The 71,216-nt window shown below is 37.1% G+C and overlaps 6 protein-coding genes and 1 long non-coding RNA gene across 11 annotated transcripts; 3 read left to right on the forward strand and 4 right to left on the reverse strand.

Moving 5' to 3' along the window:
* Positions 1-496: 496 nt before the first annotated feature.
* LOC121889815 lies at positions 497-6,668 on the reverse strand. Its single transcript, XR_006093641.1, has 4 exons — positions 6,570-6,668; positions 4,591-4,680; positions 2,922-3,011; positions 497-925 (listed from the first exon to the last, which is right to left on the reverse strand). It is a non-coding gene; the product is annotated as an uncharacterized LOC121889815 (long non-coding RNA).
* An 84-nt stretch (positions 6,669-6,752) lies between these two features.
* On the reverse strand, positions 6,753-9,701 carry LOC121889061 (Fc receptor-like protein 5). Its single transcript, XM_042400749.1, has 6 exons — positions 9,656-9,701; positions 8,713-8,748; positions 7,728-8,000; positions 7,410-7,649; positions 6,950-7,156; positions 6,753-6,760 (listed from the first exon to the last, which is right to left on the reverse strand). Exons 1-6 carry the CDS (start codon positions 9,681-9,683, stop codon positions 6,753-6,755), a joined length of 792 nt encoding a protein of 263 aa, XP_042256683.1. The 5' UTR covers positions 9,684-9,701.
* Positions 9,702-14,072: 4,371 nt separating this feature from the next.
* On the forward strand, positions 14,073-17,461 carry LOC121889762. The gene is made up of 3 exons (XM_042401981.1): positions 14,073-14,410; positions 16,566-16,916; positions 17,210-17,461. The coding sequence occupies exons 1-3, from the start codon at positions 14,347-14,349 to the stop codon at positions 17,434-17,436; spliced, it is 642 nt and encodes a 213-aa protein (XP_042257915.1). The 5' UTR covers positions 14,073-14,346; the 3' UTR covers positions 17,437-17,461.
* A 14,578-nt stretch (positions 17,462-32,039) lies between these two features.
* Positions 32,040-35,569, reverse strand: LOC121889715 (Fc receptor-like protein 5). Its single transcript, XM_042401899.1, has 6 exons — positions 35,333-35,569; positions 33,680-33,715; positions 33,044-33,304; positions 32,729-32,965; positions 32,461-32,643; positions 32,040-32,283 (listed from the first exon to the last, which is right to left on the reverse strand). Exons 1-6 carry the CDS (start codon positions 35,361-35,363, stop codon positions 32,171-32,173), a joined length of 861 nt encoding a protein of 286 aa, XP_042257833.1. The 5' UTR covers positions 35,364-35,569; the 3' UTR covers positions 32,040-32,170.
* Positions 35,570-37,637: 2,068 nt separating this feature from the next.
* On the reverse strand, positions 37,638-46,922 carry LOC121889680. The gene is made up of 10 exons (XM_042401841.1): positions 46,839-46,922; positions 45,727-45,838; positions 45,456-45,552; positions 43,846-43,881; positions 43,037-43,300; positions 42,722-42,958; positions 41,664-41,828; positions 40,213-40,287; positions 39,540-39,638; positions 37,638-37,865 (listed from the first exon to the last, which is right to left on the reverse strand). Exons 3-10 carry the CDS (start codon positions 45,484-45,486, stop codon positions 37,822-37,824), a joined length of 951 nt encoding a protein of 316 aa, XP_042257775.1. The 5' UTR covers positions 45,487-45,552; positions 45,727-45,838; positions 46,839-46,922; the 3' UTR covers positions 37,638-37,821.
* A 209-nt stretch (positions 46,923-47,131) lies between these two features.
* Positions 47,132-60,008, forward strand: LOC121889765 (myelin protein P0-like). Of its 5 annotated transcripts, XM_042401990.1 has the most exons (4): positions 47,150-47,182; positions 51,982-52,161; positions 56,219-56,539; positions 56,718-60,008. In XM_042401990.1, exons 2-4 carry the CDS (start codon positions 52,095-52,097, stop codon positions 56,945-56,947), a joined length of 618 nt encoding a protein of 205 aa, XP_042257924.1. In that variant the 5' UTR covers positions 47,150-47,182; positions 51,982-52,094; the 3' UTR covers positions 56,948-60,008. The 5 variants fall into 5 exon arrangements, 3 of the variants coding, with proteins under 3 accessions (XP_042257924.1, XP_042257926.1, XP_042257925.1); XR_006093613.1 differs by lacking the exons at positions 51,982-52,161; positions 56,219-56,539; positions 56,718-60,008 and adding exons at positions 49,755-49,789; positions 50,500-51,363 and having other exon boundaries at positions 47,132-47,182; XR_006093612.1 differs by lacking the exons at positions 47,150-47,182; positions 51,982-52,161; positions 56,219-56,539; positions 56,718-60,008 and adding exons at positions 48,983-49,789; positions 50,500-50,768; positions 51,039-51,363.
* Positions 60,009-66,880: 6,872 nt separating this feature from the next.
* Positions 66,881-69,002, forward strand: LOC121889736 (Fc receptor-like protein 5). The gene is made up of 5 exons (XM_042401933.1): positions 66,881-66,911; positions 67,776-68,039; positions 68,118-68,357; positions 68,433-68,594; positions 68,766-69,002. The coding sequence occupies exons 2-5, from the start codon at positions 67,808-67,810 to the stop codon at positions 68,876-68,878; spliced, it is 747 nt and encodes a 248-aa protein (XP_042257867.1). The 5' UTR covers positions 66,881-66,911; positions 67,776-67,807; the 3' UTR covers positions 68,879-69,002.
* The last annotated feature ends 2,214 nt before the right edge of the window (positions 69,003-71,216 follow it).

Raw genomic sequence — 71,216 nt, forward strand, 5'->3', positions numbered from 1 at the left:
AAAAAATCTATTAACAAATGAAAGGCTGCAGGTACAGGATGTTTTTTTCATGTGTGTTGCTGATATTAATAACAGTGACTGTTTAAAGTAGAAAAAGATGAATCACCTGATAATTAAACAGCTTCTGAAATAAACCAGGAGACATTTTATAGAGTCATTTTTCTTCATGCTTCACTGAGTAATGAATCAAAACATTTCACACACCCTGTGTTGCAGCTGTGTGTGTGCAGAATTTACAGCCACTGAATGATGTTCCTACTGTTTATAGACTGCGGTTGCAGTTTTTGTACGTTTGTTATCGGTGCTGCAGAGCTACAAACACACAGATAGTCTGAGGTATGTGTGTTACCCACAATAAAACCAGAACAAGTCAAATTTTCCATCTGACAGCTTTGTGAAACCCACAGAACCACACGAAGAAAACAACAAACAAGACCAAAGTTTATTGATCCTGCAAACAAGTTAATGCAGCAACAACAGCACGCTCCAAATATATATATTATATATTATATATATAAATAACAGTAAAGTTAACGAGGACATTAAACACAAAACAACTGTCATCATTAGATCAGAAACATCTCATTGAACATGTGGCTGTGTTAAAGTTAATATATCATTATTATATTAGATAGACCTAATATATTTCAACAAATGTATTATTTTAATTTTTACATTTCACTGTTTATTCACTAAAAACACATCTGAAAATGAATCTATTGTTTGTCTTTCTGTTGCTGCATGAGTCTAATTTAGAGAGAACAAGATGAAATATATAAAATATGTTTAAAAAATGAATGTACTACTGCCTGATGGGCTCTGGGGACCAGTAACAGGCCAGCTGGACGTCAGTGGTTGGACTGGTGTGAAGGTGTGGAGGTCTACCTCAGTGAAGAGTAGACAACCTCTGGCTCTGGTGGACACGCTGAACACAAACAGATAAAACAATATGAGACACAGTTGTAGAAAAAACAACTCTTGTACAACATCTACTGATGGTAACTACAGTTGGTGGAGGTCAGGGGAAGATCTTGGTGACAGTTCATGTAAAGACAAAGTTTCACTGCAGGTCTGTGATGAGATGTGAACTCTGGGCCTGAATTCATGAAGCTTCTCAGAGCAGGAAATCTCTCCTCACTGGACAAAAACTGACACATTTTCAGTCCTAGTTTCAGGAGAAGGAGTAACTCAGGAAATCACTCCTGTCTGAGCTGATATTTAGCAGCAGCAGAGTTGTTTGAATGTTTGATGACAATAAAATCATTAAAAGATCCTTTAGATGATCCTCATTTCATTTGTTGGTCTGCAGGATGCAGAGAACACCTGCGGTCCCCATAAACCCTGATGTCCCCACAATGTCACATTTTTTTTACATTGAGGAAAATGCAGCTTTGTGACAGTGATGTTTCTGTCAGAACCAACTACTTCAGCTGTAATAAATCAAACTCTGATCACTGATGAATTCATAAAGATAATGTGCATGACGAGGGACTAAAACTTAAACACCATCATGTCCCCCTGCTGGATGACTGCTGTACAACAACGGAGATCTCAACAGGTAAAATATAATATAATCAATAAATGAAGATCACATGTTCTTTATGCGTCACAGTCAGTTTTAACATCATCGCTGCATCTGCAAGATGCTGTAGAGTTAAATTACTTACTATTTTAATTTACATAAAAGCCAAAAAGGTTGGAAACCACTGGTTTCATCTTTAACAATGTGTTGTATTTTAAAAGCTTGTTATATTATCCATCGTGTCAAATCTTCATCTGAAAAGTAACTAAAGCTGTCAAATAAATGTAGTGGAGTAGAAAGTACAATATTTCCCTCTGAAATGTAGTGGAGTGGAAGAATAAAGTAGCATCACATGGAAATACTAAAGTAAAGTACAAGTACTTCGAAATTGTTCTTAAGTATAGTACTTAAGTAAATGTACTTTGTTGATTTCCACCACTGTAGTCTACTAGCTTATTGGCATATTTGTAAAAGATTATGAGGTTTAATTAATTTTGGCTTAATTTGTTTTGCACATATAACATTAATAAGATATCTTTGTTATTTGCTTTTACATATAAAACAACACTTTTATAATGGTGCTATTTTCTGCATTTTGAATTCCAGTATAGTTTTATATTATTTATATTTATATAACAAAAAGAGAAAATTAAACACATCATCATAATTTGTCCTCTGCAGCTCTGAGTGTCTTAAAACAGGGATGTCACATGTCTCAAAGTCGGTGTTGAAGCTTCATAAATGACTATCTGTCCAACTTTGGGTATTTCTAGTCTGAGGATCATTTTCAGCTCAGTTCCTGGAAACAATTCTGAGAATCTTGATGAATTCACGTCCTGATCAAATCACACATCAACCCACCAACATGACCACCACTCTGCCTCTCTACGTAAACACTACTTCCTGTGTTGACTGTAGACGTGAGTGTTGGATGTATTAGTGAGAGCTGAATTGTCCAACATGAACATAATTCAGAAAACCAGAACAGTTTCCTTTCAAAATCCTCAAGTGACTGAAAATACAATATAAATTCATACATTATTCATACAGCAGTGTAACTTCTGCTTCCACTGTAGTTGACGTGTCATGAGTGATGTAATTAATTGTCTGGAAATCATAACAGTTTCAAGAATACGACCTTTAAAATGCTAATAATTCACAAAAAGTAATTCACAAAAAATATGTCAACATTTCATTTCAACAGCATCTGGTAATGGAGCTGTAACTTGAGGCTTTGTGGTAAGACGAGTGTCCCTGTAAAACTATAACTGGTTTGGACGTACTAAGTATTATAGTCAGGATGTGGTTAGCTTAGCTTAGCATTAAGACTGTAAGCAGGGGGAACAGTTAGCCTGACTCAGTTCAAAGTTCAGAAATAAAGACAGAAGAGCAGCTGTACCTCTCCTCTTGTTTGATTTGACGACTATTTGTCCATAACTGACGTCTTCTGTTCTTTTCACTGCTGAGTAAACAGCAGCTGGATCTCTCTCTGGAAGATAAAATACATACATATTAACCAGTACTGTTAATATACTTTATTTACTGTGTGTGTTAACACCACTAGTACTACTGTTACACATGTAAAATAAGTCAGAGTTTTTAATAGAAATGAATATTTTTCAGGTAGCATTATATCAACATTTCATCATACCATCAACAGATGGTTTAGTTTTGTTTCTTCCTAACAGCACTTCTTTGAAATACAAGTGACCAAGTGTAACTGGAAAGTTTTTATCTGAAAACAGGAAACTGGACGACCACAGAGCTGCTCGCTGCTATTAAAACACAGACGTGTTTCACCACAAGGTACAAAACAGACTATAGACTATAGAGAGAAACCTCACCAGCTTCAGAATACACTTCACTGGAAACAAAACGAAGAAGTTGCTGCTGTGGTTTTATATGCAATATTTAAAAAACTGCAAAAATATCAGCTTTAGATGCAGAAGACACAGAGGAGTCTGTCTCCTCGTGTTAGTATGATTTTTATCTGACCCTATGTATTTTACTGATTTTGGGTGTTGGACATGTGACATAAACATTCCAGAGTCTGCATGTCACCTTAGGTAACATGGTATGGCCCTTCGGGGGGACCTTAGAAATACAAACAATGGATCCATGGTCAAGTTTGGAACTGTTCCAGATGTGGTTTGTTGTGACACATAATATGTTGTGAGGCAGCTGTCAATTACTTGATTGGAGGGCTCCCAACTGACCTAGTGCCCATGGAAAACCTATGTTATTCATGTGATAAGATACAGATGTGTAACCCCATATAAGCTATGCACTGACAGTGGTACGGTGCCCAGACCATCTTTGTACATGGAATGGACCCGATGGCCATCGTCTAATAAACGTCTTCAAAATGAGAACTTCGCCAGCTCTTCCTTTGAACGATATCATCACACATCCTTCCTTTCACCTCGCTTACATTCTACCTCAAACTTGCTCTCATGCAGAGTTTCTTTTTAATGATCCATTTCTAGTCTTTGTGTAATTTTTAAACTCCTGTGTCCAAAAACTATTAAAAACACGTCAGTGAGTCACACCGCTGCACTGGGTGACATCTTCCTTCATCACCATAAACACTCACACCGTGTGTTTTAAACACAAAACTATGTATTTGTGAGCTGTTTTTAAAGTCTTCAGTAGGAACCAATGAGATAGAGACAGAGTGGTGAAAGACGGACTAGAACATTGTTGGTTTGAGTCTGTTAATTGTATTTGAATATGTAGAATAACACTAGACTTACTGTATATTTCACTCTATTTAATTGGACAATAAAATGTGGGATTAAAGGATGTGTCTGGTGATTTTCTATATTTTTCTTCTTGTCAACAAATCTCATGTTTGGATCCAAACCAACAATGAACTCACAGCCTGATATATCTTATTCCTCTGTTGTTGTCCAGAAACTATTAAAAACATGTCAGCGAGTCACACCGCTGCACTGGGTGACATGTTCCTTCATCATGAAGAGTTTGGTCACATTAGTTTGTTTGGAAGCAGGGGGACACAGCCTGACTCTGTTCAAAGATCAGAAATAAAGACAGAAGAGCAGCTGTACCTCGTGTCCTGTTTGATTTAATGACGATTTGTCCATAACTGACGTCTTCTGCTGTTTTCACTGCTGAGTAAACTGCAGCTGGATCACTCTCTGGAAGATAAAATACATACAAAATACATTACTAACCACTGCTACAACTACAGTACTAATAGTATTCAGATTATTTATGACACTACAATCAATAATGATACTACTTTTTGTATAGTATTATAACAGGACATAATGAAAAACTGATGAATTGTAGCGGCAAACATCAGTTTGTAGCTGAAGACATAAATATCAGAAGTACAATTTACAGTTTGACAGTTTTTTTCTCATTAACACCACTGCTGCTGCTGCGAAAGAGACAAACACAAGTGGTGAGTTCGGAGAACAGAAACAGAACTAAATGACCACAGAACTGACAGCTTTTATTAAAAGAAGCTGTTCACCACAAGATGAACATGTGAGCATGTCTCACAAATTACAAGATTATTAACTTTAAGTGTTTATTAGTGTAAATATGAAGTATACATATATACATGAAATATAAAAATGTTGGTGTCACATGAAGCTGCAAAGGTCAAAGTTTATGTCAACAAAAAGTAAGAAGTAAGTTCAGTTAATGTAATTATTTATCACATAATAATGTTTGAGTGAAACATGAAAATAGATAAATAGAGAACTGAGTATAGAATATAAAAAAAAAACAATGATTGTTTTTTCTGTGACAATTCAGGAAGTTTACAATATCAAGGGCAGTGATATGTGATTTTTACAGAGGTGTGAGAGAGTTTTCTCACATTCTCTGTCACAGTGTGGTGTGGAAACATCTCGGCCAATGACAGGAAACAGCTTACTAAGGTAGTGAAAGCAGCAAACTTTCTGCAAGATTTGCCAAGCTTCAATACCCGCATGGTAAGAATGGGTCTGAAAATAATCAGAGACCCCTCTCATCCAGCCAATGCACTTTTTGTCCCCCTCCCTTCAGGAAAAGGGTTCTGTAGTATTAAGAGCAGAACCTCTTTTTTCCATAACAGCACATATCCTGAGGCAGTGAAGGCCCATTACTCCTCATCATCAGTTCAGTCCATGAACTCAGTTTAACTGTGTCCCAGCAGGTTTCTTAAAGCACCAGACACTTGTGTTTATTTACTCTGTTAGAGTGTTTTATATGTTTATGCTGATATGTATCTGTATTGTATTGTTTTGTACCCCAAGCACACAATAAGACAATTTCCAATTCACCTGCAGTGAAATATGTGCAGGACAAACTGTCTTTGTCAGAAACAGGAAACTGGACGACCACAGAGCTGTTAGCTTCTGTTAACTGATTCACCACAAAGTACAAAACACACCGTCTAACATGTGAAGCACATCATACGTTGTTATCGACCAAAACAGACCAAACTACAGTCTGAAACTTCACAGATTAAAGATAAAATATGTTGTTTAAATGTATCATGAAAATTTATCAAATGTTCATATAAATGTTAAAAGGTTTATGTTTATGTACAAGATCTAATGCATGAAAATGTAAAAATGTAAAAAAAGAAATAAAAATGTGATTGTAAAATATCAAAGCATAAAATGTCAACTAAACTCAACAGCAATGAACATCCAACTCAAACTTCTTTTTTTATGTCAATATTATATTAAATAATAAATGACATAAAGACGATTATGTCAGTGAGGGATTGACATAATTTATTCCCTACCCCCTGACATTTTGCAGTGTCCTCATATCCCACAATGTCCTCTCTTTCTAAAACTATCCTCACAAACCCAAATTTTACTCTAATATAAACACTAAAACCAGGTTTTAATGGTGAGAAGGCTGGGCAAACTCTCCACACTCCCAAAATTTCAACATCATCACTTCCTGGAAGTGTCTCAACTTCACAAAATGTTCTTACTTTAACGTAATGTTCTCACTTTCCATAATGCTTACTAACAAAACCCAAATTGGTCCTCAGAAAGATGAAAGTACAACACACTACCTTTACTCCGTCTGATTGGCTGTGGCTGGTGACGCAATATTTTGACGTCACTGTATGTGATGTCATCGGTAGTGTCATCTTCTCCAACCTCTAATTCAGCAGCTTCAAGGAACGAAAGTAAAAAATATAATTATATAAGAATATTAATGGACATTTAATTAAAAAAATGTTTGGAATTATAGTTTAAATTTCTAAATATTTTGAAATGACAAAATAAGTTTTGAAATATTAACGTGCACATCAATAGAAATGTAAATAGCATAAGGTCATAATGAACTGTAGTACATGAATGTAAAACATGGAATATGGAATAAATTGTTCTGAAAAACTAATCCTAAAAGTGAAATATTCATTGTGAAATCCAGAAGTCGGTGTCTGACCTTTAGGTTTCCTCCGAACACATCGTCTCACCAGTAGAACCAGTACAACCAGCAAAACCAGAACACAGACAGGTGCAACAGACCACAACACAGGGGGATGAGGAGTGGTGGATGATGAAGGAGGAGAGGTGGATGATGAAGGAGGAGAGGTGGAGGAGGGACTAGAGGTAGAAGGGGATGTAGGTTGAGATGTGGTGGTGGGTTTCACTAAAAGGAAACAAAAATAATTATTAAAAGCACATAAATTTAAAAAATGGAAACTTTCCCTCTTTTAAATGTTCAGAAAGTGATACGATTACTGAGAATGGTGAAGTTTATTAGATGTTAAACTTCATCCATGTTGTTGTTTCTTTATTTTTAGGTTAGGTCAAATAATATGTGAAAACATAATATGTAGCTTTTTTTACCTGCACATAAACACATAATACAACATCCTGTATATTGACTTTAACTTCCTCACCTGTGACAGTGATCCAGCTGGATGGAGACTCTCCATGACTGCTGTTGTGACACTTGTAGAGGCCCTCATCAGACTTGGAAACATGGTGGATGGTCATGTGACCTGCAGGCTCAGTCCTGATGAGGGAGCCATCTTTATAGAAATCAGCTGTGAAGTTGGAGGTCTTTGTTTTACAGTGCAGAGTGACATCATCTCCCTCCATCACAGGGAGGACAGGACTCTGCAGGATCACTGATCCATCTGAACACAGAGACAAACTACAGTATTTCATCATTTACACTCAGCTTCATCAATACTAACTCCACAGTCTGATCTTACCAGTGACAGTGATGTTGATGCTGTTACTGGTTGCTCCCTCTCTGGACTCACACCAGTAAACTCCACTGTCCAGTCTTTGGATGTAGCTGATGATACAAGAAGAACCAGTTGATCTTCCCCATTTAACTCCACACTCAGTTCTAGTTTCTGTGGTTGTGTTCCTCCTCAGCGTCCATCCAGCAGAGCTGTCGTCCTCCTCACAGCTCAGAGTGACAAACTCTCCTTTAAACATCTGAGAGCTGCTGGGACTCACAGTCAGGTGAGCTGTGAGGGCTGAAATAACAAACTGCTGATGTTTTTTACATTTAAAGCATAATTCTGGTGATTTTCTATATTTTTACTGTTTGTAGCCGTTTCTACACAAACTAACGTGACCAAACTCTTAATAATGAAGGAACATGTCACCCAGTGCAACAGTGTGGCTCACTGACGACTGACAACAACAGAGGTCTACGGCACAGAGCAATAAGATATATCAGGCTTTGGATGCACACACAATAAATACTTGTTTGTAGATCAGTTCATTGTTGGTTTGGATCCAAACATGAGATTTGATGACAATAAGAAAAATATAGAAAATTACCAGACTGATCCTATGAATGTTCTGACTATGTTCTAGTATCAATTGCAATTAAGTGAAAGAAGAAAGACTAAAACTCTCTCTGGAGGCAGGTTTAGGAGCTAGTCATTAAAAAAATACAAAGCTGTGTTTTGTAAAAAGAATAAAGGAATTTTCAACTGATGAACAGTTAATCACTTTTATGCTGTTTACCACATAGCATGTCTCAAATGGTAAAGATGTTTTTCTTTTAAGGACAATTTTTGGAATGAGTGAAGCTTCATGTATAGAGCACAAAAAGACAATAAAAGCAGTTGAATAAATAATTATCACAAACACAAGAATCAACTGTCTAACTGTTCAACTTCCAGGGTCTGCCAGACAGAATCAGTGGCTTTCAGACTGTGATAGAAGAAGTTTACTAACCTTGGTTTGTTGTGCAGCACAGCAGTAAGCTCAGAACTAAAGAGAAATGACACAAACACAGAAAATATATCTCATTGCAGACCAAAGCTCTGATCACTTATTAACCTTCAGTTAAAATTAAATGGAGGTGAGGTAAAGTAATGATAACTGGAGCAGGTTTTCTAATTCAGTCCACACAGTCTATCATATCAGGCAGTTTTGCTGACTTTGAAGCCATCTGGATTGGCATTCCTTTAGTTATCGTTGAGCCTTTTCTCATTGCAGCTAAAGTCTTTTTGCCACCACATGAGAAGGATTGCATCTGCCAAAACAGGACACTCTCTGTACTCTCAGTGTGAGATGTTGGTCAGTTGATCAATTCATAAAGACTTCAGGAAGAAAATTTTACAGACTGCTGAGGACTAAACAGAAGAGTAACAAATTGATAGTTAGAGGATGTGTAATTTAAAATAACTACACAAGTCTTATATCTACACATTGCATTTATTCTTAATTCAAACAAGAGCAAATTTATATAATTCTCAGAATACCACTACATTCAGTCTAACTGCCAAAAATGAAAAAAGTAATTAACTTCAAAAATGTTTTAAATTAAAAAAAGAATTAAAATTAATATTTTTTTCAGAGTTATGAATGAATGATATGAACGCAGATCAGACTGAGTTCATGTGTTCTCTACATCCTCCTGTTTCTCTAACTATCCTGCTACTAAATAGTATATTAGTATATCTGCTGATTCACACAAATACTTTGACTTAATAGCAGAATGTTGTTCAAGATTCATTGTCAACATTTAATCCAATTTCTCTGTTCTTTGCCGCCCAGTTTCCTCTGAAAGCACTTTGAGTGTCTGTAGACATCTAGCATGTCATCACAGTGATAGTTCAACAACAGATATGTAAAAAAAGTTCATGAAACACACAAACTCACAGATTCTACTTACAGAGCAGAGACTGTAGAGATGTTTCCATAATTTTCCTGCTCAGTGCTTTGTGTTCAGCTCTTTTGTGTCAGTGACACCATGTAAAGCCCGCCCTCTTCCTCTTCTTTTGGTACAGAGACACTGGTAAACTGTGAAAAGATAGAAATAGGAGGGGGGACAATTTTATATGCCTATAAGACAATTTGCTTTCAAAAGCAAAAACCCCTGAGTGATGAAAAGCCCACTCCTATAATGACATTTGTACATACTGTTTCTAAACAAATCAGTGCTCATTTAAGCCCTGGAGTGGTTCAAATGTGTCATTTTACCAACAAAGTTAAACAAAGTTAACTCTCAAATTTATAGTATCGTTTTATTGTTACAACAGATTTATGTTCTTATCAAAGCAGCTGAGTTGCAGGACTGGTGGAGGACTGGGGTGACAGAGAGAAAGAACACAGATGACCAGAGGCGTCCCCAGTGGAGATTGGACAGGCAGATGGCTGCTGGGGTACTGGGCAGTAAACACACAGCTGGAGTTAACAGTTATCTTCAGAACAGACTGGATTTGTAGGCTGAGATCATAGCAGCAGCACAGTGCATACAGATGAGTCAGCAGCAGAGGTGTTGACTGGGACAACCAAGTGATTATCTGGCAGGAGGTCAGCAGCTGACTGCTGATGGTCTGGTTGGGCGTCAATTGTGGTGCTGGGCAGCAGAGAAACTGATGGCCTGGGGAGCCATAGAGATCACGCTTTCTTGTGGGGACTCCTTAATGAGGATACCCACAGAAAATGTCAAGGTTAGACCTGTAGAAAGGGGACTGCTGGGGGTCTTCATGGGCAGCATCAGGCAGGAGGCTAGCTGACTCGGAGGCAGAGGTATACTGGAGGCTAGCAGGCAGAGTGACAGGCTGGTGGATAGCAAACCAGATACCACCAAGCTGGAATCTAAGGTGAACAGCTGGAGTTCTTCAAGAAGGTGCTAGGAAGACCAGCACATGAGGTTGCTGGACAGGCTGTAGGGAACGTATGAGATCCAGGTGAGGGTATGATAAGGTGAAGGAAATACAGGCAGGGTACATTACATTAGAACAAATGCAGCCTAATCAATAACTTAAAAACAGCTTTTATTATAATGTATTTATAGTTCACCTTGTTGACCAGTAGGTGGTGTGTGTGGTCAACAAGCTGAACTGTAAATTAAAACTTTATCAGGACAAGCTGATAATCACATCTTTGTTCACCGAAACCACTGCAATGAATGTTTTTGTCTGAACAGTGTTGACAGTTAGAGGTCCTGATCTACAGCTCAGATCACAGTGATGCTGATTCTCATACATGTGGTCCAGCTGAAGGAAATAAAGAGCAACCTGAGTGTCTGAGTTTTTAACCACAGAAACACAGTCTGCTACATTCAATATAAAACTATCCCTCCTTGATAGGTTTTTTTTTTTGAGCCCTTTGTTTAAATTTAAAGCCATAATTTACAGCCACACATCAAGGCTGTAAAATAATAAAAGTAAGTTTATGCCACCCAGTGCAGCAGTGTGGCTCACTGACATGTTTTTAATAGATTTTGGACAACAACGGAGGTCTACAGCACAGAAGAATCAGATATATCAGGCTTTGGATACACACACAATACTTGTTAGTAGATCAGTTCATTGTTGGTTTGGATCCAAACATGAGTTTTGATGACAATAAGAAAAATATAGAAAATCACCAGACTGATCCTATAAAAGTGCTGACTATGTTCTAGTATCAGTTTGATATTACATTACAGGTACTGTACCAGTAATACCAGTACAGGTACAGTACATTTGTCTCTGTACTGAAAGTACACTGCATTTGTAAGTAGTTAGGAGGTGTGAAGAATCATTCTTTAGTCCTGCTGGCTGGTAAACACGTCTTTACTGACATCCAGTGTGTCATAAGTGAAACTGCCTCAGATATAATCCAAAAACCTTCAGTTTACACAGGTACTGAGCTCCAGGCGAGGTTGGGGGGTTTTGGGGAGGAGAGAGGTGGTTGGACCGCTCCCTGTGGATTCAGGTGTGTCTACCTGTGTAATGTCTATGATGTTACTGTTTACATTCTGTGTTGTTCACAGAACAATATTGCAGTAGTGGAAAGTAACTAAGTGCATTTACTCAAGTTCTTGTACCTAAGTACAATTTTGAGGTACTTGTACTTTACTTGAGTATTTCCATGTGATGCTACTTTCTACATTTCAGAGGGAAATATTGTACTTTGTACTCCACTACATTTATTTGACAGCTTTAGTTACTTTTCAGATGAAGATTTGACACAATGGATAATATAACAAGCTTTTAAAATACAACACATTGTTAAAGATGAAACCAGTGGTTTCCAACCTTTTTGGCTTTTGACGTCTTACAAAAAGCAGTGTGTGGGGATGGACGTATCTCAGCACCTGAGGACAGACCACATCAAACACACACATGCAGGTAAATCAGGAGCAGAGCTGAATGATGCCCACTGATTGGTTCGTTTGGTCGTTGGTGCTCACGTCTTTGGTCTCGGGGTCGAACCAGGAGCTGATGTCCTTTCCTGCACACTCCATGATGGGTAACAGCAGAGCGTCACCTGCCGGGACACAGAAATACGCAATATGTTCCACATGTGTATGAAACACACTGTTCCTAAAACCTATTTTACCCTTTAAAATAACAAATATAACAATAAGAAGTGAAGACAAAGTCGTGTCTTTAACCTGCAAATTGACCCATCAAAAACATCCAAAGTATTCAGTTTGAGATGATATAAAGAATAAAGTGCTTCTGTGAGCAGATGTGTGATGCAGAGCTGCAACTTATTAATCTTTTGTTTATTCTCTAGATTAATTGTTTTTTCTGTAAAATGTCAGAAAACGGTAAACATGCCCATTTACTTTGATCTGAGCTGCTTCACTTTATCATTAACCCTCGACGTTGGTGTTATTACTCTCTGTCCAGTGGAGTCCAGTCAAGTACTTGAGGTACTTGTACTTTACTTGAGTATTTCCATGTGATGCTACTTTATACTTCCACTCCACTACATTTCAGAGGGAAATATTGTTCTTTTTACTCCACTACATTTATTTGACAGCTTTAGTTACTTTTCAGATGAAGATTTGACACAATGGATAATATAACAAGCTTTTAAAATACAACAAATGGTTAAAGATGAAACCAGTGGTTTCCAACCTTTTTGGCTTTTGACGTCTTACAAAAAGCAGTGTGTAGTCGGGGTCACATTTCACATGTCTATGAGTTGTTAACAGCTCCACCAAATAGTGATTTTTCCCTCTAAACTTCTCACATGCTTTCATTTCAATAAATGTTCAAATGATCCAATAGTTCAGCAAAAATCAAAGATTAGAGAAAAAGTCCAAAAACTGAAAACAGATTTGTGTATCAGAACTTTGTTTTTTCTTCTTTCCTCTTCCATTAATCATCTCACCACCCCTCAGATTTATCTACTGACTCTTTGGAGGGGCCCGACCCCTAGGTTGGGAACCACTGGACTAAACTAGCTAACTGTATGCTGCTCATAATACTTATGTACTTTTAGTGCAATAATTTAACTACATCAAGCTCACAATACTTATGTGCTTTTACTGTACTGTCTACCACAAAATTAAAAAGGAACAATGTAGTTTGCCCGTTTGAAGGTAATAAGGTCATTTTGATATAAAATCACATAAAATTTATTAGGCACTGCAGAAGTCATCCTATCTATTCCTATCTGAAACATCCAGACTTTTACTCAGTTGTATGGTCATACTGTACTCTTTAATAATAGAATAGGTACCCCATAGTTAAAAAATAACTAGAGTATTCATTCTCTCTAAATTCTTATCAAATTTCCAGATTATTGCTTAGTAGGTCGTACATAGTCTGTAATAATAGACTGGTAGTTAAACAATAACTACAGTATAAGTAATTTGTAAGTTCCTAAATTGTTACCCCCTTATTCCATAACTTCACATCTTGTTCCTCTGTATCTACATATTTGTATTGGTATGTACTGAACTGTTACACCATTAATACAAATGATTACATCATTACCATGGAGTGTTTACACTGTTTGTTGCAGGCTGTAATCTAAAGCGTTACCCTGTGTGGATCAATCTTGAGTTCTTTCTCAACAGTATGACAAATATTGATAAATAGGAATCAATCACTAGTCAATGTTTGGTTTGTCTGTTTCCTCTGTAAGTCATTGATCATGTTTTTTTTTTTTGAGGCCAGTAATTCACCTCAAACCAAACTCAGAATATTTTGTTCTTTTCTTCTCTGTGGAAGAAACAAGGAGCCAAAAGGTGCGTCACAGGGGCGGTGCTCCCTGCAGCACCGCCCCTTCTGCACACTGCACTCTGTAACACAACAAAAGGGACTTTTTGCTGGTAACTTTCCACTCACCCTAGTGTCATCAGAGGAGAGCACATCAATTTAGATTTGAATTGGTATACCAATTCAAATCTAAATTGATGGGAAATTCAAATCTGGGATTTCTCTGACAAACTTCTTTTTTGTCTTTGCGTTTTTCTGGTGATTTTTAGCTGATTTTTCTTTCTCTCCTCTGATACTTTTAGCTGGTGTTGATGTTGGACTGAACTGAACTGGACTTGATTTTAGGACTTCTGAGCAGAATCCAATTAACAAAATATTACGATTCAGGCAAGGGGAAATAGCAGATTCTTCTTCCATGGCTACTTCATTCAACACTGTGCTGTTCCTGTCCGTCTGTCAACTGTTTTCTGCCTCTGCAGGTAAGCTGTTCATGTGAATGGATGTGTGTGTGAAGTGTGTACAGGTGTGTGTGTGCTGAATAAGAAGTGAACAATAACTGAGTCAGTTTCCTTCACTTCTGTGCTCTATATGTATTTAGCAGCATTCATTTTGTAGATAATCAACATCTATTGATTAGTTCCAAATATTAAATGTGTGCAACACCTCAGAAATAAGTAACAGGGTAAGAACAGTTAAAATAAGTCATTAAACAGCAAATTACCACAGTTCTGTTGTTTCCAGGAAATATGAGTCATCAAATCATCCACATAACATCTGTAACATCTGTAAAAGTTCTGCGTCCATCCAGAGAAGTAACCTGCAGTTTTTGTCATTTCTGAGCTATAGTGACGATGTGGTATATTATACTATAATTTTGTATTTTGGGAACATCTGGCTCCAAACTGGCACACTTATTTGTTTCAGGGTCATTGCATTGCATCGATTTAAACTGTAAGTATTCATATTATTGTGTCCTGCTGTATATTTACTGCAGGTAGACAAAATGTAATTTAAATATCTCTGTGATCATGTGATCCAGCCTCTCTGTGAGAGATAACAGAGGCATAAATCAATAATATGCTTCTCCCTGTATGTTGGACTTTGTGTCCAGCAGTGATACAATGATGAACGATTTTGTGGCAGAAAGTTACTGTAAATATTTCATCTGTACGCCTGTAGCAACACGTCTACACTAAGACAGTGTTGCTTTACTAACAGTGTTAACAGCCATTAAGACGCGTCAGAGCTTCTGTTGCTGCCACTTTTCTTAAACATTAAGGTGTGTTTATCCTTAACAACAGGAAGTAGTAACGAGTTAAGAGTCTAAACTTCACTAATACACACTGGAACACAGTCCAGCAGCAACATATGTGATCAGACATCCACATAGGTTGCAGACAAACCTCCAGTCTGACCAGAGTATCTAACAACTGATTAAGAATCATAAGTAAATGGTCCACTACATTATAAACTGTGAGTTGCACAGCTACAGTTCTGTAAGAACAGCTGGTTTAACCACAACGTTGTTCTGTAATATGTTATAGAGACATTTGTTATACTTCTCTTATCTAGATCAGTGGTTTAGATCATGAAGGTAAACTCGGGGTTTGTTTCCACACTGTGTGACTTTCAGACTGGACTCCAGCATTCAAGCAATGTCACGACTCCACATCACAGCAGTGATGTTAGTGAGTAAAATGTTGCCAGAACCAGTGTCTGTCTCTGGTTTGCTGCTCTGCTTCATGATCTGACTGAGACTCAGATATTTCCATATATTCTATATTCATATATACTATATAATGTACTGCTGACACATTTTTAAATTGTATCAAAAATATTAATGGATGTAACTGCCTGATGTAGTGAAACAAATGTTTGTTTATTTATTTATTTATTGGGACCATGTACAATGTTAAACATAAATGTTGCCATTTGATGTACTGCACCAGAGTTAGCTCGTAGCTCATTTTCATCTGCAGTCCCTTACAATTAAAATATATAACAGCAAAATAACACACAGTACACACTATACAAAATACAAAGCTACACACAGCACATCACATACATCCACAATGTCAACTAGAAATTAATAATGTAATCTTGTCAAATTAAAAGCAAAATTATTTGCGTTCATGAGAAGACCATGAGATGAAATTTAGATTCAATGGTTACGGAGCTGAGAAGTTTTTAGCTGATTTTTAAATTTGGTTTTAAATGTACTGATGGAACTGCAGTTCTTCATATCATCAGGTAGGACATTCCACTGAGTTGTGGCTTTCACAGAGAAAGCTGACTGCCCAAATGCAGTGTGATGAAATGGTCTGGTACAAATTTTGTATAGAGGATATTAGAGGATAAGTTGCAGCACTGAAAATATAATTAAAATCTTCCTTCTCAGATCTTATTCAACCTTCATAAGTTAGAAAAATGGAAATGACCCATTACACCTGTAAATAGAAGAACTCAGTTCACCTGTGATTAGTAATAACAGCAGATTCTGTATTTATAAACAGTTTGAGATGACCACATTTTAATCTGAATCAAACATGACCTTTTCAACCAGTCCTGAACATTAAGTTATTTTGAATTTTAATGATGAAAAATAAAAAGTTGGTGTTTTTTATTGTTCTTTAGACCCAGAGCCACAAAAGAAAACAACATATCTTGGAGGTATAGTCACTCTGCCATGTAAAGCTCCAAACAACATCACCATAGTAGCTGTAGAGTGGAGCAGATCTGACCTCCAGAAGTACGTCTTCTTTCAGCGAGATGGGCACTTGATTACTCAAGACCAAGATCCATCTTTTGTGAAACGGGTGGAGCTGACCAACAGTGAGATGAAGGACGGTGACCTATCTCTGATTCTGAAGAACGTGTGCGGCAAGGACAATGGAACATACGAGTGTCGCTATGTAGGGATTGAAGGAAGACGCTGGAAGAGAGCTGATGAGAGTAAGCTCATCAGTATCATCAAGCTGGATATTGGTGAGTTTTGTAGAAGTGATGATTCTGCTCTGATGTTCATTCATCATATACAGTCTAGGCCAGAGGTATTTGGACAGTTAGACATGTTTTGTTCTTCAGGCTTCAGCAGATTGACTTATTAATAAAATAATGGATACTACATCAAAGGCCCAGCTTTAATTAAAGTATTTTTATATCAATGTAGAAAGGACTGTGTAGGAGATAAAAACCCTTTAACACAAAATGTATAAATGTCCAAATACTTCTGGACTGTTCCTGACAGCTGATAACTCACACCTTTTTCTGCTCTGCAGATCAAACAACTGAAAACACAGAGAGAGGACATTTGGGAATAATTCTGCCAGTTTTTGCTCTGATTGTCCTTCTTGCTGCTGTTGTTGGTTTTGTGATCTCCAAGAAACCTACAGGACGTTTTCCAGTCCAGTCTTTTGGTGAAGCAGATGTCCATCAGCAGCTGCAAGAGAAAGAAAACAGTCAAAGTAAAACCATCACTCTTAACATCTCTGACATTCAGGTGTAAAAACCTCCACAGCAACCTGAATACTGTATCAACTAAAGTAAAACTGTCAAGGAAATTCATTCTAGAAATCTTTTTTCTGTCATTGTGGAAGGTTTGGGGCCACATGTTTGACTTATGCAATCCTCTCCTTGGATTGCTACCTTATCGCGGTGGAGAGGTTTGAGTGCTCAGAGGATTGTGGGAGCTGTGTTGTCGAGAGCCAGACTAAGGGCAATCCACAATAACTTGAATTAAGAAGTCACTCATGATACCTGAACCTAACCTTCAATGTCTGAATGAAGATTTCACCCTTGGCAGATTCAAATAATTGGCATCAAGTGATTGGTCAGATTCTTAGTCTTGTTTCAAATATAATAGAAACAGAACACATGAATGTTCATCTGGCAGTGATAGAGCTTCTTCCTCACTGAAGATAAAAATCATCAAGACAAAATGTAAAAGAAACAAAGACTTTAAATAAGATATATTTAAATACAATTAAAACAGAAACCTTGCAATTTAATAATTAATTAATTAATTAATTAATTAATAATAAATAATAATAACTGTATCTTTCAAAAACAAGTTACAAAGTGCTTTACAAAGACAAAAAGAGAAAATACTAGAAAAATATTAAATGAAAGTAGAGTTGATACAGTAATAATAACAAGTAGAGTTAATTCATGAATCGCTGAGACACAGAGAGAAAACAAAAAGAATAAACTGATTCAAGAGAAAGTGATTCTAAAAAAGTGCATTTTTAAAGAGATTCAAAGGAGGAAATAGAGCGAGCCTTAAAAGTAATCATTGAAATATTAAAATTAATTCTAACACATTCAGTAAACCAATGCAGAGATGCTAAAACTCTAACTGGATTTTGTGAGTCTTCTTGCTGCAGCACTTTGGACTATATCTGGACTATATCAGGACTATATCAGGACTATATCAGGACTATATCAGGACTATATGTGGACTAGACTAAAATACTGATTAATTTTAATTTAAAAAAAAACAAAGCAACAAAAAATATAATAATGTTGTCAGCTAATAAATATGTTGCATACATTTAATAATCCACAAGATCAGAGAGTAAAAGAGAGTAAAAGTTCACCATCTAGGAATCTCTTTGGAAAGTTTTTCACAGTTTGAACTGGCTGATCATTATTTTAAGAGAATGAAAAGAAAAGTGGAAAAATCCTGTTTATCCTATCCTGTTTGATCTAAATCAGAAAGGTTTTTTAAAACATCCTTTGAAAAATAACAACTCTTTCTGAACCAGCTTTGGCTGCAGATATTTGGGCTGCATGAGGTTTTGTGTGGAGCTTCAGTCTGTTTGTTGATTGTTTCATCATCATGTCGTCCTGTCGACATTTCAAAGTGTCGTTCAGTGTAAAACTCTGAACCATAAATCACTCTAGATGTGCTTGTATAAAAAAGTAAGTTGCTTTATAGAAACATGTCTGTAAATGAATTGAATGTAATGAACATTGTGCAGAAAAATGCAACATACAGAATTCTGTGTGCAGATCTGAATTAATAATGTGAGACAACTTCGATGTCTTCAGTCTAAGTCTAATAGAAGCACTTTGATAATAAAGTAAAATAAAAACAACAGTTTAAATATGTAAACAGATGTAAACAGAAATGTTATTTTTCAGTTGTTGTACAGAGTGGATTGCAATAAATTAGAGATTACATTTAGATCTTTTCTAAACTTTCAGAAACAATGAAATGAATCAAACATCTTTTACTAAAATGTTGACATTTTCCTTCTTATTATGTGCAACTGTCTTAAAATTAAACTGTGGTGAATGTTTCCATTAGAATAATTTTGGTGGAAAGTAGTGAAATATTTACTTTGTAAAATGTTTTTATTTTTATATCTACTTTGTTCTTAAACATAATCACTGTTCCTCTGTGTTCACATTTATAGCTGTAATTTCAATCTTGCACTGCATACATTTATTTTTATATAAACAATAAATAATAATATCTTAACAGTCCATCTTCTCTTTGCTTTATACACACCAGTATCTGTGATGACAGAAAACATTTAGTTCATTCTGCATGTGAAGTTTTTGTTGCTGATGATTTCTACACATTTTTCTGCAGAGTGTTTCCCCACAAAAGTGCTCCATGAACAAAAGGGTAATATTTTATAAGAAATTAATATATTTTTAAAATTCTTATATGTAGTTTTATAATGTGAATATGATTCAGGTGCAGTAAGTTAAGTTTCTATTCTGCAGAAGTGAATCCAGAAACGCTGTGAGCCGTTAATCCTGTTTGTACATCTTACCTTACCTGCAATTAAACCTGTTCAGACAAGCTCAAAGTCCGGCACACCCTGACAGTTGATCTTTAGAGCTTTTCATTTGACTACAGTGAGTTCACAGTCTAGTCTGACTCTTAATGATAAAGAGTCATGAATAAGGCAACTTTGTCAACATTTGAAAAAGTCAGCATAGATAGTAAAATAACCTTTGTAACCTGTGAGACATGAAGGTTGTTTCCTCACTGCTCTGAAAAGCCTGTCAGGGCCTGTTGCTGTAATGTGAGGAAGTAAGATAGAGTTGCATTTACAGGGTGTGGCTTGGGGTTTGAATTTCTTGTAAACACATTTCAACCCTGCAGCACCTCCTCCACCATCTGAGTCTGAATAAGGAAGTGATTCAGTTCTTTCTCTGTAAGACAAACTAAATGTTGAAACTTTGACTCACATGATGACAAACTGCAGCTCAGTTTTTGATGTTTTTATAAGTTCAGAAGGAGCTCTGACTGTGTGTCAGTCCCTGTTCTTTTATGAATATGATCCTCATCTGCACTGAACAGATGCATCATTCATGCCGCTTTGTGTCGGTGGTTTTAGGTCACAACAAAAAAGTCCCGAGTATCACATCCCCCTCCCCCCACAGCCTGAGAGTCATCACATCAAAGTAAAAATGTTCCACTGTCATGCATTTCTAGACATAAACTCATATGATGATTTTCTGCCCATTAAAAGTAAAACAGGAGTGGAGACGATGGTCAGTCTGGTGTTAGAGTCCAACACACACTGAGAACCTGTTTGACTTCCTGTATTCTGATGGTTTTTGGGTTATTTGCAGCTCAGACACTCAGCAGAGATGTTTCCTGTTTCAGCTGCTTTAACATGGACTCTTTTATAACGATCACAGTTAAAGCTGCAGAAACACGTCACTGACAGTAAAATTCAAGTTTTTATCTTTCAAAAAAACTTCAAAGCAGATAGTTGAGTGTGCTGTGGGTGGACACTGCCGTCCCATAATGCACCATACAGCAGAAACACATTTAGGACCAACAATAATCAATAAAGTTAAAGTTTATGTTGGATTCTGCCTGAATATTATTATCATTAATATCCAAACAGTAAACAGTTATAGCAGAACCTGCACAAATATATTATCAACCTGTTCTTCATGATGATTGAGATTCAAGGTTCAGTTTTATTGTCATTATACAATATTATACAATACAGGATTGAACCGTGAAATGCCGCATTACACACACGTATTGTAAAATGTATTAACAAATATTTAAAGTGTCAAGAAAATAGAACAAAGTTAACAAAAGCTATATTATATTTACACGGAATATACAGTTACATGTCTACATATATATATTTATCTGGGTAGTGTAAAGGTAATGGTTTATAATGTGCATAAGACCAAAAATATCCAGTTTACTATGAGACAAGAACTGGACACTGTGATGTGTTGTATTTACTGTGCAGATTGAGTCTGGCTTTAGGACACAGTGTGTGTTTTTCTCAGAGGAAACATCTTTGATTTGTTTTCTAGTTATTGATCAATCCCTCCTGTATCAGAATATTCTGATCAAACAGTATTTAGTCGGTGCAGAACTGTGTGGATTCTGTGTTGTTTATGTTTCTCTCTGATCGGTCGCTGTGCGTCATGGAAACTTCAGGTCATCAGATTATTTATTTATCATGTCAACAGACTGTGTCACCTGTTCTGTTTCCCTGCTGGTTGTTTTTGTTCAGTATCATGACGACCTTCAAGTTGTATTTACAGTGTAAATGACAAGAGTCCTGTCAGTGTTTCATATCACAACTTTAATAATGATGATAAGAATAGATTTGACTTTAAGCACCTTTCACATAACCCAAGGATACTTTAAATGCAGGTTTAGAGGAGATCAGAGGTATATTTACTGTAGTCAAGTTATTATTAAGTGAGGAGAGCCAGTGGAGATGTTGTCTGCTGATGTGAGAAACTCTGGTAGCAGAGCTGTGGTCGTACTGGAGTCTGTCCAGATCTTTACTGGACAGTTTAATTAGGATTCTGTACAGTAATCCAGATGAGATGTAACCAATGTGTGGATGAGTCAGAGAGTGATGGCTGCCGACTTGATGATGGAGCAGTATAATATAGTTTAGATATGTTTTAATGTTACACACAGTTCAACAGAATCATTATTTATCAACAGGGAGAGAAAACAGGGAGTTCATGGTGACTTGTTTTTCTATATCTAGTATAAAGAGGATCAAACAATAAACCTTTATGCTTTATATCAGGACGTCTGTCTGGGCCTCTACCAGCAACTACAGACTACAAAATGGCGGAGCAGGAGGGAAATGTTGTGGTTTGAAGCTGCTGTTTTTAACGAAGTTGCATCTCCCCCGCTCTCTCAGTCTGAATCAGGAAGTGGTTCAGTCTCAAACTGACACATGTGACAACAAACTGCAGTTCATTTTATTAATTTCTGTGTTTGTATTTATTTTTTTGAAGACATCATTAATGTTTTATATAAAAGTTCAGATGAACCTCTGACTGTGTTTCTATCAGACTGAACTGAACTCAACACTTTATAAATATGATGCATCCATTGTCTGCTTTGTGGTTTTGGGTCAAATGACACCAAAGTCCCGAGTATCACATTCTCCCTGCAGCATGAGAGTCATCACATGGAAATAACAACGTTCCACTGTGATGAATGTATGTAGATAAGTTCAGAGAGTGTTTAAACTAAAATGGAGGCGACTGTCAGTCTGGCAGAGTTAACACACACTGAGAGCTGCTTTGACTTCCTGTATTCTAAGTTATTGATGTTCTGTTGGTTTGTGGTTTATTTGCAGCTCAGACACACAGCAGAGATGTTTCCTGTTGTTTCTCTAACTGCAGATGTGTTAACATGGACTCTTTAAATCTTTCTGTTCATTTCTAGTTTTGCTTGAGTTCAGTCAAAGATTGTCTCCTGTGAAGAGTCTCCACTCGACTCATTTAGGAGCTTTGTAACATTTTTCTGACTTGTGTCCCAAAATCTACAGCCTTGAGTCTGTAGTGTGTTCATACTGGAGAAGAGAATGTTTGTATGTTTCTCTCTGATTGGTCGCTGTGGATCATAGAAACTTTGTCATGTCAACAGCTTTTAATGTCACCTGTTCATGTTTCAGTATCATCAGACCTTTGAGTTGTGTTTACAGTGTAAAGAAGAAGAAGAAGAAGAAGGAGAGTCCCGTCAGTGTGTCGTATCACAACTTTGTAAGTGGAAATTTTCTGAAAGACCTTTGCTGATGTTTTTAGCTACAATAAAACTCTGACAACAGATCAGTCTTGTTTGAAATGAATCCTGTTTGTTTGTTTCTTCACACGACACTGAAATACAGAAAACACAACATGATTCAGTCTTTCTGAAGCAGAACTAACTTACATGACTTCACATGAAAGCAGATCATGTTATGTACTGAATGTTGAAAATGTGGCCTGGCTGGTTATATCTGAAGGTCACATCAGTGATACAGTTCAGCAGAGCAGGATGTCAGACTGGAAATAACAGCACATTGTTTTACCTTCCTGTAATTTTGTTTTTGCTGAGAACGCTACAGAAAGTTCCTGTCAAACAAGAGAAGTCCAGATCACCAAGGGCCCTAAAAGTCCAGTATCAGTCCTGACAGCTTCTCCATCTGCCTGTAAACCTGCAAGAAACTATTATCATCAACGATCCATTTTGTTTATTTATTTTTATTTTACCTTCATTTTTTTCAGGAAAATTTCATTGAGATTAAAAGTCCTGGTCAAGACAGGCAGCAACATAAAAACAAGTAATACAGACAGACCTCTCATTAGTCAATATTAAATAATAAAATCAGGAATAAAATTACAGTAAAAGAGAAAATAAAAACAGTAGAACTGGACTGAGAAACAGCAGCAATATGAGGAGAAGTTTAATATTTACAGTGAGAAGCCGCAGCCAGAGAATCTTTGGCTTATTTATGTTAAAAATGACTTAAAAGATTAATCAAAATGGTTGTCAGTATTTTCTATCAGTTGACTAATTGATTACAGAGTGCTACTATGTATAGTGGGGATCAATAGGAGCTTCATAGGAGGTTCAACCAGCTGTGTGCTGAAAACAGCTCAATAATATAAAATAATAGAATAGAATAGAAAAAGTATACCTGTCCTATTAAACAGATGTCTGTGTGCAGCAGAATAAAACCTGCTCAACCTGAAACTCCAACAAAGCATCTTTTGAATTGTAAATGTGGAGGCAACGTGTTTGACTTTCTGCTGAGCTGATGACATGTCTGTTTGCATATTTGGGTGTGCTGTTTTATCTCTGTGTGGTTTTAGCGCAATTTTGTTTCCTGGTGTTGCCTGAGGACACGCTCGCTGTCTGCCAACATACTGATCAAGATGAAACATGTTCACTGACTAATCAGACACTTATAATCACACTGGAATGAGACGGAAAGCAAAACTAAGCAGTAAGACAGTTTTAAGGCTTCCCTTTATGTTAAAGAATTACATATCACATTTCAAAACTCTGATTATAGAGAAGTAAAACGAGGAAGTTTCATTTCACGGAAGGCAAGAGACTGAGAGCAGCAGCTCCACCCACCATCTTTACTGAGCAGGAAACCCACAGAGACATTCAAGCGGGGAAGTTTTGAGCATTTATTCTCTCATATGAGTCATTTGTGACCTAAAATGACTAATTATTCACCGTCAGTAAATCCCTCTGTGTCCCTGTTTCTGTAGAAATGATTGAATTCAGAGTTTGAAGCTGCTGAAGGACACAGAAGAGAATTGAATTAGTTTCATCGACACCATCAGATGGAACTGAATTTCTCATTTATATTTAATTTAATTTACCAGGGACAAAAAGACCAAATGTTTTCAGTGGGACACTGATGAAGGCCAGATGGCTGAGAACGTTTTGGTCTTTTTGTCCTCCTGACATCACTGGTCAACATAATTATTCATACATATAAATAACTACTGAAATAAAACCATGTGAGGAGTTTAGAAACATGACAATGAGACACAGCTACAGAGCAGTTTAGTGAGAGGTCACAGAGGTTGGTTCAGTCTTTATGTGTTGTGTACTTTATGAGATTGTTACTTATATAAGTGTTCTCTCCACCCTTGTTGACTCCCTGCAGGCCTCAGTTTCGTTTTCTTGTAACTGAAACGCTTCAGCTGCCAAACTTATGGGTGTCTAAAGAGGTCAAAACTCTTGCAACATAGAACAACTTTATGTTGGACCAACGTGGTTCAGCTTGTGGTTTCTTCAAGGTCGTCATAAAACACATTACAACCAACATTTCACATGTGTTTTATGATGAATTGAGGTACTTGCAGCTATACTTTACCCAAGTAACTCCAATTTGACTCACTTTATAGCCTCCCTCTACCCCACAACACTTTAGAGGGACATATTCAACTTTTTACTCCACTATTTATCAGTTACTTTCTTCACAAATTAACATTTTTCATATGAGGATATGGGCATTTAAAACATGGCACTTATACATTATAGATTAAATCACCCAATATAAAATATCTCCAGATGACCAACTACGACAGTAAAATTCTCTTTACACATTTATATATTCATATATATTACAGTGTAACATCTGAATGAAGACTAGTCTATTTAAGAATATTTTGCTGACATTTTCAGTATTTCTACTTTCGGGATCTGAATACACACTTCTTCTCTATTGTCCCCCTCCCCAACCCCCCCTTGTGCACAGAGTATAGAGAGAGACACTGACCACAGTTGTGCCTCCTGCTTCATCGAGGGCAGGCTGCCCTGCCTTGGCTGTATTAACATCTGCGCCATTGTGGGTGATTTATTTCACATGCATGTGGATCTTTGCTCTGAGTTCTGAAGGTGAGGATATGCACACTAAAATACGGAGACACCTGAGTTTTCTTTTTGCATGTGACCCCAGGGGACCTGTACAAAAATCAAATCAAAACAAAACAAAGCAAAACAAGCACAAAGTTGTTCAGTTATAACTGAATTGAGTCGAGTGAAGACTCTTCACAGGAGACAATCTTTGACTGATTAACAGAAAATTTTAAAGAGTCCATGTTAACACATCTGCAGTTAAACAACAGAAAACATCTCTGCTGTGTGTCTGAGCTGCAAATAAACCACAAACCAACAGAACATCAATAACTCAGAATACAGGAAGTCAAAGCAGCTCTCAGTGTGTGTTAACTCTGCCAGACTGACAGTCGCCTCCATGTTAGTTTTAACACACTCTGAACTTATCTACATACATTCATCACAGTGGAACGTTGTTATTTCCATGTGATGACTCTCATGCTGCAGGGAGAATGTGATACTCGGGACTTGCAGACAATGGATGCATCATATTTATAAAGTGTTGAGTTCAGTTCAGTTTGATCTAAAGAGGAAGGACTGAACCACGTGCTGATTCAGACTGAGAGAGTGGGGGAGGTGCTACTAAACAGCAGCTTCAAACCACATTTCCCTCCTGCTCCACCCTTTTGTTGTCTGAACTTGCTTGCAGAGGCCCAGACAGGCGTCCTGGTATCTAAGTGATTGTAGAGTTCTTCCCAGTATAGTGGGGAGTGGGGAGCTTCATAGGAGGTTCATCCAGCTTCAAAATAACCAGTAGAGATAAAAGGTGGATAACACTGGATAACATATATATAATATAAATAAAAAGTATTCCTGTCCTATTAAACAGATTACAAATGTGGAGGCAACGTGTTTCACTTTCTGTCGAGCTGATAACATCATAACATTTCAGTTTGAATATCCAGCCTCGCCTGTACTGGGTGTGTTGTTTTTCTCTTTGTGTGTTTTGGCAGACAGCCAGCCTGAGATACTGCCAACATACTGAACAAAGAGATGAAACATGTTCACTGATAATCACACTGGAATGAGAAAGAGAACAAAACTGAGTAGAAAGACAGTTTTGGAGTTTCCCTGAATGTTAAAGAAAAGTTTGAGACACATTTCAAAACTCTGATTATAGAGAAATAAAAGAAGGAAGTTTCATTTCACAGAAAACGGGACTGAGCAGAAACCCCACAGAAACATTCAGGTGGAAAGTTTGGAGCAGTTATTCTCTCTATTTAGTCATTTGTGACCAAAAATTACTAATTAATCACACCACAGCTACACACTGCAGTTTGGTGAGAGGTCACAAAAGTTAGTTCAGTCTTTATGTGTTGTGTACTTCATCAGATGTACTCCACCTGTGTTAACTGCCAGCAGGCTTCGGTTTGGTTTTTATGTAACTGGCATGCAGCCAATAACATGTTCTGCATTTCATTTAATAACATGTTGGGGTTTGTCTGATTGCAGAGAAGCTTCATCACTTGTGTTTACTTGCAGACAAACATGCAATTAAAGAGTTTGCACATTTAGATGAACTCAGTTTTTTTTTTTGATATATTGACACATGCAGATATTTTGTCTTTGCTGTTTACTTGACCTGTTGTAGATCAGTGTTCAAACAGCAGTGATGATGCTGCTCCTTCTTCTTGCAGAAATCAGATATGTATTTTCTCCTCTTGTGGATTAAAGGTCACACAGTAAAGTGGAAACTATTATAGCTTCTACATTCTATGTATTTATGAACAGCTGCTGTTGTACAAAGAGAAGCTCCTGTGCTGCCACCTACTGGCTGGTTTTAATCATCAGCTTGCAGGAACTGGATTAAACATCAGGAGCAGTTTAACAAAGTATTTTATAATTAACTTAAAAGGTTCTGATGTCAAACTACAGTTTAGAATATCAACAGTTTAATAACAAAACAAACAGCTGATAATAAAATGTCAGACCAACAAGTGATGAAACTGTGGCTTCATTTTCTGATGTCTGACATTTATCAATTATGGGAGAAATTATTCATTTGACATGTTTTTGCTTCGTCCTGAAAAACTGACACATGTTACTGAGGAAGATAGAAGGAGAGTATCTGCTGCTGATCAGGTCCTCGTTTCCCGAAAACATCTTCAGGCTGAGATGAAGATAAATCCATCTTTTGAGGAACATTAATGTAAAAAAACCCCCTGAACGTATTTATTTCCATCCCCTAAAGAAAACATTTGTCTATGTCTCATAGTTCTGTCCAACCAGAGTTTTACTGCGTTAAGAGTTTTAAATACATCAGTGTTTATCTCGACACCGACCTCACATTTGAAGAGCATATTCAGAGAATAATTAAAGGGTCGAAGAAGAAAATATATCTTTACAGTCAGATCAGGCCATGTCTTACACTTTCCATCTCTAATACATATCTTCATGCAGTTATGCTTTCAAACATGTCTTACTGTCTCCCAGTTTGGTCTCTTATTTGAACCAATACAGACTCTACAACAGAGCTTATAAAATGATAAAATCCCACTTCACTTCTTACAATTTCAACATTTACACAAATGTTTCATTCTTCTGATAATTGTGACCACTAATGTCTCAATAATCAATCTGATTGTTCCCTTTGAATTCTGTTACATGTATACATGTAAAGTTTGTTTCCTCTTTTGTTATTGACAATTCATTCTTTAAAATAGGTATGTTCCAGCTCATATATATGAAGGATATTCTTTGTCTAACTTCCTGACTCGTTTAATATTTTTAGTGCTTTTGTCCTCACAGTTTCTACATTGTTCCGCTGTTTCTTTCTTGCTATTAAATAAAATAGAAATGAAATGAAGACATGATGATTGTAGATTAACAAGTGACTCTTAAACACCTGCAGGAGGAACCACAAAACTACATGTTTTTATTGTTTTTCTTATCGTTTTTGTTCATTTTTAAGACTTTTATCATGAACACTGATGTGTGTTTCTGAGTAACGTTTGATATTAAATGAAACAAAAACTAACAAATTAATCCAACAACTGATCTATCAGTTTGTGTCTCTTCTTCTCACATCTTCATCTCTTCTGGCTGAAACCGTCCTGTCGGTATATTTCCAGTATCTGGAACACAATTAACCACGGACGCCCTGAGAAGCAGGTAAGAAAAAAAGTCTAAGTCTGAGCTAAATTGTTTTCTGTCCTGTGTTTATGACTTAAGAACAGGTGATTTATTTATTCATTTTTTGTCAGGATCATATTAAAAGTGTTTGTTGTTGTAATACTCATTTCGGCCACCAGAGGCTGAAGTATTGATGATATATTGATGATATAGTGGCTAAAATGGGTAAGGGTGTTGCTATTGGGAGGAAATGTGTTACATATATACCTGCTTCTACTTTTAATCAGGTTTTACAGTCACTTGTTTTGTCACATCTAGAATATTGTTCATCATATGGTCATCAGGAGCTTCACAAAGTTCAAATGGCACTAAACAGAGCTGCCAGGTTAGTTCATATAGAACAAATGTGACTGTTATGTATAAACGCCTCTCATGGCTGACAGTTGAATGCAGACTCCTTGTAAGCCTTCTCTCATTTTTTAGGAAGGTTTTATTGTCAAGGAATCCTTCATTTTTAACTGATCTATTAGTCGATATAGAAAACAGTCACACTCATTTCACCAGACAGGCACTAGGTGGCGACCTGGTACTTCCTCAACCTAGAAATAATTATCTAAAATCTACAGTGTGCTATAGAGTCATATTTAATTATAACAAGCTACCAGCATCCACAAGGTTCATACAGAATAAATATAGAGCAAAAAAAGATACTGAAAAGTGAATTGTTGCAGATGACCATATGATTAACTGTTGTTTTTGTTTTTCCCCTTTATTTATCTTCTTAATTAATTATTTTTATTTCATTATCATTATCTGACTTGACTTGAATTGTCTTGACTTCCTCACCTGTGACAGTGATCCAGCTGGGTGGAGACTCTCCATGACTGCTGTTACACTTGTAGAGGCCTTCATCAGACTTGGAAACATGGTGGATGGTCATGTGACCTGCAGGCTCAGTCCTGATGAGGGAGCCATCTTTATAGAAATCAGCTGTCAGGTTGGAGGTCTTTGTTTTACAGTGCAGAGTGACATCATCTCCCTCCATCACAGGGAGGACAGGAGAATAAATGAGAGTTGAGATGAACCTCTGACAGTGTTTCTCTATACTTACACTATACTAAATATGATCCCCATCTGCTGTGGACAGATGCTTCAGTTATGCTGCTTTGTGTCTGTGGTTTTGGGTCACATGACTCATGACACAAAAGTACAGAGTGTCACATTTCCCCTGCAACATGTTGTTGTGATGCATCAAAAATATACACAGAGTTAAGAAATCCCAAATAATATAAAAAAGAAATAATTTACAATTTGAGAAAAATACCAGTATATGACAATTGACAATCATGTTAATAGGCTTGTCCAGTCATGTTTCCTTCAGTTAAGAAATATTGCAAAAGTAAGACCTATATTGTCCTTTGCAGATCTTGAATGACTCATTCACACGTTCATTTTCTCACGGCTAGACTAGTGTAACGCCCTCTACACATACCTCAGTCAGTCTGCTCTAAAACTTCTTACCAGAACCAGCTGTAGGTCCCACATCACCCCTGTTCTGGTGTCCCTCCATTGGCTTCCTGTAAAATTCAGAATCAACTATAAGATCCTACTGATTATGTACAAAGCCCCTCATGACCTTGCCCCTCGCTACATCTCTGACCTCCTCTTTCCTCATTTGACTTCTCGACCTCTACAGACCTCAAATCTCGGCCTTTTATCCATCCCCAAAAGGTATTGCAATCTTAGCCCCAACTCTGTGGAATCCTCTGCCACAATCAATTAGATCTGCTGAATCTTTGGACTGCTTTAAACGGCACCTTAAAGCTCATTTATATCTGCAAGCCTTTTTATAGACCTCCCTTCCTGTTCCCATGTCTTGGTTCATTTCAGTTTGGTCTGTTTTTCTCTGTGCGGTGTGTGTTATATTTTATATTGTAAATTACGCTATTTTGTTAATCTATTTGTTTTAATTTTGCATGTTTTTGTGTTTGTGAAGCATTTTATAACTGTGTGTTTTAAAAAGTGCTACATAAATAAAGCTTTACTTACTAAAAAATGTATTATATATTAATATATTCTATTAAGAGGAGCAGCTACAGATTAAATTTTAAATATTAAATAGAAAATGAGAAGAATGTACAGGATAGTAAACAGTATATGCAGCGCGCATTATTTGTAATAATGATAATAATAATACAGAAGATTAGACAAAAGATTGAGACTGTGAAGAGTCTCCACTCGACTGTCATTTAGGAGCTTTCTAACATCACTGCATCCTAAATCCATAACCTACTACACACTCACTCAGAGGAGGTTTGAGACTAAATTCAGTTTACTAAAGCAGACAGTGTGCAGACTACATATGGTGGGTTTTTCAGCTGCAGTTGGCTTCATGTGTTGTCTACTGACTGCAGACTGTGATGTGCAGAATGAGTCTGGATTTGGGACACAGTGAGTGTTTTTCTCAGAGGAACCATCTTTGATCAGGTCATGTTTGTTTTCTAGTTTTAGGTTCTTCTACTGATCAATAAGTCAATAACTGTATCAGAGGATTCTGATCAAACTTAAGCTGCTTGGATTCTTGTGTATGTTTGGACTCTCTGATGTTTTAGCTACGATGAGACTCCAGTGAAGTTACCATGAAATCTGGTTCACACATTCATGTTCTCCTCAGGAAGAACTGGAGGAACTTTGATCCTCTGACTTTTCATCCAGCAGCATCAGATGCTTTGTGGCTGAACTTGAATATGACGACCTTTTATGACCTCTAACTTTCTCTCAGATCATTCATATGAAAAAATGCTGCCTGTAAGACAAAGCCCAGGTTTCAGCTGCCTGATCAGTTTTATCTGAAGGCGACATCAGACCGACTTTAGTGGCTCGAGTGGAACTGAGTAGAAGCAGGTTTTCAGTGAATCATTTTAATCTTTCCAACAGATCTGTGTGTGTAGCTGGTAGCAGAATAAAACCTGCCTCATCCTGAAAAACCTGTTTGAAACTTGATAATAAAACTGTTTTTAATTCTAAATGTGGAGGCAAATTGTTTCAGCTGCTGCTAATAAAAAGTCACTTCATTTGTCCTGAGAGTTTCAGATTAATTTCTTTCTACTTTTCTCTCCCCCTCCTTTCATTCACTACTTCCTACATAACAGATACTCAGCAGTGAGCAGGATTTTCTATGTCTGATCTATAAAATGTGATACGTTTCACTGGTTCTTTCTGTAAATGTCCTGAAGCCTCCAGTAATGAACCAATTTACACTCAACTGACTGGAAAACCTCATAGCTTTAATGGGAGGATGATGAAGTGCAACACCTGCTGGACAAATCTTCATGATGCACTTATATGGACAGATTCAATGCAGGTGAGTCAGAATATAAATGAGCTTCCTGTTTATTGACATCTTTGGTGATTTGATTCATTATTTAACATTATTAAAAACACAAAACTGGTTTATTGTTGTTGGAAGAAAGAAGCATAAAGATTTCTGACGGGAACATTTCATCAGTCACATCTGTTCAGTTCAGAAGTGATGCTCTGTGGTGACAGATATGATGATGTCATCATAGTCATCATCCAGTCCTTGCTCAGCCTGGGTGGGCGGGGTCATCACCATGGAGACGGCCAGGTCATTTCCTGCAGTCAGAGCAGGTTAGAAAGAAAATGCAGATAATTTATCAGCTGTTGGAGACAACTGTCAATCATCCACACCAGAATGAATTTGACTGATTGATTGATTGATTGATTGATTGATTGTTTGATTGATTGATTGGCTGAGTGTCTGTAAGGTGAGTGAATGATTCGGAGTGTTACCTGTGGACCTGTGTCGATATAAAGACACCATGATGAGAGTGGAGATGAAGTACGGACAGAACACCACTAGGTGGCAGACCAGTCTGAACACAACCTGGAGGGGAGCTGAGGCAGGGGGCGGGGCTAAATAGACAGTGGGGGGGGCTATAGATGTAGGGGGCGGGGTTGTGGTTGTAGGTTTATCTGCAGAGAAAATCATACCTGGTCAGATGAACTTGTGGAAGAAATAAGTGGTGAAATCAATCAGTGGTGTCTTTGACTTCCTCACCTGTGACAGTGATCCAGCTGGGTGGAGACTCTCCATGACTGCTGTTACACTTGTAGAGGCCTTCATCAGACTTGGAAACATGGTGGATGGTCATGTGACCTGCAGGCTCAGTTCCGATGAGGGAGCCATCTTTATAGAAATCAGCTGGGAGGTTGGTGGTCTTTGTTTTACAGTGCAGAGTGACATCATCTCCCTCCATCACAGGGAGGACAGGACTCTGCAGGATCACTGATCCATCTGAACACAGAGACAAACTACAGCATTTCATCATTTACACTCAGCTTCATCAATACTAACTCCACAGTCTGATCTTACCAGTGACAGTGATGTTGATGCTGTTACTGGTTGCTCCCTCTCTGGACTCACACCAGTAAACTCCACTGTCTATTGGGAGGATGTAGTTGCTGTTACAGGAGGAACCACCTGTTTTTCCCCATTTGTCACACTCAGCTCTGGTTTGTCTGCTTGTGTTCCTCCTCAGCGTCCATCCAGCAGAGCTGTCATCCTCCTCACAGCTCAGAGAGACAGAATCTCCTTTAAACATCTGAGAGCTGCTGGGACTCACAGTCAGAGAGGCTGTGAGAGAAACATAATGAGCCATTTAGTGTCTTAAAGAAAACATCCAAGCTTAACGTTCAACATTACTGCTCAACATATCTATCAAACTGATGGATCAGTTACTCAAACTCAACTTCACGTCTCACCCACCAACACAGACCTTTGGGTTTGAACTCCTCGTGAATCGAGTCACAAGTTAATTCAAGATTTAAATCTGTCAGGACGTTGTGCAAGTCTCCATCTGTAAGTTGCACATCCATGTGCAAGTATCTCAGGTGTCAGGATGCTGCCAACAGTTTTTGTTAACAGTTTATAATAAGTACAAACACGTCTGTCAAACACATCACGTCTCATGTGTTTAAGTGTTTGTTCATCATATAACAGTTTACTGACCTTGGTTTGTTGTGCAGCACAGCAGTGAGGTCAGCACTGAAGAGACATGATGACACTGGTTGGTTTGAGATTCGCAATTAATCAATTATTGATTTTAAATCACAAGATGGAACTCATGAATAGTGACTGAGGAAGTACTGAGATCTTTGCTGAGGTAAATACAACACAGAGTAAGCACTTAATATGCAAAATGCCTCCATTTAGATATTTATCATGTTGGAATATTAATACTGATTAATTAATGTGAACATGTGGGCAACGTATACTGTTGAGTAGTCTAATAATCTATAACAATGTACATTTTAGAAATGGATCATTTTATAAAGAAAGTTTTATCTGAACAAAAGCTACTGACCTTTAATAAAGTACAATATTTCTCTCTAAAATGTATTGAAGTAGAAGTACAAAGTAACATAAATACTTATGTATACTTTGTAGCACTGTAAGTAGAAGTTGTCAAATGTCTGTGACACATCTGTCTGTTCACATTAAGTTAAAGTTCAGTAATAGGAAATCTCCTCAAACTCCAAATATCAGCTGATAGTGGATCAAGAAAGTGAACTTTTGTTTGTTTGTTTGTCTTTTGTTCAATATGAAGCTTGTTGAGACAGGATGTACTTTGTGGGAGGAGGTGAGAAGAGATTCAAACAGTTCTGAGGTTTGTTTGCAGCCTCTGAATAATTTGGTGAAATATTTCTTGTAAATTTTATTTAACGTCCTGTTAAAGACGCATTTTAATATAAGACAAGAACAATCAAATCACATTTTTCTTTTTCAGTAATAATTCTGCAAAGTGAATCAGAAAGTTGAACAAAGAATTTCTCTTTGTTCATCGTATCTGTCAGCGGTAACGGAAAGTAACTCAGTACATTTACTCAAGTACTGTACTTAAGTACAATTTTGAGGTACTTGTACTTTACTTGAGTATTTCCATGTGATGCTACTTTATACTTCCACTCCACTACATTTCAGAGGGAAATATTGTACTTTCTACTCCACTACATTTATTTGACAGCTTTAGTTACTTTTCAGATGAAGATTTGACACAATGGATAATATAACAAGCTTTGAAAATACAACACATTGTTAAAGATGAAACCAGTCTAATGTTTTCATTAGAGACATAGATCTTCTGTCATTTATGGCCTTTCTCTCTCTCAGAGAAAGCTTTCCAGCCTGTCTCTCAGCTCTCTCTCTCTTTTCTCTTGTCTTTTTTAAAATTAGTTAGGAAACCCACAAGCCCAACTTTTAATGTTATCAAATGAAGAGAGATGTCCTCTTCTCATATCTCTCATGGCAGGGTTGTACAGCTCTGATCATGACATGCAGTCATAGAGCCCAGAAGCTCCGCCCTGCTGGCTCGCTTTTTTGTTCCAAGTTTATTAATATTGAATGTGTTGCTTGTCCAAATTGCACCACGTTGCACTCCCTCGCTTCCCCAACAATACACCCACCATGTGTGAAGTAGATTGGATGAACAGTTCTCGAGATATGTGAAGGACAAACATACAGATAAAGATTCCTCGTTTTATATAAAGAGATAAAATCATATTTTCATTTTAAAATGTTTTAGTAAAAGTAAATATCACTCATATCTAACTACACCCATTAACAATGTTATTATTAATTGTGAACATTACAGATTGTACTCAAAGAGCAGCTGCTGAAGAGATGTTTCCTCCATTGTACCTCATAGTGATGTGACATCAACTCATTGTTCAGTCGCAGCAGTTAAACCCTCCTCTTTCCTCTGTGGAGGTGAGTATGGTGGTTGTGTGGTTTTGTCTTCAGCAGTTAACATGAAAACAGTAGTTCAAATATCAACCAACAGTGGCTTCATTAAACTACACAAACACAAGTCAAAAGGTTGTAAATGAAGCAGAAGAGTTGTTTCAGTCTGCAGTGAGACACATGAAAAATGGAGCCTTAAATGTTACGTTTTATCCCCCTGAATGATTTTCATGACTGTTTATGAGAATTTAATGTAGCATTTTCACGTGGTCACAATGTGAATTGGAAACCTGAAAATGTCTTGTTTTTGTTTCACTATCTGACATTTCTGAGTTTGAAAAAAAATGTCTGTTAATGGTTCATTACATTATAAACTGTGAGCTGCACATCTACAGTTCAGTAAGAACAGCTGGTTTAACCACAACGTTGTTCTGTAATATGTTATAGAGATTTACAGCAGACAACTGTTATACTTCTCTTATCTAGATCAGTGGTTTAGATCATGAAGGTAAACTGGAGGTTTGTTTCCACACTGTGTGACTTTCAGACTGGACTCCAGCATTCCAGCGATGCCATGACTCCACATCACAGCAGTGATGTTAGAGAGTAAAATGTTGCCAGAACCAGTGTCTGTCTCTGGTTTGCTGCTCTGCTTCATGATCTGACTGAGACTCAGATATTTCCATTTATTCTATATTCATATATATTATATAATGTGCTGCTGACATAATTTTTCATTGCATCAAAAACACTAATGGATGTAACAGTTCTGAGGTTTGTTTGCAGCCTCTGAATAATTTGGTGAAATATTTCTCTCTAAGTTTTATTTAACGTCCTGTTAAAGATGCATTTTAATATAAGACAAGAACAATCAAATCACATTTTTCTTTTTGTTTTCAGTAATGATTCTGCAAAGTGTCTCAGAAAACTGAACAAAGAATTTCTCTTTGTCATTCGTATCTGTCAGCAGTAACGTAAAGTAACTCAGTACATTTACTCAAGAACTGTACTTAAGTATAATTTTGAGGTATTTGTACTTTACTTGAGTATTTCCATGTGATGCTACTTTATACTTCCACTCCACTACATTCCCTCCAGACTCCATGTTAACACATCTGCAGTTAGAGAAACAACAGGAAACATCTCTGCTGTGTGTCTGAGCTGCAAATAAACCACAAACAGAACATCAATAACTCAGAATATAGAAGTCAAAGCAGCTCTGTTATGATTGTTGTTATTCTGTTTTTTTTCACATTTTTGTTTTTCTCCGATATTTATCTTCTTTTTTATTTTTTTTATTTCATTATCTTCATGAATGGGTAAACTGTAAATTTAATTTTGTGCTAAGTCCTCAAAGTGAGCATGAATTTTAGACTTTTTTCATGCTTTTTCATTTAGTTTATCATTATTGTTAATTTTATGGTAATTTATTTTCTTATTTTAATTTATTATCAATAACACTCTGTATTGTGGTCTGTTGTAATCATTTTCTTGCAAGGACCCCAGGAAGACTAGCGGCCATTAAATTAGCAGCTAATGCCAATAAAGAAACAATAAGAGGCTGAAGTGAACCACTACTCCATGTTCTAAATAGGACTAAAACATCCATGTTTTCTTCCAGGTGAGTTTAATTTCTCCATGAACCCTAAAGAGTTCGGTCTAAACCTGCTCTATGTGAAAAGTGCCCTGAGATGACTTTTGTTGTGATTTGGCACTATATAAATAAAATTGAATTGAAGATTGAATTGAATTAAACACACAGTATAATGTGTGTTAGCAAGTTATGTAACATTACTGTCATGTCTTTCTTTTGTCACCTGGAAGAAAACATGAATGTTTTTAATCGTATTTAGAACATGGAGTAATGCTGCACTTCAGCCTCTAGTGGGCGAAAATCACCTGTTTGTAAGTCATAAACACAAGAAAGAAACAATTTAAATCAGACTTAGAAAATGGATCATCAGAATTTTTTTCTCTGAGGGCTTCCAAACATAACTTCTAAGATCGATGGTTATCTGTACTGTAACGTGTCCTCATTTCAACAGAGATAATACAACTATTATTTTATTAGCATTGAATCAGAACTAGATTATTTTATTATTTTCTCAATTAACTGATTAATCATTCTGTCTGAAATATAATAATATCCCACAGTGATGTATTCAAATTGCTTTTTAAGGTTCAACTAACAGTCAAAAAATTTATGACGAAGAAAAACAGCAAATAATTCACATTTGAGAATATTTTGGTTTATTGGACAATCGTTGCAGCTCTACATTCAGTTACAACTGTTCCTGTTAGAAACACAAAAGCAAACATCTAATGAAATAAATTATGTATATACAGAAGTCTGCAGCTGGCAGACCAGCAGCAGGACGTCAGTGGTCGGACTGGTGTGAAGGTGTGGAGGTCTACTTCAGTGAGGAGTAGACTACCTCTGACTCTAGGGGGCGCTCTGAAAAACAAATACAGTTCAAACAAGATAAGAGACGGTGACAGGTATATCATTGCTTTTTGGTCAATTAGACATTAACGGAATAATTCTACAATTATTTTCAGAGAGTGAAATGAGAAAACTGATTCCTCTCTCATGTCTTTAAGTTACAGCCAGCAGCCGGTTAGCTTAGCTTAGCATAAAGACTGGAAACAGGGGGAAACAGCTAGCCTGGCTCTGTCCAAAGGCATTAAAATCCACCTACCAGCACCTCTATAACTCACTGATTAACACATTGGTTCTTTTATTTTTGTTTAATAAGAGTAAAGTTAGTCCAAAATAGGTCAGAGGCATGATGTCAGTTCTTTTCAAGCTTAAAACCAAAAGTTGTGCTCACTGACATCATCACACTACAGCTGGAGACACTACACAGAAATACTGTGTGATGAAATACTGAGAGATACAGGAGTTACTGCAGAGCACAACTTATATACTACTCATCACTTATATGTTAAGAGATTCCTCCAAAATCCAAAGTCCTCGTTTTGTGTAAAAATGTATTTAAAAGTTTATCTGAAGCTAATATGAAGCTTCAGCCATCTGAGTTAGTCAAATCAAGTCACAGTCATTTTAGTATCGTTACTATCCCTCCACTGCAGCTAAACAGGGAAACACAAACAGGGAATTTTATTAGGGATGCGCGATATTGGATTTTTTGCCGATATCCGATATGCCGATACTTCCAACTCATTGTGGCCGATTGCCGGTACGGATATAGGCACATAATTTTTTCCAGCTGGCTGAGGAGACTATTATGCATGCAAGCATAGATTGTACTAAGTATGATCAAGAAAGACAATATATGAGGGAAGAACATAGGAAGACTGGAGTTCAGGAGCTCAGCACTAAAACTGTAATGAACCTGCCAACATTAGCTGAGAGGCTAGCGGAGCGTTAGCCCCAGCATGACCGGAGGGCAGCACAGCCAGCTAGCCTCCACTATAAGACGCAGCTGGTCTGATGGGCAGTTGAGTGAAGTGGAGCCTGCGGAGGAAGAACTGGGACCGTCAGGGTGAAACAGTCAGGCAGCGGAGGAGAAGGAAACATATCGGCATCTCATAATCGGCAGAAAATGTTCATTTTGGGCCGATGCCGATATTTCATTTTAGAGCTTATATCGGCCGATACTGATGACATGCCGATAATATCGTGCATCCTTAAATTTTATACAACATCATTCCTGATGATGTAATCAGAACAAACAGCAGGAAGCTTGGTATTACACCAGAGGGCATCAGACTGGATCAGTTTCCTTGTATTTTGTGACATAAAGAGCCTTCATGGTGCTGGATATTGTTGGACAGCGACAGACGACCACTGCCATTAATCCTCATGTATTTTTAACTCTTTCTGACATTGAATTAGTCATATTTTAAGATGTTTGCTAACTCGCTTGCCTCTAACTGCCCTGTGAGGGATGAATAAAGTATGATCTGAATTGAACTGAATAAAAGGACTGTAATTGTGGAAGATATCCACTTGATTTGACTAACTCATGTTAGCCTCAGATAAACATTTGTACACAGACTGTGGAATTTGTGTCTCATCACTGACTTTGAAGGATCTCGTTGTGCCCAGTATGAACACAATCTACATACAGTATGTGCAGTGATTATTGTATAAAGAGTGACTTACCTGTCCGACCTCTCCTGCTGTTTGGGCTGATGGCTATTTGTCCATAACAGACGTCTGTTGTTCTTTTTACCGCTGCGTACACTACAGCTGGATCGCTCTCTGGAAAATAAAACACTGTTAAATGATGAGTTCACAATTTCAGATTCTGTAGTTTTACGACTAGAACTAAACTAGAAAAATTGTGAACTTATCCTTTAATACAACCAATGAAACTGCTGCAGAACATGTGATCCAAAAAACAAAACCCAGAATGTTGATACGACTACAATACAAACATAATGACATTATTTTTATTATCTTAAAATAAGATATCACAGGAAATTAATCAATCATAGCTGCAAACATCAGTGTAAATGTCCCCTCTTTGAACTGAAGTAAGTTACAGACACGTTTTTACAGTTTTTTGCTTTTTAACACCCCTGCAGTGAGAGAAGGAGGAGACATAATTCAACAGGAAGCTGGATGACCACAGAGCTGTTGCTTCTCTGCAATCTAACTGACACACTTCACACAATATGCAACACCTTGTTTAAATGTTAAGAAAAGCTTCTCGTAAAGTTCAAACCGAAATATCGTGATCGTCAGTACGATTAACACATTTCATTACTGTCATTTGATCCACTGTTAATATAAAAATATTGATTTTAGCAGCTTTAAAGACGAGCTGCTGTACCTCTTGTCCTGTTCGCTTCACAGCTGACGTCATCTGTTCTTCTCACTGATGAATAAACTGGAACTGGGTCACTCTCTGGGAGATAAAACACATATTAAACTAAATATTATTACTGCAGCTGATACATGTGCTGAATATTTGTATCAATGAGGGTAATAATGTCTGAAAATAACAAATAAAGGTGAAATGTATTCAGTAAAGACAAACAGTTCAGTTAATGCACAATGAATAAAACACTAAATGCTATAGATATGTGAGCAGAATATACAGAAATGTGCACATTTATCAGTTATTGACATGAATCAAACAGCATTAAAAGTGCCAGTAATGAGCCTAAAGTAAAGCAGAGAAGCTGCTCTGGTTTTAACCTGTTTATCAGCCCTGCGGTGAACCTGACCAAATTCAACTGATGCGTCTTTAACAGCAAACAGGAAACTGGACGGCAGCAGAGCTTCTGTTCACTCAGACCACAAACTAAATTTAAACATATATATTAACGTACAAGATCTTTTGCAAATAAACATGTGAAAGGTATTGTGAAGTGTCAAAGTGAAAAATAATGTCAACAGATGGTGTAAAAGGTGAAATGCTGAGAATGAAAAGTCAGTTTATGGCTTTTAATCCACAAAGTGAAACATACATTTCTCTTCTGACGTGTAAACTCACATAAAACATTTAGTAACCAAAATCTAATGTTAAACTCAACACATCCATCTAGACACAAGATATTCCTTTAAAGCAAGTCTTAACCCACAAATAACCCACAAAAACGTCTCCAATCTCAAACTCAATAACTCCTAACTAACTTCTCACAAACATACAAGTAGAAATGAACACAAACTCCGAAATACTGGAGGCCTCAATGTAGAACATTTATACATAGATGTAAATAAGATGTGACCATAAGGTAGAAATTAAAGTTGTAATCCTTAAGATTACAGCATGTTTTTCTCAACAGCCTTTCAGTGTATTTAAATTCTGTGATTATCTGTCTGTATACAGTAGTATTTATAGTTACTGGGTGAGTCCGTCCCTCCATCACTGGATCCACACTGACTTTTCTCTCATGCAATGTGACGCAATAACAAACAATAACACATAATGAAAAAATAAACAACAAAAGGACTAATTCTGTTTGTGTGTGTATTAAAAACAAATTCAGATTGACTTTACATGCACGAGGGATTGACAGGAAACACATTTCCTGCTGTAAAAAAAGTTTATGTTGTTATCATTTCTTATTGACTTTATTAAGACAATGTGAGTTTGTTTGGCTGCTCTTCAGTTGTATTTCTGACAAAGTAGCAGCTCAACCAGTGTTTTCTGTTGTATTAAACACTTCCAAATCAACAAGAATTATGACTTTTAAGCAAAGTATATCTAAACTGTTGCACAATAACTAAAGCTACATATGACATGTTGAGTTTGATATCTAAGAATCTGTGTCTGACCTGCAGGTTTCCTCCGGACGCATCGTCTCACCAGTAGAACCAACAGAACCAGTAGAACCAGCAGGACCAGACCACAGACAGGCAGAATATACAGCAACACAAAGAGAGGAGGAGAGGGGGATGAGGAGACGTCAGGATGAGGATGAGTTGTGGTGGTGGGTTTGTCTGTGATAACCAAGAAATAATCCAAAAATTGTCAATAGAAATGTTTAGAATAAAATGCACTACATAGAGTAATATACATCTGGTCGAAATTATAACGTGTCCAATACTAATATGTGCAATATGTGTCTTCAGTCTAAAGGACCTTAAAATACCACCAACAGCTGCTATCTGCTCCAACTGACTCCCATTCAAAAGCCTCAACTTCTCTCTAGAAATACTGAGTCAATCATTGTTTTCAACCAGTCATTCTGGTCTCAATCTCTAAATTCAGACCCTCTAATAAGTGTGCTGGTGGCCATTTTGGAAATTATTGCTCCATTAATAATATTTGAAGCTTTATGGTAACTTTGATGTCTGCTGTGTGGGTGTTGATTGACAGCTGTGATTGACAGATGACTCACCTGCTGCTCTCCTCAGCTCCAGGACTCACACTGAGTTGAACTATTGTCACAATATTTCACTAAGTTTAATGCTGGATGCTGCAGACTCTCAGTATGGTTATTGTATAAACTGATATGGAGTCTAAACTGCATCAACCTTCTTGTTTTCCACGTTTGATTTTACAACAAAAAGCACTTTATTAATAAATGAATGTATCTTCAAGTTCTAAAGCTGAGCCTTCTTATCAACACATCACCCATAATATGTATTACTGGAAAACAAAAAACATGAATCATCTAATGGTGGAAATTCCAGATCTTCAATGCTGAAAACTCCTTATTGGTGCAGAAACCCACCTTAAGACTTAACAGCAGCTGAAGGTCTTGTTTTTACTGACCTCCAGAGGTTTAACCTCTCACCTCACTGCAGTGACGTAGAAGTGGACTCCAGGGTGCGTCGGTACACTGTGACATCACTGCTGACTTGACTTGATTTGTCTTTTACTTCCTCACCTGTGACAGTGATCCAGCTGGGTGGAGACTCTCCATGACTGCTGTTACACTTGTAGAGGCCTTCATCAGACTTGGAAACATGGTGGATGGTCATGTGACCTGCAGGCTCAGTCCTGATGAGGGAGCCATCTTTATAGAAATCAGCTGTGAAGTTGGAGGTGTTTGTTTTACAGTGCAGAGTGACATCATCTCCCTCCATCACAGGGAGGACAGGACTCTGCAGGATCACTGATCCATCTGAACACAGAGACAAACTACAGCATTTCATCATTTACACTCAGCTTCATCAATACTAACTCCACAGTCTGATCTTACCAGTGATGACAGTGATGTTGATGCTGTTACTGGTTGCTCCCTCTCTGGACTCACACCAGTAAACTCCACTGTCTATAATGGCTATAGGGCTGAGTTTACACACAGAACCATCTGCTTCTCCCCACTCATCACACGCAGCTCTGGTTTCTATGGTTGTGTTCCTCCTCAGCGTCCATCCAGCAGAGCTGTCGTCCTCCTCACAGCTCAGAGAGACATACTCTCCTTCAAACATCTGAGAGCTGCTGGGACTCACAGTCAGAGAGGCTGTGAGTAAAACATAATGAGCCATTTAGTGTCATCCAAACTTAAGGTTCAACATTACATCTCAACATATCTATCAAACTGATGGATCAGTTACTCGAACTCGACTTCACGTCTCACACACCAACACAGACCTTTGGGTTTGAACATCTCATGAGTCGAGTCACAAGTTAATTCAAGATTTAAATCTGTCAGGATGTTGTGCAAGTCTCCATCAGTAAGTTGCACATCCATGTGCAAGTATCTCAGGTGTCAGGATGCTGCCAACCATTATTGGCAACACTTAAGATTACAAACACATGTCTTCATGTTGTCATATCAAATGGATATCTGCCACATTCACAGTCTTTTTAGAATCAAATTCCCTCTTTGTGTAAAAACAGCCTGATATTTCTGAGAACAGATGCAACAGATTCATGAATCTGGATTCCTGATAATGTTGTGGCAACAAAAGAGAAAAAATAAAGCAACAGAAATCTTGATGTAATTACTCTCAGCATGTGTCTCTTGTGTTTAAGTGTTGGCTCATCATATAACAGTTTACTGACCTTGGTGTGTTGTGCAGCACAGCAGTGAGGTCAGCACTGAAGAGACATGATGACACTGGTTAGTTTGAGATTTGCAATTAATCAATTACTGATTTTAAATCACAAGACTGGAGCTCATAAATAGTGACTGAGGAAGTACTGAGATCTTTACTGAAGTAAGTACGACACAGAGTAAGCACTCATTATGCAAAATGCCTCCATTTAGATATTTATAGTATTGGAATATCAATACTGATTAATTCATTTGTAAATGTAGGCAACGTACACTGTTGACCAGTCTAATAATCTATAACAATGTACATTTTATAAACTGATTGTTTTTATATGAAGCTTTATCTGAACAAAAGCTACTGACCTTTAAAAAGTACAATATTTCTCTATAAAATTTATTGAAGTAGAAGTACAAAGTAACATAAATACTTAAGTAAACTTTGCAGCACTATGGATAGAAGTTGTGAAATGTTTGTAACACATCTGTCTGTTCATATTAAAGTTAAAGTTCATTTGCAGTGAATCTCCTCAAACTCCAAATATCAGAACTTTTGTCATCAAATCTCTGTCTTCAACAGACTTCAATATGAAGCTTGTAGAGACAGGATGTACTTTGTGGGAGGAGGTGAGAAGATTCAAACAGTTCTGAGGTTTGTTTGCAGCTTCTGAATCATGTGGTGAAATATTTCTTGTAAGTTTTATTTAACGTCCTGTTAAAGACGCATTTTCATAAAAGACAAGAACAATCAAATCACATTTTTCCTTTCAGGCAGTAATTCTGCAAAGTGACTCATAAAACTGAACAAAGAATTTCTCTTTTCTCATCTTATCTGTCAGCAGTAATGGAAAGAAACCAAATACATTTACCTAAGTACTGTACTTAAGTACAATTTTGAGGTACTTGTACTTTACTTGAGTATTTCCATGTGATGCTACTTTCTACATTTCAGAGGGAAATATTGTACTTTCTACTCCACTACATTTATTTGACAGCTTTAGTTACTTTTCAGATGAAGATTTGACACAATGGATAATATAATAAGCTTTTAAAATACAACACATTGTTAAAGATGAAACCAGTGGAGCTCTTCATCAGAGACAGAGATCTTCATCAGAGACAGAGGTCTTCTGTCATTCACGGCCTTTCTCTCTCTCAGCCTGTCTCGCCCTCAGCTCGCTCGCCCTCTCTCTCTCTCGTCTTTTTTAAGAATTAGTCAGGAAACCCACAACAAAACCCAACTTTTAACGTTATCAAATGAAGAGAGATGTCCTCCTCTTATATCTCTCATGACAGGGTTGTACAGCTGATCATGACATGCAGTCACAGAGCCCAGAAGCTCTGCCCTGCTGGCTCGCTTTTTTATTCCTAGTTTATTAATATCGAACGTGTCACTTGTCCAAATTGCACCAAATTACACTCTCTCTCTCACCCAACAATACACCCACCAAGTATGAAGTAGATCGGATGAACAGTTCTCAAGATATGCGAAAGACAAATATACAGACAGACAGAGATTCCTTGTTTTATATATAGAGATAAAAACATATTTTCATCTTAAGATGAACCAGACACATTAACAATGGAAGTATTACCTATGAACATTACAGATTGTACTCACAGAGCAGCTGCTGAAGACATGTTTCCTCCATTGTACCTCATAGTGATGTGAGATCAACTCATTGTTCAGTCGCAGCAGTTAAACCCTCCTCTTTCCTCTGTGGAGGTGAGTATGGTGGTTGTGTGGTTTTGTCTTCAGCAGTTAACAGGAAAACAGTAGTTCAAATATCAACCAAAAGTGGCTTCATTAACTTACACAAACACAAGTAAAAAGGTTGTAAATGAAGCAGATGAGTTGTTTCAGTCTGCAGTGAGACACATGAAAAACTAACCAGCTATTTTCACCACACACTCTGATGAAAGACTTGACATGTCTGATACAACACATGGAGAGTGATATGTACAAAGTGTAGGTTTTTTCCTCTGGTGTCTCATTGTGGTTTTCTGATGGTGGAAGAAGAAAAAACAGGAAGTGAAACACTGAATGGAATAAAATCACAGATTCACTGAACAGCCTGTTGTTTAATTATCTTTTGATTGGAGCTGTTAATACTCTTCAATGTTACGTTTTAGCCCCCTGGATGATTTTCATGATTGTTTATGAAAATATAATGCAGCATTTTCACATGGTCACAATGTGAATTGGAAATCTAAAACTTTTGTGTCACTATCTACAAACCAAATCAGGTTATTTTATCTTGGTTTTAGCACAAACAATAAGTCTTTTTGAACAAGTTTTTGTGCTTTTTTCTTCGCTGTTGACTAAATACTGAAGTTCAGCTGCAGCTTTTTAGCCAGCAGCAGAACTGGAGAGAGAACAACCAATGACAGAACCGTTATTGATCTTTCAGTTGATCGTATGTACTTTTACATGTTGGTGTCCAGGGGCCTGATGAGCTCAGCATCTTTATCATCGAGGACCAAAGTGCCCGACCCCTAGGTTGGGAACCACTGGACTAAACTAGCTAACTGTATATAAAGTAGTGTAAACTAGCTCCACCTCCAGCAGCTACAACAGTAACATGCTGCTCTAACACTGATGCTTCACTATTAATAATCTAATGATGTCATATATAATAATATATCAGTCAGAGGGACCAAACCACTACTTTTACTGCAATACTTTAACTACATCAAGCTCATAATACTTATGTACTTTTACTGCAATACTTTAACTACATCAAGCTCATAATACTTATGTACTTTTACTGTAGTAGATTTTTCATGGGGGACATATTTTACATTGCTGTATTAGTACCTTTGTAAAGGATATTAGTACCTTAAGCTTTTTCTCACACGTAACATCACATTTTAAAGACACGTGACGTTACATTGTGATTCTGATTAGTCAGTCAAGAAGTCACCCAATATGTCTGAGTGCTGATTGGATGGAGAGCGGGAGGAGGATGATGAACCGGGTTTGTGTGAGAGACTCACCGCGTACCTCTCACACGTGAAGCCGGTGTGGAGAGCCTATTCTGGGGTGAAGATGTGACTGTAACCCCGGTCTCAGACAGTCAGTCCTCCACAGAGGGGGAACCACTACGAGTTTGTGAACATATTCTGTCTCCAGAGGCGGGATTTTCTTCTCTGTCGGAGTTATATTTTCGGTGGAGTTTGTAAGATGGAGACTTCGGGTGTTAATGCCGACAAACACGGAGAGATGCTTCCGGACAGGAGGCAGGGTGTCGGGGGGAAACTCAGCTGCTCCTCGGTCAACCAGGAAGACTGGATGTTTCTCCAAAACTCTGCAGAGCTGATTTTTCCTCATTAATGGACTATGAGCGGGTGAGTAACTCTATATATGAAATCAATCCAATGTTATACCCTGATAGTGATCATTTTCTGGTGTGAATTCCGTTATTTCCGTGTAACCGGACAGTATAACCGCACACCTGAGACGCAGGTGTTTGTGGTTCTGAAGTGATGAACTACAGGCAAACAAAGTGAGGCTTTAAAAGTTTAAAGCTAAAATAAAATACATAAACTGATTGATATTTGTGTGAATCTGGAGTTGTGAAATAACTTCAGGTTACTTAGTTTAGCTGTTGCCTAGCAACAAAAGCCAATACCGATACAGAGCACATAGCTATAAATCCAGATGTGAGTAACAGTTTCACTTTACAACATCACTGCACTTTGTTCTGGATTACATAAAATAAATTACGCAGAATATTATTCAAACTTTCACTCAGCACTTTATTAGGAACACTTGAGTAATCTAATGCAAAATAAATTAAACTTTTATGAAGCTTAGAGACTGTTATTTATCGGCAGGGGGCTGGACTGAGACTTGGTTTCTTTCCTTTTTTTAACTTGATCCTCCGGAGCTACAAATATTTGTCCTTGAGCCTCCCTGTGCTACTGGGGGGAAATTTCTTATACAAAATGCAAATCCTCCTCACAAATAATGGCATCATCACACAAGCTTTACCCTTGATGATCGCATTAACGAAAGTTACTAAAATGAAATCCTGGAGTTGAAGAAAGCCTTAGTTTTCTGATTAACTAAAACTTGTCATTGAAAGTTAATCTTGGAGAGATTGATATGGTTATAATTATAATTTTACTGTTATCTGAATTACTCAGCCCTCTGTAAAATTATAGCTGGACCACCAATCACAAAGCTGAAAGCAGCATTTTCTTCCCAGCAACTGTGGAGGTGCAAAATTCTGATAGGCTGACAAAAGGAGCTTCTTTCATTTAACCCCTCACATTCCAACATTAACTGAATTTATGAGTGCTGTCAGCATACAGCGGTAAAACACGTATTTAAAATAAATACAAAATAAAACCATTTAAAGTTGTATGTCAAAATATAAAACTTAAGTCCCTCCCCAGTGCTTAAAATCTTGTTTTGCAACCTCCCCCCACCTCATAAATAATCAACAGTCCCTCATATGTTTTCAGTTTTTGTTGACATTGTCAGAAAGGTGATAATTTTACTTTACATTTATTATTGAGGTGGTAGTGGGTGGTGGTGTACTGGAGTGTATTATACTGAAAAGTGTTCCTAATATTTTCCCCCTCATGTACGTTAATGAAGTGGACAAAATATTTTATATATGTAGTCAGAATTCAAAGAGGACATAATCTGCATATTCCAGCTCTACTGGAATATCTTTTATTTACAGTTCAAAACTCCTTACTTATCTTATTTAGTGATCTGATGTCAGTGTGATGGAAGCAGAGGTAACAGCTGCAAATGAAGCAGTCAGAGCAGGCTGAAATCCTGGACTTTGACTTCCAGGGAGCATTTCTGCAAGTTTGGAACTTATCTATGTTTCAACATGTGTATTACATAGCATATTAACATTTCTACAAAATGTATCATATCAACATTTCTAATGTGACGTAGTTCACATGAGATCTATATGAGCTGACTTTCCTATTATTAGGAGGAGGGGTTGGTGGATGGATAGGAAGTTTCTTGGCTGAAAGTTGGAAATCAGCAGAGCGTAAGACCACCTCGAAACCAACACCTGTTTCTTCTTCCTGTTTTAATCGACAAAAGCAGGTGTTTTTAGTGAGACGTTGGGACATTTGCAGCCGTTTTTATTTTTTTATTTTATTTTAACCCAAACCATGATCTTTCCCTAACCCTAACCAAGTGGTCTTTGTGCCTAAACCTAACCAGACCTTAACCACAACGTTGTCATACCATGAAACATCATTACCCAGATAGCAACTGACTCTGGACCGGATCCGCCTCCAAACCGGCAGATCCGTGTTACAGTCTCACCGGTTTTACGTCCCCGTGCCAGATACGGACCGCATACAGGCTGACGAGTGGGTGTGTCAGTTAGACTCGCAATCAGTCAGCAGAGTCAAAGTAGTTACGGGCCAGAACCGTGGAAACGAGCGCGCGATTTTTTTTCTTTTTCCTTTTGTTCAGTCGTATCAGACCGGACCAAGGAGAAGCAGGAGACCGTTGGCGGCTTTTCTTCCAGCCCTGGAAAATTATTTATAATTTTAGGGCGAATAATGTTGTGACAAAACAGTATTTAAAGTGGTTTTATGCTTCTTAACATAATTTCAGAAGGTTTTGACTTCCCATTTAAGCTTGCTAATAATATTACATCGGCAACGGCTAGCTTTTTAGCCGGGCTAGCTTACTTAACTAGCTAAGTTAGTTAGAATTAATAATGAATAAACAACTCTGTGTTTGTTATTAGTGATGTTACAACCAATGTTGCCCACAACTTGCTTTTCATCCGCATCTTACTCATCTGTTGACGTTACGTTAGCTGCTCATAGGAATGTAGCCAGTAGCATATAGGCTAACGGCTAACCTTAAGGCTAACTGCTAACATTAGTTTGAAACAGCACCATTTGACAGCACAACCGGTCTCTATTTCAGGTTCAGGTTCCCCCAGAGTGCCGCGGATCAGTAGGGTACGTTTTTTTTTTTTTTTTTCCCTGCTTTGATTTCCTCATCATTACAGTAATTTTCAAATCCAGGCTATAAGTTAGTTAAAGTTTTGCAGTCTTACTGGATAAGTAACGTAAAGAAGTTAAAAATTTCATCTTAAGTTAACTGTAATTCATTGTCTGATCGCTGTGTAATAAGTTGTGTAATGCGCTGCAATATGTATTACCATTGAAAAGCATATTGTATTTGGTTGTTCATTTAGTTGTTGTGACTAGATTTCAAAATAAACGTTAAGAAATGAAGGGATGCTGTCCACAGAAATGCTAGAGGGCTTTTAATTTGAGATGGATACAGGAAGTCTTGAGTTTATATGTAACACCATAATGCAGTAACAAAACTTTAAAACAGGCAAACAGGAGTGGATCAGAAGAAAAGGAGGATTCGTACTAAAATACAAAGAGAGGGAATTAGAAATAAAGGCCTATCACTAATATAAGGCTGGGTAGCCTCTGCAGTTGAGGTGCTATTTGAGGAAATTCTGTAATTAATTGTTGACATCCTTAGCTGTTGCATAATCTGTTTATCACTTAATTAACCCATTGGACACTTTTTTCACCCCTTTAAAGCAGCTATCAAAACAGTGGGTTATTAGAATGGCTAAGTGGAAAATGGAGAATTTCGGTCGCTGACAGCTTATCTGTCTTACAATGTGATGGAAATTCTCTCTCAACAGGGGCTGTAAGGAAGAACCAAGCTGCTAGCAGTGCTCCGGACAGTGAGATCGACTCATACGCTATCAGATGGTTTAACTTGGCATCTGACTGGGGAGGTGGCCGCAAAGACCGTGCCAAGACTAAACAAGCATTAACCACGGCAAATTTCAGATAAAGCATTGTGTTAGTCTTTTGCAGCAGCACTTATGTTTTGTGTTTTAAACTTCACAATTGGTTGTTTATAGGCATCACAACATTCCACTTAGCAGCAGTGGCTGACTTCATAAAGGTACTGTATATTTTACATATATTTTGCATTCATGATTACTGTGGCAGCCGCACTAAACACCGATACTGAGTGTCAGTGGTTTTCTTTTTAGCACCGTTAACATACAAACATTTTAAGTAATGACAGTACACATAGCCTTTTGTTTTTCCTACAGCACACACTTTATTTTTTGACAGTTTGCTAATTTGTATGCACACATTTTGGTTAACACTCTGTCATTTCTTGCTTGCTTTAAATTATGTTTTAACTTTTTGTTTTTCATGGATCCAGCAAAAGAAGTGGCATGAGGAAGTGGAAGGGACAGCAGGCAGTGGGAGAGGTCATATGGGTGGGGATATGTTTGGGATTCAGTTAAATTTTTGTTGTTTTTTTTTTGTTTGTTTTTTTGGGGGGTAGGGGTCACAGTTAGTTTGGTTGTGAATAATGTTGGTATTGTTGTTGCTATTAAGGTTAAGGTTGTTAGTTAATTGTTTATTCCTGCCAACTTGGTTGAGTTCATTATGCTGTTTTACTTTTCTCTAGTGATCTTTGTATTTTGAATTTGAATTTTAAGATTAAATTAAATTGTAAATAAATAACAATGTTTTATGCTACACACCTGGTGTTCTTGAGCCTTACTGCTTGGTCCCTGACAATTACATTAGTTCTTCCCAGTGTGCTTTGACGTGTCAAAGGTCAGTTTTTATACTTCTGTTACACTCTAAATTACAGGTTTAAAAGGACTTCGTCTCTTCTTCATATGCCATATGCTATTGTCATATGACATAATTACACTATTTTATATTTACTCAGTTTACACTCAACATGCACAGGTAAACCCAAGTGATGTCATGTCACGCTTCATTCACTTTTTTCTGGAGTTAATCCACCATGAGTAGAGTACACTTCATTACAGATTTTGACTGATGAGTGTACAGTGAGCGATCAACAAAGCAGCGTCTCCTGTCGTAACTTATGATTTCTGTTTTTTTTTTTTGTTGTTGTTTTTTTTAACAACCAGTTATGATGATGCAACTATAGTTCTAGAAATTTATATCCAGAGATACTTTTTTTAGTTTGAATTTAGTTATGGAAAAGATAAAGGTTAGCCCAGAACTAATTCAGATACAGCAAATATTTGAACAAAATGGCTAGAAAGTGATCCGATCTGGAGCTGGCCGAGTGCCGAATGGTCAACACTGAAACAGACATTCAACGTATCCGTGGTTTGTAGAACGTACAACGTCAACAGTCATGTGACATTAGGAGCCAATCCCTGCTGTCTGTCTGGGTGTCGATAGAGCGACCAACTGTGTCCCACCAGGAAGGAACCGAAACTCTGCGGTTATGGATTCTTCAATAGCAACGTCATTTGTGTCTTTTCTCATCTTTTCTCTGACTTCTGCATTTGAAGGTGAGCTGTGTGTGTGTGTGTGTGTGTGTGTGTGTGTGTGTGTGTGTGTGTGTGTGTGTGTGTGTGTGTGTGTGTGTGTGTGTGTGTGTGTGGAAAATGAAGAAATTAAACCCTGCCAGTGGTACTCGGAGTCGGTTCCGTTTTCCGGTTTTTGCATTAAACATGTCGCTCGTGTGAATTTTAAAAGTCACATTTCTTTACAAACAAAAATCATCAAGTGACCTGATATTTAATGTTTGATGGACTGAACTGTTCAAAACTGTATTTATGTAGTATTTAGGGTTTGTACTGCAACCCAATGACCTTAATTCCACTTCAGATGAGCAATAAAAGAAAATCTCACTTGTGAAACAGGCAAAACTGAAAGTGTTCCAGCAGGAGAAGCCCTTCACTCAGGGACATATACTGGCTGCTGAGCAGCTTAAACCCCACAACACAACTGCCAGCCTCGTTTTTTACAAGTTCAAAGTTAATAGTGAGTTTGTTTGACACAGCTGAGCTGTTTTCTCCAAAATACTGAGTGTATTCTGCTCAGAATTTCTTATAAACAGAGAAAACAACTTTTAACTCTCCTGTTATGTTCAGCTGTAATAACAGTAATGATATTCCTGAGTAAAAATTACCTGATGCATATTTAACCACCTTAAAATAGTTAAAAACATAATTTTCTCCACAAATATTAGCTTAATTTTATATTTTTTCATTAATTTTTTTTTTGTACTTTGGCAAAAACTACACATTCAACACAATTGTTTTTTTGATTCTTATTTTATTTAGATTTTTTCATTATTTTTGATGAATTATCTGTCGTGTTTATTAATAAAAAACATCTCTTTTTGAAATTGTTGTAATTCAATTCACACTAAATGAGTCATAAGCATTATTATTAAAATGATTAAAACTACATTTTACAATTTATTAACATTTTTAACATTTATTTTTAACAATGTTTACAACAGGAATCCTCAGAAAGAAAGAAAATTGGGTGTGTGTGTGTGAATGAGGATAATGCATCCAGTTGTGTATGAAAGCAAATATAATTGCCATATAATTATAATAATAATAATTTTGACACTTAATCACTACTGAATACTTGATGTTGAAATTTAAATATCTCAGAATTTGTTGCACTGAAATATTTGACTTTGAAAACCATTTTTCTGAGTTTTCATTTTGTGAAATTCTGAACAGTCACTTTCAAGTTGTGCAATTCCAAAAATTTGATTTTCAGTATTTATTTATTTTAGGGTTCTCAAATTCAGATAGAGAATTCACGTACCATCCATCCTTCTGTTCAGATCTGAATTTAATCTAAATGTCACTGAACGTATTTGAGCAACTAGTTTTAATTCATTTGAATTTGAAAACTCTAAAATAAATAAATACTGGAAATAAAGTTTTTGAAACTGAACAACTTGAAAGTGAATATTCAGAATTTCACAAATTGAAATTCATTAAGACGGTTTTTAAAGTCAAACATTTCAGTGCAATAAATTCAGTGATATTTAACAACATTAAAGTATTCAGTAGTGATAAAACTTCAAAATGTGATATTGAGTTGCTGATCTAATGTGACAGATCCTGTGAAATGATGTTTGGGAATCATTTAAAAGCCTGTGGTGCTGTCTATGGCTGAGACAGATTCAAAGCAGAAGACACTGACATTGAAGTTACAGACTTTTAGTTGTTAAAGCCCAAAATCATGCTTCTAACTTTAATATATGAGCATAATTAACTTCAGTGTCACAGATAGTGTAGGAAAATTGAGGCTGAGCTTTCTCTCACAGTTGTCGACTTTGAGTCTGTAATGTCTGTAAATGATTGATGAGCTGTGTGGAATGAGAGACAGGAAGCTCCTTTATTGACATTATCTTATGTGAGTGTTGTTTGAGTAATAAAGTGTCTTGGTGTTCACCTCGAACCTGCTAGGGCTGTAGTCTGCTGGTCGACTGGTCGATTAGTTGGTCGATAGTAGGTATATATTTTACCTGTTTCAGATTTGTTGTGCCTTATTTCCTATTTTGATTAGAAGGGCTTTTATTTTGAAGGCGGCATTCTAGTACTCGCCCAGTTCCTGCTGCATGCAACAGTAAAGATGAAAGAACTAAGATGGAAAAATGCAATGTTTTATCACCCCCCGAAGAGGCACAACGTTAGTGTTTGGTGTAATATTAATGCGTGGTTAGTTCATAAAGTAATTTACGTAACGTTTTATTACTATTTGTTTAACTAACTGAGTTAGCTTTAGCTTTATGCGAGCTAATGTGAAGCTATGGTAAGGTGGCTAATATATTGTTTGTTTTGTGATTTGTACCCAGCTCTTACGTTGGTTTTGGGATTGTCATTAAACCTAAAATCATCAGTTCAAGTGTCAGACCATCTTTCGGTGAGGTATGCTACACTCGTTGTTTTAACAACTTTGAACTCGCCCAACCTAATAGAGACTGCTGGGTCTAACTGAACTCAACGTTTACTGAATCAGTGTTTCTCCTACAATTATAGCAGTGAGGACCCTGCCAGGCCAAACAAATATTTTTTAATGCCAAAAATAACGCCAAATATCCATTAATTTAGAAATCGATAGCATTTGGGAGCCTCTATGCAGCGCTGTTCTGATACGTGAGTCAACCTCTGCTCCGTTGCCTGGAAACTCTTGGTAGCGTAGCTCCGTTAAGGAGTATGTTTGCGTTGCGAGCGGGAAAGTGATCAGCAGGAAAGTGACGGTGGATGCGAGCGGAGCAGAGGAAAACGTTAGCAGTAAGTTGTCAGTCTGGCAGTAAATGTACAGCACAGACTACAGTGTGTCAGTTAATAAATGCTGCCGTTACACCCGACTAATCAATTAGTTGAAGATTATGTACGATTTCAGTCGACCAAGATTTTCTTTGGTTGACTACAGCCCTAGAACCTGCATCTTATTGGTCCACTTTCTGTCTGCCTCTGAAGCCTCTGTCTTTTTTTCACCGGAAGGTGAATGTGCACATATACACACAGCTTCTTCTTTTGTTTCTTTTGTGGTAGGTAGGTACTAGTACAATCAATGCTGTCTGTGTGTGTGGTTGGGAGGGATTCTGCAATCACATTGTGTCTCATATTTGGCCTAATTTGGTATTTTTACCCTTTGTAGCCTCCATTCTCACTGCTGGGTCAAATTGACCCGAACAGTATGTGTGTAATATAAACATGCAGGCGGAGGGTTGCAAACAGGTTAAATTGGTCATTTTCTATTTACATGTCCATTTTACTAATTAAGCCCATTAGAAAATGTTTAATGCTTTTAAACTTTAAACGTGTCAGTTTGACCCAAAACATAACAGGAGGGTTTAAATCCAACTGAAATCACATTTAGTTTGTACATTGTGCAGTCAGAAATAACATCAGCATAGGGCTGTGCAATGAATCAAAGAGTAATTTTAGTCATATTGATTGAAATAATGTCACTCTAAAAGATTTGGCTAATAACATAAATGTTATTCAGATCTATTTATATTAGGCCGACTTATTTGACATTTACAGGATATGTTATACTCTGTCATATCTTACTGTTAACTTCCTGTTTTAGCAAACAAATACCTGAAGTGTTCTTAATTCCTGAATATGGTAAATTAATATGACTAAGTCATAATTCAGGTTTTCAGTTTATTTGTCAGGACAAATTACTAATAAGAGTCTCCACTGTGAGGACAGACATTAATGAGGTAATGGTGACAGTTAATTGTGATATTGATTTTAGGTGATATCACCAGGCATTATGTCAACATGTTTCTAAAATATATTTATTAAAAGTTTCTTTTATTATTAATTATAAGAACAAAGGTTTTTGGGGAAATGTCAGAAATGCTCCTTCTTGTCTCAGTGTGTCGGTGTCTGTGTTTGATTGACAGCAGCTGGAGGGGCGTTTAGATTAGAGGATGCTGTAAAATGAGTAAAACTTCAAAACAAACCTACAAGTCCTGAGTGTGAAAGTGTTTGAGTTTAATCTGCTCACAATAAGATTATTTCTAAATGAGCTGTATTACTGATTTTTACTTCCTGCTTTTCTGTTTTTGTTTAACAGCAAAGTCTGGAGATGATGTCACTCTTCAGTGTCAGAGTCCCAGACATGAAGCCATCACATTGTTAGAGTGGAGCAGACCTGACCTGAAGAAAGATGGTTATGTCTTCTTCTACCGAAACAACCGCTCATATGAAAAATACCAGCATCCATCTTTTCGTGGTCGAGTGCAGCTGAGAGATCCAGAGATGAAGGACGGAAACGTTTCTGTGATTCTGAAGAACGTCACCATCAACGACACTGGAACATACGAGTGTCGTGTTTCTGTGATCGGCAAAGGACTTAAGCTCAGGAACACCACCTACCTGAAGGTTGAAGACTCAGGTGAGTTTGAAGTGCAGCTGCTTCGTCACAGATCAGCTGTTTGTGTTTATAAAGGTGTTGATGGTGAGATGAGTGATGTGATCAGAGTTCAGTAGATAATGTCTGACATGAGTTTGAAGAGTTCTTCAGTCATCACCTACCTGACAGCTGATACCTCACACCTGTTTCTGCTCTGCAGGTCACACAGCTGGAAACACCTGGACTGAAGAGGGCAAGGATGGAGGAGACAAGGATGAAGGAAAGAAGGATGGACATACTGGGATGGTAGTTGGTCTGTCAGTTACTGGTGTAGTTCTTCTTCTTCTTCTTGGTATATTTAGTTTTATATACAACAGAAAACATAAAGAAGCTATGATGATGTCACACCAGCGTCCTCCTGAAAGAGAAAATGTCCCTCTGCAGGAGTAAAATGTCTCAGATCTCTTCACTCCTGAATCTTTGTGTCCTGCTGCCGTCACACAGAGATGAAAACATCTTGTTTTAAAGGATCAGTGCACTCAAACAACAAAATATGTTTTAAAACTACCTGCATGGCCCAATGCTACAAGAGATACATGAGAAATATGAAATACGAAAATACAGAAAAAGCTTTAAAAATATATTATTATTACTATAAATATCAGGGAGCTTATTTAATGTCTTAATGGCCTTAAATGAAAAGAGCTTCTTTTAGGGATTCTACACTCTTCTCCAGTAGTGACCTTGATGCTCTGAGCAAAGTTGTACAAGCTTTTCAGTGGTGGAGATGCAGTGTTGTGAGTTATTTTAAACACCAAATATCTGAATACAAAACTAAATGATCAAAGTTCAACATGTTATAAAGTCTGGTTGCTGATGTCTCTGCAGCCGGTGTCTGTACCGACCAAAGATCATCTCTGAGGATAAAGCAGCCTCACTCTGTATGGTCAGGAGTGTCTTTTTGTAGTTCAACAGCTGATCGGCTCACGTTTGTTTCTATAGGGTCAAAATCTTGCAGGTGATTCATGTGAGATCAATACGACAACTGCAGATCTCTAGAGTGGCTAAAATTACTGATTAATGAAGCTTTAAATGTACATTTAAAGGTAGATGGCAAGATATGTGTATTACTTTAATCTATAATGCTAGATCTGGAGAATAGCATGGATTCAGTTTGAATTCTATTATTATTATTATTATATTTAATATATATGTTTTATATAATACTAATCTAAGATGAATGGGCAGGATTTCAAACACTAACTAACCACAAGCTCTAAATTATACAGCTTATGAAGATTGTTATTGTTGTTATTTATTTATTTTATGCTCACTGCAGCCAATCAGCTTTCTTCTCTGCTGCTTCTGTGCTTAGTTGACCCTGGGTGCTGTCTGTCAGGATCCAATAAATCCAACAGTAACTGAATCTGACATTATGACTCTCTAACTGACCTAATTTTAGTAATATTGATTGAAATAACTTCACTTTACAAGAAGTCATAACAGAAGTCATAAAAATGTTATTCATATCTATTGATATTAGGGCGAATTATTTGACATTCACAGATTATGTTATACTATGTCATATCTTACTTTGAATTTCCTGTTTTAGCAAACAAATACCTGAAGTGTTCTTAACGCCTGAATATGGTCAATAAATATGACGCAATTCTGGTTTTCAGTTTATTTCTCAGGACAAATGACACAAGCTCCACTATGAAGACAGAGAATCTTGTGCACAGGTGTATTTAATCATATATTGTTAATGAGGTAATGGTGACAATCAACTGTGCTATTGATCAGTGGTGGTCAGGGTCAGCAGTGATGATTGGTCGCCTATCATCATGTCAGTCAGAAACAATGTTTAAAATGTGTGCAGCAGAAATAACTGACTGACTGAACCTGAAAATCTTCAGCTCAGCAAATCAAACTGTTTGCTAAATATTATCCAATCCAATATTATTCTTTAATAGCAACAGGCCGAGTCCAAACTGTAATTTAGAAACATAAAAGCAGTGAAATAATTGAAATAAATGTCTTGAAGAAATTATATCTCAGCAGGACACATGATCATATCCAATGGCGATTTTAGAAATCTCATTGGCCACCCCAGATCTGATTGGTTGTTGGTCAAGTTCATTAACATAATAAAGTGGAACAAATGTTGGTCAATCAATGATGACAGCTGATACAGGCCCGATTCCTTCTACTATAGTAATGGTTGGACTGAGGCTGTGAATTTGAATGTATCTGTGGAGCTGGGATATGTGTATGTGCTGGAAGCATTAGCATTTTGTGCTAGTGATTAGCTTTAGCGATTAGCATATGTAATTTACGGTCTAACATGTGTTAATAGATAGCATTAAAGGCCATTTTGACACAACAAAGCCCATGAAATGTTTAGTTTATGTTCATCCACCACAGTAGTTTGTTCAGTTTTGTTTAATAGCATTTTACTGTGTTGTGTAAGTAATGTTATTTGTGTTCAGAGTGTGTAAGAGTGAGATTATTGCTGTGAGTCTGTAGAGATGCAGACTGGAAAGTGAGTTTTATTGTTTTCCAGCCAATGTTAGACTGTCTACAGTAGTTTATACTGTAAACACTGTTATAACGTGATGTTTTCAATGTGTATGATCTATTGTTTCTGTATTGTGTAGGAAATGTTCAGGTGCAGATGTAGGTATTTGTAGTGTTGTTTATGGGATGTTTGAAGTAAGTGAAGTCCATTGAGAACTCTAAAGCAGGACTGTAAGCTAAAGTTATTAAAGTTCACAGTTCAGAGATAATAGAGCTGATGCAAGCTGAGTTAACACTACAATGATATGAATAACATGCTGACAACCATTTTAAATGTGTTTTGCACAACACATTTATTCACAGTTAACCCCTGTGAATAAATGTGTTGCATCAGTTTGTACCCAGAGCTTCATTCTGAACTTGTAACATATAATATATTTACTGCACTACAAGGCAACTGCTCATATAAATGTGTAGACTATCCTGAACATAATCACTGATTGAATATAGACATGTTTAAATAACCACTGCTTCTCAGAGACTGTGATTGGTGCAAATGGAAAACCTAATGTACATGGAGTAGAAGACTGAATAGACTGGTAGCTGCATGTTAGAGCTGTTGTAGGTTGTAACATCATCTTTAGATGTTGTGGATGGTCAGTATGGAACCTGTAGTTTAATGCTGTGTCATGAAATGTAAAAACAACATCCTGGTCTGAGTACAAACATTACTATTGATGCTAACATGAGTTTTTAAACTCAGATATGATTTCTCTGTGCATAGATTGAAGCAATGTGATGATTTGAACATCTGTATTTACACATTTTGATCAGCTGTCATTCATTAAGGTTCACTATGTGATGGTCACCCCGGTCAAAATGTTCTATTCTGTTTTACAAGCTTCAGCATTAGAAAACATAACTGCATCAGAAGCAGTGATTGTGATTAATAATGCCGTCCATTTAATTTCAAAATAAAATAAAAGTAAAATAACACTTTTCACATTAAATTGATGATTATTTGTCTTGTATCAGATGTTTGAGTTTCTCACTCTGTCAGATTCTTGTATTTGTATCTCAGGTTTATTTCTTTTCTCCTGTATGTGTATTTGTTGACATTAATTTTTCATTATTAATTATCTATACTTTTTGACATGTTTCTTGTTTTGATAAAGACTTTGTTCATAATGTAGATGAGCTGGATTCATGTTATATATTCATTTATGTTTATAACCAGACTTCTTGTTTAGTTGTTTACCTGAAGCTGAGCTGTTGAACCTGTTGATACTCGTCAGCTGTGCAGGTTTAATAAAACACACAGTGCAGAGTTCATCTAGCGCCACCATCTGGTAATGTGTTCTTATCTGATCAATTACCTGCAAAACTTTGTGTTTAGTATTAAGTTTCATAATATGCAAAAGTCTCCATCATCAAAATGAAACAACTCTGCTGAAAGGACACTTTTTATCTTTCTGTGTGTGTGTGTGTGTGTGTGTGTTACAGTTCAGATAACTCAGCAGCCATGAGTGCAGCGCATGAGATAAGAAAGTTGTTCTTAAAACAGGGAGAGGTCATAAGGGGGAGGAGGCAGTCCTGGGGGAGTGATTTGTCACAACAAGTCACATGACTCTGACACCTGACACTTTTGTTGCTGCGTTCATGTTCTCCTCGGATGATGAAGTGTAGGGAAGTCGTTCTTTCACTTCGGTGTGTTTATGAGCTTTTAAGTCGTAATGTGGAAACAACATGGACGCTACTAAGAAGATGTGTTGAATTTTGACCCTGCACCAGTACATTCCCTAAAACCACTAAACCAAACCACTAATGCTGACTTGTTATCAGTGTTGATGCTAATACGTAACTTTACATGGACAGCAACTACCAGTTAACCTGAAACCATATTACAAGTTACATAATTGAAATGAAATATGTGAATTAGTAAAGTTTCAACCAAACAAAACAAATCAAATATGGTCCTTTGGGTTAAATATTGAAAAAGTCGACGGGTCGACAGTGTTGATTTTTTAATATTTAACCAACATCTTTCCTGAACCTCGAGGTGCTTTGAATGTCTAAACAACAATAACAACTAATACTTTAACTGATAAAGGAATTCCTCAGTTCAGATTAGATGTAAATGAAAGCAAAAGCAGAGCAGACATCTGTCAACTTGTAAAGAAATTCCAGGGATGTTTCAGATGTGACTGCAGCATGTTTCTCTTTCTGTTTGGATCATATCATTGTTTTTCTGTTCAGGAAAGAATAAAAATAAAATGAAGGGTTCCCTGGTGAAGTTGTGTTTCTAAATGTCTCTCTGTGCTTTAGTAACTTCTAACTTAATCTCTGTGGTTTGTCATCTAATTTCGCTCCTCTGCTCTGTCTGGACTTTCAGAAATCTCCCTTATTTTACTGTTTGAACTTTTTTTAAGTTACTGCTGATGGAAACCAAACATTTGCTGCTGCTTCACATTACAAAAAGCTTGATGTTGTTATCAGAAATGTAGTGTGTTTGTCTTCAAGTTAGCGGAGCTTCATGAGCAGATCTGCTCTTTTATAAAACAGGTTAAACAGATATGTGGTGCTCTTTGGTCAGTGGATCAGTTTTAATACTGCAGGGACGAATAGAACAAGCAGAAACAGCCACAGTGAGATGTTACATGAGGAGCTGCAGACTGTGCTTATTCAAAAGGTCAGCATTAGGGCTTGTAAGTAATCCTTGACTGCCTCCTTGTGGACAAATATAAATGCATCCAGTTTTCCAGCTACATGCTCTGCTGCAGTCAGTGCTGCAGACCTAAATGCAGAAGACGGCAGGCCGATGGGATCAAATACAGAATATTTATTGAAAAAAAATCCATAAACTGAGACACAGGAACATGGTTAACTGATCAGACAACTTGACAAAGATTGAACTGAAAACTGGACTTAAATACACAAGGAATGATTACAAACTGAACACAGGCGAGTGAAATAAGACACAAGTGAAACACATGAGGTAATGCAAAGGTGAGAAAACACAGGAAGTAAAAGTGACAAAACACAAGGAGAAAACATTTCAAAATAAAACAGGAGCTGAAAATCCAAACAAACAAAGTCCTGACAGGATGTGACAGCTGATAGTTCACCACATCAAAGTGGGCTGCTGCCTCGTTGGCAGAATATATTTTTTTTAATCTTTTTTCCAACAACTTCATACTGTCATTTAGAGGCCACATCAGTTTACAGATATTGATCTGAACTCAGTCTAATACAGAGGTGGAAGAAGTGTTCAGATCCTTTACTTCAGTAAAAGTACAAATACAGCAAAGTAAAAATACTCCATTACAAGTAAAAGTCCTGCATGAAAAATCCTCCTGAAGTAAAAGAACTCCCTCGGTCCAGATTAGATGTAAATGAAAGCAAAAGCAGAGCAGACATCTGTCATCTTGTAAAGAAATTGCAGGGATTTTTCAGGTGTGACTGCAGCATGTTTCTCTTTCTGTTTGGATCATGTTATTGTTTGTCTTTCCTCTCATGTCAAATACAAAGCTCAAGTTGTTTCCTGAACATGAACAGAAAGCAGCTCAATAGAAATGCAGCCTGACAAAGACTTTAACCCTTACAAACTGTTCATACTCTGATTCATTCGTCCATAATGAAGCTTGCAGAGAGCAGAGAGTTTATAGGTTTGACACAATTTTTTTATGGAGCAAAAACATTCACAATCACACTAAATCTCATCCTATGTTACCTAAAACATGAGAACACAACAGCCAAAATGATTACAATTAATATAATTCAATGTGTAGAATATTTTTTAAATAAATACAGGTTAAATTTAACTATGTGTTAAATATGCAAAGATGTGTAACAGTTGGAATATTTCCACTTTTGTATATTCTGTCGTAATTTAGGAAGAGTTATAAAGTTTTGACCTGAACTCCCTGCAACTCCTCATGAAAACTAGAAGGTGTATGCTGCACTCTGCTGGACAACACTGAAATGCAAATGTTGATTTTAATGTGACAATTTTAACAGTTATTAATGACTGTCTCAGTCTCAGTTCACTGTAAACTATAAACTACTGAGTGCATGTTATGTTCTGAGTGGTGAATGAGTGAATGAGGGAGTGACTTTGAACACAGACCAGCCCACAAGCCCACTGTGTTCATTGGAATCCAAGTCCAATCCAAACGCACCACTTCTGTCAATCAAATAGCAAGCAAGCAAGCAAAGTTTATTTATATACAAACACTAGTTACAAAGTGCTTCACAGTCAAAGAAATAAAATAAAATAAAATCAGAATAAATAAAAAACAAGACACCAGATAAATTTATGAAGAGAGCAGATAAAATGGACAATTAACATAAAATAGCACATACTAGCCAAATGCCTGTCTAAACAAATGGGTTTTAAGCTGCTTTTTAAAAGAGTCTACATTATCCAAAGACCTTAAGCTTGTTGGAAGACTATTCCAAAGCTTAGGGGTGGAAAGCATGATCCCCCCTGGTCTTAAAATGGGTATGAGATACACTTAGAAAGCCCTTGGTGGAGGACCTAAGAGCTTGACTAGCGGTGTAGGGGTGCAGAAGGTCACTAATGTACTGTGGAACCTGGCCATGTAGGGCTCTATAAGAGAGCACCAAAATTATAAATGAATTCTAAAATGTACTGGAAGCCAGTGCAGTGAGATTAAAATAGAAGTTATATGTGACCATCTGTTGGATCGTGTTAAAAGCCGAGCAGCAGCGTTTTGGACAGTTTGTAAGCGTTGTATGGAAGATTTATTAAGACAGGTAAAAAGAGAGTTACAGTAGTCCAAACGTGATGAGATAAAAGCATGTATTAACATCTCCATTTCATTTCTTGATACCAGAGACCAGAGTTTGGCAATGTTTCTCAGGTGAAAGAAACATGATCAAATTTGCGTCTTAACGTGCGCTTCAAAACTCATGGATTGGTCAGAAATTACACCAAGATTGCGCAGGCAAGACCGGGAAGATGAAGATAAAGCACTAAGGTTCTGCCTGATAGCTGACTGAAGATTATCAGGGCCAAAGATCAGGACTTCAGTTTTGTCTGCATTCAACTGCAGAAAATTGTGTGCCATCCAATTCGTAATTGAGTTTAAATAGTTGTTAAGTACAGAGAGTTTGTGAAGCTCATTAGGTTGAAATGAAAAGTAGAACTGGATGTCATCAGTGAATAGTGAATAAATACATCATATTCATCAATCTCCCACACTGCAGCAAATTTTTGATCAGTTTTGATGTATTTTACATTAAAAAAGAGCAGCTGTATCTCTCCTGCTATTTGGCCTGATGAATATTTGTCCATAAATGACGTCTGCTGAGTACACTGCAGCTGGATCGCTCTCTGGAGAAGAAGAAAATATTCTTATTATTACTGCAAGTACTGTGACTGATGCAGTACTGCTTCTAGAGCTACTAGAACTGCTGCTAGTACAACACTTTTAATACTAATATTCATAGTAATGATACTGCTACTGCAACTCATGTCTCATGTTTCATTTAACAACAAATGGAGGGAGAATGTATTCAGTGAAATTGGAGATAAAGCTAAAGGGAAAACTATAATGAAGTAAGTTTAATATATATATTCTTTATATTAAACATCAGAGTAAAGTTCAACACTCAAGTAAAGTGTTTAACAGCAAAACTTCATGAACTAAAGAGTATTAGACACTGAAGTTGCTATTAATAAATGTGTCTAACAAGTCTGTGAATATTGACACTACATGTGAACCTCAAATCTCAAATGCCAAGAGAAAAACGACAAGTTGTGGTTCTGAAAACAAGTTTGTACGTCTATATTTGTCCTCATTAACACATTTGTAACCCTGAACCAAAACCCCTTAAACAAAGTCTTCATCCTCAAACTGTCCTTCAAAGTGAAGCAGACGAAATTACCTAATTTTCCCTCCTCACTACAAAGTCAAAAACTCTAACAGGTTTTCATAAAAATAGAAATATAAGGGCACAAACACAACAGCACCTGTGCTCCGTGTGATCGGCTGTAGATGTGATGTTTGAATATCACTGTATGTGTAGTCATCCATGATGTCGTCTTCTCCAACTTCTACTTCAGCAGCTGGAATGAACCAAAATGAATAACACTATAATTTCTAAGAATCCATTTAATTTACAGACTGTTTACATTGTGCAATAGTTCAATCTGCTGCTATTATTCCAGCACTCAGCACTACAATGCAGGGTATAAACTGTTACAGTCATATGTAGGGTAAAGTGCATGTTTCGAAGGCAGACAGCACAAACCTCAAACAACAGACCAGCTCTTTCTTCAACCCCCCAGGAATGCTGACCAATAATATATAAGTAAGAGTCCCAAACTCCTCACTGACCAGACCTGATCTAAGGAACCCCCATCTCCTGCATGGTCACCAAACCAGACCACTGACCCAAACCATCTTTGATCCTACAAGCTACAAGAGCCAGCAAGATGGGAAGACCAATTCACACCCCAGCTCATAATACTTATGTACTTTTACTGCAATACTTTAACTACATTTTATATATATATATATATATATATATATATATATATATATATATATATATATATATATATATATATATATATATATATATATATATATATATATATATATATAAAACAACATATGAAATAATAATAATAATAATAATAATAATTTGATGCACCTTCAGAAACACAGGTTCTGTCAAGAGCTGACACAAACATTTGAACAATAAAAGCATGTTCCAGGTGATTCTCAAAACTCTCCTCTTCTGTTTACTGCTGCATATCAAAGTTATCTCCTCCAGCCACATAACACATCACACAGCATGATGCAGCAGCTTTACTGACCCCTGCAGGACAGTTTTGTTATTACAGCAGCAAAACACAGGAAGGAGAGCAAGTCAAATCCCCCCCAGGAGAGTTTATCCAACCTTCAACACAAATTTAATTGTTTCAATAAAGAATATCTTCATCACAGGCTGAGAATGTCTTAATACAAGTCTGTAAGATGCTATAATGACATGAGTGTGTTAAAATGTCCAGACTAACTTCCATGCAGTAGTTATTGACCTCTATTTCAACACTGTTCATTCCTCTGAACACTTTTGATCACTTTCCTGTGAACTGCAGAACAAACCACACAGCTGCTGCATTGACCCACGCAGAGGAAACACTAGTTTTCACTGCTCTGACTGAACAATTCAAAGAGTTTGATGTCACATCAATGAGAGGTACAATGAGACAAACATCTCTTCACTAGCTGCTCCGTGAGTACAACCTGTCTTTCCAAATTACAATAAGTACATGTTTATCATGTCTGCTGTGTTGGAGAAGAACAACAGAATAATAACAGCTGGAAAGGTTCAAATATAATAAAAACATCTGGATCAATAAGATTTTATTGAGTAAGACGTAACTAACATTACTGACGGATGAAATTCATTACATTCAGAAAATATTTGTCACTTTACACTAATGCAATCTTTAAGAGCAATTAAACACTTAACGTGTATTTTGATGTTTGATTTGATGTGTTTTTGCTGTTCTGTGTTTGTTCAGTGTTTCCTTCAAGTTTCCACTAAAATGAGCCTGGTACTTTCCCTCCTTGGGCCTTATTCTCATAATTGTAGCTGTTCTGACTGTGGATCATGATAACTCTTGTTGTAGAGATTTATAAGTGCTGTACATGTGTTCTTAAATTTAATACAACTGACAAACACATTCATATTTAGAAAATCACAATAAACTCATCTTCAGTCTGGACGATACTGTGAGTATTGTGTGTGGACTCTTTGAATTAAAGAGTTGTTCTGTGTGGTTTCAGTAAAACTTCAAACCAACCTGAGTTTCATTTCTCTTTAGTTGTGAGCTCACTGCTGTGCTGCACAACAAACCAAGGTTAGTAAACTTCCTCTATCACAGTCTGAAAGCCACTGATTCTTTCTGAGAGACCCTGAGAGGAAAGTTAGAGCTGAGGACAGAGCAGGAAGTCTGACAGGAGAGATTTTAAAGTTTAGACTCATGATGATATGAAGGCATGAAATCAGAGAAACGTTTTGGTCCGACAGGTTGATGCTGAGTCTCTCTGTCCTCACTGTCTGGCTGCACAGACTCAATTTCTCTGCTCTTTATCACTTCATTAAAATCTAAATGTCCCTCAGCATTTGTCTCTGTAGAGAAGTTGAAGTCTTTAAGATTGTATTTGTGGTTTCAGATGTGCCATATTCTTATCATCCACCATCAGTTCACACATACATCATCTTCCTGTCAGTCAACCATTGTGTGTGGGGCAGAGTCACTTGCTGCATATCCTGTACAAATGTATTTTCAGCCTGTTGTCTGGACGACCAGCACAGTGTTTGGACGTCACTTTGATTCAGTTTGGTTGGCTCAGTCATCGTCCAATGAGAGCTGAGAGCCACAGAAGGAAAGTATTGAGAGACGGATTAACATGTTACTAGTTTACATCTGTTTTTAATGGGATTTCTTGACAAACTCTTCATATATATTAAATATTAATATAAATGCTTAAAAGAGGAGGATGTTTGAGTTGTGTTGGCTCTGACTGACAGATATCTTAGAGTTTCTCAGTCAGCTGTGGTTTCAGGTATTTGCTCGGCTCAACTTTGAAGCTTTTTAAAAAAGTGTATGTCTATGTGCTGCTGTATAGTTAACACAACAACCCTGTTTACCACTGCTTCAAGAGGAAATTAAACTGCAAGTGATCATTAGGAATTTGACTTTAATCTGTTCTCCATCCAGCTCATCTGACTGTGAGTCCCAGCAGCTCTCAGATGTTTAAAGGACAGTTTGTCTCTCTGAGCTGTGAGGAGGACGACAGCTCTGCTGGATGGACGCTGAGGAGGAACACAAAAAGAGAAACCATGGCTAAGTGTGGAGCTGACTGGGGAAGATCAGGTGGTTCCTCTTGTAACATCACTGACATTGACCCACTGGACAGTGGAGAGTACTGGTGTGAGTCCAGAGAGGGAGCAACCAGTAACGGCATCAACATCACTGTCACTGGTAAGATCAGACTGTGGAGTTAGTATTGATGAAGCTGAGCGTAAATGATGAAATGCTGTAGTTTGTCTCTGTGTTCAGATGGACCAGTGATCCTGCAGAGTCCTGTCCTCCCTGTGATGGAGGGAGATGATGTCACTCTGCACTGTAAAACAAAGACCACCAACCTCACAGCTGATTTCTATAAAGATGGCTCCCTCATCAGGACTGAGCCTGCAGGTCACATGACCATCCACCATGTTTCCAAGTCTGATGAAGGCCTCTACAAGTGTAACATCAGCAGTCATGGAGAGTCTCCACCCAGCTGGATCACTGTCACAGGTGAGGAAGTTACCTTTGATTTCACCACTTATTTCATCCACATGTTGACCTGACCAGGTGAGATTCTCTCTGCAGATAAACATACAACCACAGCCCCGCCCCCTGTCTCAGCAGCCCCGCCCCTTGTCTCAGCTCCCTTCCAGCTTGTGTTCAGACTGGTCTGCCACCTAGTGGTGTTCTGTCTGTACTTCATCTCCACTCTCATCATGGTGTCTTTATATCGGCACAGGTCCACAGGTAACACTCTGAATCATTCATTCAGCTTACAGACACTCAGCAACTATCAATCAATCAATCAATCAATCATCGAATCAATCAATCAATCAGGTTCATTCTGGTTTGGATGATTGACAGTTGTCTCTAACAGCTGATAAATTATCTACATTTTTTGACCTGCTCTGACTACAGGAAATTACCTGCCTGTCTCCGTGGTGATGACCACACTCACCCAGGCTGAACAGGGATTTGATGATGACTGTGATGATGTCATCACATCTGTCACCACAGAGCATCACTTCTGAACTGACCAGATGTGACTGATGAAACGTTCCAGTCAGAAACCTTTATGCTCCTTTCTTTCAACATATATTGTCAATGCTGACAACATATTTTATTTTACATTCTTTATTATTATTATTATCATTATTACGCCCACTTTTTTGGCTTAACTTGTTTCATTTTCAATCTTTCAATTTACAATTTTGTTCTGTTCAAATGAATTGATGGAATGTTCAAAATTGACACATTTTCACACTCTTTCATGCATTTTCAACTTTTATCTATTCATTCATACTTTAAACCACAAACTTCATTCTAACTTTGAAATGTTTCACATCTCTAATAGATTCAAGGTATTATTCAACTTTCAAATCCCATTAAAACTTTTCAAAATGTTCAACTTTGTTTGAACCTCAGTTATATGGAAGTCTATAAGAGAAACATTCAAACCCACTCATCTTCAACCTCTTCCAAATCATTCATACATTCACCTGGAAACTTTATTTGAACTGTAAACAGGTCACAAGACTTGGTACTTTCTCATACTAAATCAACATTTTCATATCATCATACTTTTTACACAATCGAATGATACATTTGTGCGTGATGTCATTAATGGCATCAGGCCTTAATATGTTATCAAAAATATTGAACACATTATCCTCTTACTCCCACAGCTTCCACTCTACAAGCACAAATTATACATCAGAATGTAGACAAATGTGTCCTCTGTCATCCAATGTTTCTTCTATTAAAATACAACTCACACTTTTTGAATAAATTGCCGAAATGGGCAGAGAATGCTGTCTAAGAGTCTCTTTGACTCCAGTGTTATCTGAGCTGTGAATCTCTTTGTCAAAAATAAAGATGATGTTGATATATAAATTGTCATGACTCCTTTATTTTAAATCATATGGATACATATCATACATCAGTATCACCATTGAAGTCTCAATTCACTCGAAATGATTTTTTTTTCAATGTGACTTTTAGTTTTTGAGTTATAAGAAGTTGTTTGGTGCCTAAATTTGGCTGACCTGTTTTAAAGGTTTACTCCACTCAAATACTACTTTCTGTCTAACAACTTAAAGATTTAAAGGTTTAATACACCCAAATACTACTTTATGTATAACTTTTTATAGTTTTAAAGGACACACACGCACCCACAAACACACACACATGCACAAACTTCACTCACTTTAAAAACTTTGCACACTTCACACACACACACACACTGTCTTCATCACCTCTCCCCTCCTCCCTCCTTCTTTTTCCCCTCTCCTCTTCTTCCTCCTCCTCCTGCTTATCCTCCTAATCTCTCCTCTTCCTCTCTCTTCCTTTTTCTCCTCCTCTTTCAAAGAATCTAATATTTTAATATTAAAGCCCTGACGATCACTGTATGTTAACAGGAAACTAGTGATGGACCTAGATTCTCAAAATAAAAGTGCTCATAGATCAACTCTTGTCAGGGCTTAGACCTCAGCTGATCATTCATTTTTATTCCAACAAAGACAATTAAAGGAAACCTCACCTTCTTCTCAATACACTTAAGCTCATTTAAGTTCTTACTCTAAAACTGCCAATGGAACTTCTTTCATTGCTCAGTCTATATTTTGCATCCTTCATCATCACCCCACTTTTCCAACTATTCATACTGCTTCAGTTGCCTTTTCATGCATTTTAAACTCTTATGTACTGATTCATACTCCATTCAAACCTTAAAATGTTCCACATTTTTCATACATTAAGAGCTTCATTCAACTTTTATATACCATTCATACTTTTTGAAAACACTGTTGATTGAGATTTCTCAATTTGACCAGCCCATTTCCCACTTTTCCAAATCATGGAATAATCCCAATTCTTGACTTCCTCCCATAGTCATGTCCGCGTTGCAGACCGACGACGTCATCACGTCAGGCCACGTCGCCATCTTGTCACACACACCCACTCACACACACATGCATTCACCTGCATGTGTTCAACCCTGTACATAGCTCTTTCTGTTTTGCTTTGGTAGAATTAGATTTTAGGACAGTTGTTTGTTGAATGACGAATTTGTTATTTTGGCTAATCTTGCTAAGTTTAATAAATACTGTTATGTCTTTAAAGAGAAGTAATTTTGTCATTATTGTGTCTAACATATTGTGAAAAGTGGCTGATTGAATGAGTCAGAGCTCAAATTCAACCCTTCTTTGTTCACTCTTGAATGTTGATATCTCTCAGATATTAACATTCTAAGTGAACTCTTTTATGAGACCACCTTGTTTGGTTATTGGTCCCAGTTTCCAGGTGGTGCCCCGTGATTGTTAATTCATATTAATAATTCTATTAATTGTTATAATTAATTGTTTATCATTG

Source organism: Thunnus maccoyii, chromosome 22 (assembly GCF_910596095.1).
Source record: "Thunnus maccoyii chromosome 22, fThuMac1.1, whole genome shotgun sequence".
Lineage (NCBI taxonomy): Eukaryota > Metazoa > Chordata > Actinopteri > Scombriformes > Scombridae > Thunnus > Thunnus maccoyii.

Bases quoted from the DNA above. Each gene is read 5' to 3' on its own strand.
- LOC121889762 (XM_042401981.1), top strand. From the start codon at position 14,347: ATGGCTACTTCATTCAACACTGTGCTGTTCCTGTCCGTCTGTCAACTG. The intron at 14,411-16,565 runs GTAAGCTGTTCA...ATTGTTCTTTAG, and splicing joins ACTGTTTTCTGCCTCTGCAG to ACCCAGAGCCACAAAAGAAA. The intron at 16,917-17,209 runs GTGAGTTTTGTA...TCTGCTCTGCAG, and splicing joins TATCATCAAGCTGGATATTG to ATCAAACAACTGAAAACACA.
- LOC121889715 (XM_042401899.1), bottom strand. From the start codon at position 35,363: ATGGAGGAAACATCTCTTCAGCAGCTGCTCT. The intron at 32,644-32,728 runs GTGAGGAAGTCA...TTTTCTCTGCAG, and splicing joins CAGCTGGATCACTGTCACAG to ATAAACCTACAACCACAACC. The intron at 32,284-32,460 runs GTAACACTCCGA...CTCTGACTGCAG, and splicing joins ATATCGACACAGGTCCACAG to GAAATGACCTGGCCGTCTCC.
- LOC121889765 (XM_042401990.1), top strand. From the start codon at position 52,095: ATGGATTCTTCAATAGCAACGTCATTTGTGTCTTTTCTCATCTTTTCT. The intron at 52,162-56,218 runs GTGAGCTGTGTG...TTTGTTTAACAG, and splicing joins TCTGACTTCTGCATTTGAAG to CAAAGTCTGGAGATGATGTC. The intron at 56,540-56,717 runs GTGAGTTTGAAG...TCTGCTCTGCAG, and splicing joins CCTGAAGGTTGAAGACTCAG to GTCACACAGCTGGAAACACC.
- LOC121889680 (XM_042401841.1), bottom strand. From the start codon at position 45,486: ATGGAGGAAACATGTCTTCAGCAGCTGCTCT. The intron at 40,288-41,663 runs GTCAGACACAGA...TTTATCTCCCAG, and splicing joins CGTCCGGAGGAAACCTGCAG to AGAGTGACCCAGTTCCAGTT. The intron at 39,639-40,212 runs GTACAGCAGCTC...TTTATTTTCCAG, and splicing joins TGAAGCGAACAGGACAAGAG to AGAGCGATCCAGCTGTAGTG.
- LOC121889061 (XM_042400749.1), bottom strand. From the start codon at position 9,683: ATGGAAACATCTCTACAGTCTCTGCTCT. The intron at 8,749-9,655 runs GTAAGTAGAATC...ATTTCTCTTTAG, and splicing joins ATCTCTACAGTCTCTGCTCT to TTCTGAGCTTACTGCTGTGC. The intron at 7,157-7,409 runs GTGAGGAAGTTA...GTTTCCTTTTAG, and splicing joins CAGCTGGATCACTGTCACAG to TGAAACCCACCACCACATCT.
- LOC121889736 (XM_042401933.1), top strand. From the start codon at position 67,808: ATGTTTAAAGGACAGTTTGTCTCTCTGAGCTGTGAGGAGGACGACAGC. The intron at 68,358-68,432 runs GTGAGGAAGTTA...TTCTCTCTGCAG, and splicing joins CAGCTGGATCACTGTCACAG to ATAAACATACAACCACAGCC. The intron at 68,595-68,765 runs GTAACACTCTGA...CTCTGACTACAG, and splicing joins ATATCGGCACAGGTCCACAG to GAAATTACCTGCCTGTCTCC.